The sequence below is a fragment of the Coffea eugenioides genome, chromosome 1 (genome assembly GCF_003713205.1).
Source record: "Coffea eugenioides isolate CCC68of chromosome 1, Ceug_1.0, whole genome shotgun sequence".
Lineage (NCBI taxonomy): Eukaryota > Viridiplantae > Streptophyta > Magnoliopsida > Gentianales > Rubiaceae > Coffea > Coffea eugenioides.
Window position 1 is genome coordinate 23,322,984 of NC_040035.1, and position 72,089 is coordinate 23,395,072.

Sequence of the window (72,089 nt, forward strand, 5' to 3'; positions counted from 1 at the left end):
GTCCAAAACAACATTGGCCCATTTTGTCGAAACCTGCAACAACACTGGAACCTATGGTGACCTGCTAGTCAAACAGTTCGTCCGATCCTTGAAGTGCAACGCGTTTGATTGGTACACTGATCTCACTCCGGGGTCCATCGACAGTTGGGAACAGTTGGAACAAGAGTTCTTGAATCGCTTCTACAGCACTAGAAGAATCGTCAGTATGTTGGAGTTGACTAACACTCGTCAATGGAAGGATGAACCTGTGGTCAACTACATTGATAGGTGGAGAAGTCTGAGTCTCAACTGCAAGGACAGACTGTCTGAACTCTCTGCCATAGAAATGTGCATTCGAGGAATGCATTGGAGCCTAAGCTACATTCTACAGGGTATACGCCCAAACACATTTGAAGAATTAGCTACTCGTGCTCATGATATGGAGTTAAGCATCACGGCCAACGCAACTGATGGGCTTCCTATTCAAGCTCCGCGAGTGCAGCCGTCTCGTCAAAACAATGAAAGGCAAGAAAATAAAAAAGGGGGCAAGCCTCCTTCAAGACTCAGTAATAAGGAGTCCATGGCAATAAATACAACTCCTATGAAAATTGCTACCAAAATGAGCCGAAAGATCACTGAGAAGTTGGATCCATCCCAAAATAGGTCAGTAAGAAGACCCACGTTAAAAGAGATGCAAGGAAAAGAATACCCATTTCTTGAATCTGATTTACAAGGGATGTTTGATGATCGTTTCAAGGAGAAACTTCTTGAACTTCCCGAAATGAAGCGCCCAGAGGAAGCCGGTAAAGTCAATGATCCAAACTATTGCTGTTATCATCGCTTGATTGGCCACCCTCTCACCAAATGCTTTGTCTTTAAAGACAAAATTATGGAATTGGCCCGTCAAGGAAAAATCCTTCTCGAGGAAGATAAAGCATCGGCAAACCAAACGACAATAATGTTTGGGTCTATGTGTTGTCCAATAGAAGTTTTATCTAAATCGAGTAGTACTTTGTCTAAGGAGTTTTGAAAAATCCTCAATTGAAGACGTTACTGAAGATGACAACGAAGGATGGACTTTAGTCACTCGAAAGAGGACTTGCAAGCCAAAAATAAAAAAGTACATCTTTTCGAAAAGCGTTCGTTCGACAAAACCTAAAGTGACAATGAAACGACGAAATGCAACAAAGAAACAAAAAGGAGTGGCCGCAAAACCAATTCCTTCAGATTTTCAGCTCCTTCAAGAGGTTCGACAGCCCGTGACACTGAGAGAATTTATACCCAAGGGGTATTTAAGTGACGATGCTGATGATTCCACTTCTTGTAATGTCGTCAAATCTGAAAATCCTCAAATCACACAAATTGGCACTAAATTTGAGGAAAAATTCAAAATCGATGATAAACCACCAGTGGATTGTGCAACGACTATTATTTTTGATGATGACGATTTAACTGTTGAGTTCAAAACCCACAATCGACCTTCGTTTGTTAGTGCGTATGTCCGAGAACAAAAGATGAATCGGATACTCATTGATGGGGGATCTGCTGTCAATATTATGTCCGTACGTGCTATGAAAGAACTAGGAATCTCAAGAGATGAACTCTCCCAGAGCCGCCTCATGATCCAAGGATTTAACCAAGGGGGGCAAAGTGTGACAGCCCTACTTTCCCCTAAGGCGAACCAAAGGGGTTAGCGGATTGCCTGCCCAACTCTCGCCAGGACTAACGGTTCAGTTTAGAGCGATCTAATACGTTCCGGAACTTACAACCGCGCGTAAACAAGTCAAAATGTCAAAATAAAAAAAAATGTAACCGGAGTCGGCCATGAATAGTAACCGACACGTCAAAATCCAACCAAACATCAAGCAAATATTTACATGTTGAAATTAAGCATATACAATCCCAAGTGGCATACAAAAGTTATTCAAAAGTTGGTACATGTACGGTTTGCCAAATCAAAAGAGATTCGGACCCAAAAGTACATTTAGGGTTTCAATCAAGGAGCTATACAAAAGATATGTCCATCTAGCTCAATTCCGCAACCAATTATCAAATCCAGTCCAAAAGTATTTATTTTCCTGTAAGGAAAACAAAAGGGAATAGAGTGAGCTTACGCCCAGTGAGATAATACCACTCAAACAGCAAAGTTCACATAAGCATAAAGCTTTTCATTCCAATTCATCAAAAGTAAGCAAAGGCACACATCAATAGTGGTGATAAAAGGATACGGGCGGCTCTCAAGAGCCCTTTTCCTCGTTTGCATTCTTGATCGGATCTCATTGACCCTCCATCAATGTTTAAGAGTAACCAACCGTAGGCTCCACTTTACTTCCATTCCTTCCACCCAACATACCCCTATCGGGCCCGAACTCCAAACAGTAGAAATTTGGTAATACTCGAGTATACCGGAATCAAGAGTCTCACTACTACAAGATTCCATATAACAGTCCCCATGGCTCGTCAATTTTCACGACCAAGCCCTCGCCGGATCGATCCAATTGACTACCAATGGGGTTGACCTCAGTCGTATCAGTAATGGTCGTTGGATACTCGTCCAAGCGACACCAAATTCATGAACCAATTCAGTATTTCATGTATCATTCAGTCATTTCAGTAAAACAGTAGACAGTTATATGAGATACCAAATGGATGAGGGCGATCAAGTACACCCTCACTTAATTAAGTTCAACGAAGCAAATAAGCCTTCAAGGCATCAAGTTCACATTTACCAAAGCCACATTGTAAACAACAAGTGAGTGGTACACTCACCAATCAAGCAAATGATATTTCATGCACTTCCGCCTAAGAGCGTCTTGGACCACCGTCACGTCCTAAAACATTCAAATAAGCACAATAAGACTCGATTACCGGTCATAAACCAAGTCCAAATACCACCAAAATAGGGCTCCATAAGAATACATAAGCACTAGAGTAAACCAGGAAAATCCGGAAATGGAATGAAGCTCTAACAAAAAAAAAATAGTTTTTGACATCATTTTACGGTTTTGGCACCATTGGCACTACGATTATCGGATGGAGGTAAAAGATACACCGTTTCGAAGCTAAGAGATAGGGATACAATGTTAAAGAAGGCTACTCTGCCCCGTTTCGAGTGTAACTAGGTCAAAAATGCCAGATACTAAACCAGAACCGCAAAAACAGGTTCACAAACCACATTCTGGTTCAAACATCATAAGTCAGGCTACATAAGTCTAAATCAAGTGATTCCAAAGCCATCTGAAAGCTAAGATACAAGGATACAATTCATCAGAAGGAACCAACAACCAAATCAGAAGCATTCCCAACCAAATTACCCAATTACAGACGCAATTATCAAATTCGGGTAGAACCAGGGCAGCAGGGGTATTTCAGTCTTTTCTCAAGTTAAGTTGCTCCGATGGACCTGAAGTTTTGTAGTCATCTCTAAAATATCATTCCCTACAACTTTCATGTTTTAACCCAAGGCCAATTCGGCCTCTAACTATGAGCTACAGTGCCGGGCAGAATGTAAGAACATGAAACCCTAACTTTCCAAATTTCTTCCAAAACAGAAATTTCCTACAATTAACTACTTTTTCCACCTTCTAGATTCCTTAAATATCATTTTCAATCATCATACATGATCCCATAATAATAATCATATGAAAACAGAAGGGTAGAACCAGGGCAGCAGGGGTATTTCAGTCTTTTCTCAAGTTACGTTGCTCCGATTGACCTGAAATTTTGTAGTCATCTCTAAAATATCATTCCCTACAACTTTCATGTTTTAACCCAAGGCCAATTCGGCGTCTAACTATGAGCTACAGTGCCAGGCAGAATGTAAGAACATGAAACCCTAACTTTCCAAATTTCTTCCAAAACAGAAATTTCCTACAATTAACCACTTTTTCCACCTTCTAGCTTTCTTAAATATCATTTCCAATCATCATACATGATCCCATAATAATAATCATATGAAAACAAAAAAATCACCAATAATTATAAAACTTCACAAATTTCATCCAAAAATCACAAATAACCACTAAAATCATCACTTAAACTCACATTAACCACTAATTAAGCATTATTGAAGAGAGAAAAGGAGTTCCTCCACCACTCACCTTGCCAAGTCAAGAAAGAAGCAACTTAACACCTTAAGCTTCCAAACCACTTCACAACTAAGCTTAACTCCACCAAACTAAGAGGTTTTATGGAGTAATTGGAAGATTAATCGGTTTAATTGAAAGATTGGGCAAGATTGAAGACAAGATTGTGGAGAGTTTTCTTTTCTTTTGTTGCTTGAAGAGGCCGGCCAAGAGAGGGAGAAAAATGGTGAATTTTGATATTAATTTGGTAAAGGCATGAATAGTGGTCAAAATGGCAAGATTTAATCACATGGTGACACTTGTCACCCCATTAAATGCATGAATATCCTTTTGTTCCCTCTCACTCTAATCCATAAGGTATCCTCTAATTATCTCCTAGCACCCGATAATTTAAACCCAGTATCCAAAACTTAACCTAGTTGGCCGAATTTTTCCGAACATTTCACCTTAGTGGGTCCCACGTCCGGTATACGCTCTTAATTTCTTAAAAACTAACCAATACTAGAAACTCACCTAAAAACTATATTTACTCATAAAAATTATCTAGAAACTTTTTGAATAAAGAAAATGCAGAAAACATGCCAGTAACCCTAATAAAACCTAGAAAATGGAAAAAATTACGGGTTCTCACACTCTTTCCCCCTTAAAAGAATTTCGCCCTCGAAATTTCTCACCTTAACTCACAAAAAGTTCAGGGTATTTTTTTCGCATTTCTTCTTCCACTTCCCAGGTAGCTTCTTCTACCCCATGGTTTTTCCATAGTATCTTAACCAATGGAATCTGCTTGTTTCTTAGCTCTTTGACTTTCCGGTCAAGCACTTGGACAGGTTTCTCTTCGTAAGCAAGCGATTCGTCTACGTTGATCTCCTCTGGTTGTAAGATATGGGATAGGTCGGGATAGTACTTCTTGAGCATCGAGACGTGGAAGACGTCGTGAATTCTAGAGAGACTGGATGGCAGTTCTAACCGATACGCTACCGTACCTATTCTTTGGAGAATCTTGAAGGGTCCAACGAACCTCGGTTGGAGCTTCTTTCCTTTGCCTGCTGTGAAACTCCGTAAGGGTGTGATCTTGAGAAACACATGGTCTCCAACTTCGAATTTCAAGTCTTTTCTTCGATTATCTGCGTAGCTCTTTTGTCGGCTTTGAGCTGTTTGGAGTCGTTGCCGTATCAACTTGACATTTTCTCGAGCCTCTTCCATCCATGGAATAGTGGTTGGATCTAATGCCTTTCTCTCGCCAACTTCGTCCCAGTAGATCGGTGATCGGCATTTTCGTCCATATAGTGCCTCGTATGGGGCCATTTGAATCGACGAATGGTAGCTGTTGTTGTACGTAAAATCTACTAAGGTCATGTGTTGACCCCAGTTGCCTCCAAAATCCAGAATGCAAGTTCGTAGCATGTCCTCGAGAGTTTGGATGGTTCGCTCCGATTGTCCATCTGTCACGACCCCACCTCCCCCTAAGGCGAACCAGAGGGTTCGGCGGGCCGCCTGCCCAGCTCTCGCCGGGACTCAGTCGTTCACTACAATCCTCAATTGAATTTCAAGATATATATATCAAATATACATCAAAGGTTCCCAAACTTTACATATCAAAAGCGAAGCGTCCATGCTTCCGCTGCGCCACTCTGATCCTTGATACCAACTATTATACAGGAGGAAGTCCAAAACTAGACTATTACACATCCAATCAATTCTAAACGTTCAATACAATCCCAATATGAACGATTACACAAAAGGAATTCTAAGTTCAATCCATACATGAGATAATCCACGAATAAACACTACAAGCCGTTCCTTCGCCTTGAGCCCTGTGGAGGGGAATAAAACATTTTTGGGGTGAGCTAGAAGCTCAGCGAGTAACCAATAAAATCAGTAATCAAATCTGTTTAACAATAGTTCATTTCAATGATGTCATTTCAATATGGAGTATCAATAATTCAAGAAACATTTACAATGGAAAGCGATAGTAACATTCATGAAAAGGATACATTCGTTCTCCTGTCATTTCATTGCATTTGGTTTCATTCGTGCATTCATTCACCCCGTCCCTGGCTTTTGGCCAGGCTCCACCAACCTACAAAGTAATACTCGAGTATACCGAAACATTCACCCAAGTTCCTAGTCGCCCGACCGAGTCCGCTTCTGGCTCGAGACGACCGGTAACAAGGGGCAATGGCCAGTTCAGCCCAAAAGGCTTACATTCATGCGCAAGTAGCATTTAATCATTAATCATTGAAAATTTCATATTTATTTAGGTCGAGTGCGATAAAGTACACACTCGCCTAGAAAACTCGTTTTAACAATCATTGAAAGCAAAATCAATAATAACAAGACACTGATATGCAAGCACGCATGATATGTAAGAAAACAGATCCAAAATTAACTTTGAAAACAGTTCAAAAGTAAATAATGCGGGAAAGCGGTTCAAAAGTAAATTTGGAAACAGTTCAAAAGTAAATAATGCAAGAAACGGTTCATAATAATTTTAGAAATAGTTTGAGGTCACTCACCTCCACGGCTCACAATCCTCGTCCAATATAGCCAATTCCATCATTCAAGTCCAAGCCTTTCACATGAAACTCAAGGTAACCAACGCTATTAAAAATCGGACAGCATTTCCCCATAAATTCATCCTTTCCATCCTACAATCAAACCCAATCACATAGCAATTAACCACAATTGCTCAAAACCAGAAAACAGTTTTGACGTCCTTTTGCGGTAATGGCACCAAAGGTACTACGAGTATCGGATGGAGGTCCAAGACCCACCGTTTCGAAGCTAAGAACCAGGGCTACAACAATGTAGAAGGTCATTCAGTCCAAATCCTAGCACAACTAGGTCAAATATGCAGAATACCAAACCAGAATCGTAATTGCAGGTTCCCAAATCACACAATGCTGTAATTCGTCCAACTCAGTCTACACAGGTCCAAATGCATTGATTCCAAAGGAATATGATAGATAAGGCATCAAGCTACATTTCATCAGAAGACACAAACAACAAAATCCAAACCAATTCCAGTCAAAATGGCCAATTACAAGTGCAGTTCGCACATACTGATCACCCAGAACAGCAACAGTAAAAACGACATAACTCACTCTACACTACTCCAAATGCCCTGAAATTTTGCAGGCACCTCTAAAATGTCATTCTCTACACCTTTCATGTTTTGAGATAAGGCCAATTCGGCCTCTATCTAGGACCTAAAAATTCGGACAGAATGTTCATCACAAAACCCTCACTTTTCAATTTTTGGTCCAAAACAGAAATTGGTTGCAATTAATCACTTTTCCCACCTCATAGAGTCCTTAAACATCATTTCCAATCATCAAACATAGCCACATAATCATGCTTATAGTAAAACAGAAAAATCCCCAAAAATAATAAAACTTCACCAATTCAACCAAAACTCAAGATTTAATCCATAAATTTGCATCTTATACTACCACTAAGCATGATTTAAGCATCAATTAAAGGAGGAGGGTGGTTCTTCACAACTTACCTTAAGAACAAGAGAGAGAGAGCTATTGGTCACCTTAACTTTCCAAAAAAACTTCACACAACAACTCACAATCACTACTTGAAGAGGTTTTATGGAAGGAATTCAAGATTAAATGGTTAGTTTGTGAGATTGGACATGATTGGACCAAGAAACTTGGAAACTTTTCTTTCTTTTCTTGTAAGAGGAGGTTCGGCCAAGCTTGAAGGAAAAATGGAAGATATTTGATCAATTTTTTTTGTTTTATTTAGTAATTGGTAAAAGGTTGAATAGTAAGTCAAAACAAGATTTAATCATATGGTGACACATGTCCCTCTCATTAATTGCTTGCCTAACTTTTTGTCTCTCTTACACAAATATCTTAACACATTGTAAAATAATATCACTTAATACAAAATTCCAACAAGTTGTCAAAAATATAATGCATTTACCGCACTTGCGGGTCCCACGTCCAAAATACGCTTTTAATTTCTCAAAAACTAACCGATACTAGAAAAATCATTTTTAAAACTATTTTTGCTCATAAACTTTATCTGGGGAATTTTTCTAATCAAGAAAATGTAGAAAAGGCGGGCGTTTAAAAAATAAACCCTAGAAAAGTAGAAAATTTCCGGGTTCTCACACTTATACTTTTCGGGGCGTCACACCATCTGTTTGAGAGTGATAGGTCGTGCTCAAGTTGAGTTTCGTCCCCAGCGTTTCCTGGAATTTCTGCCAAAACCTAGATACGAAACGTGGGTCTCGATCGGAGACGATACTGATTGGAACGCCGTGTAGCCTTACGATCTCATCCATGTACAGCTGGGCCAACTTGTCCATGGAATATTTCATGTTTACTGGCAGGAAGTGAGCCGATTTGGTTAACCGGTCGACGATTACCCAAACGGCATTGTGTCCTCGTTGCGTTCGTGGTAAACCTGAAACAAAGTCCATTGTGATGTTCTCCCACTTCCATTCGGGTATCTCAAGGGGTTGTAACAAGCCCGATGGTTTTTGATGCTCTGCTTTAACCTGTTGGCAAACGAGACATTTCTGTACGTACAGGGCGATTTCCTTTTTCATATTATCCCACCAATAGGCTCCCTTCAGGTCCTGATACATCTTACTACTACCCGGATTGATTGTATACTTGGATCGATGGGCTTCCTCTAGAATCTCCGTTTTCAACGCTTCATCCATCGGGACCACTATTCGGTTTCAGTATTTTAAAATACCCTCAGGACTAAAATTGAAATAAGTGGTTTCTCCTTTTCCCACTTTCTCTCCCCACTTTCGTACCATCAAATCCTCCTTTTGAGCTTCTTTAATCCTCTCCAAGAGGGTGGAGGTTACCTTAATGTTACCAAAAATCACTTTATGGCACCCAAGGCGGGGTTTCCACTCACACACGGAGTCTAACATATCCCATTCTTTGATCATTAAGCTTGCTACCTGAGCTTTACTGTGAGGACCCGTAATTTTCTTAATTTTCTTTGAATTGCACGTTTTTCCACATTTTCTTTATTCGGAATATTTTAAAACATAATTTTTATTAGTAAATATAGTTTTTAAATGATTTTTCTAGTATCGGTTAGTTTTTGAGAAATTAAGAGCGTATATCGGACGTGGGACCCGCTAGTGCGGAAAGTTCGGTAAAATTCGGTCAATTAGGTTAAGTTTAGTATACCGGGTTTTAGTTATTAGGTGCTAAGAGAAAATTAGAGGTTATTTAAATGGATTGGTCTTGGAGAGACAAGAAGATAATCTCAAGCTTAAAGGGTGACAAGTGTCACCTTGTGATTGAAGGTTGGACTTTGACATTTGACCATCTTACTACATTTACCAAATAAGTACCAAATTGATCCAAAATTACCTTCATTCTTCATCATCTTGGCTGAGCTTCACAAGGAGAAAAGAAAGGAAAGCTTTCATCTTGCTTCTTCATTTCTTGCTCCAATCAAACAATTTAACCGATTAAACTTGGATTTCCTCCATAAAACCTCTTAGTTTAGTGGTATTAAGGTTGGTTGTGAAGTGGTTTGGAAGACCAAGGTGCTAAGTTGCTTCCTTTCTTGAGTTGGTAAGGTGAGTAGCTAAGGAACCTCTCTTTTCTTCTCAATAATGTTTAATTAGTGGCTTATGTGAGTTAAAGAGATGGTTTTAGGGGTTATTTCATGACTTATGGTTGAGCTGTGTAAATTTTTCTAATTATTGAGGATTTTCTGGTTTAATATATAAATGATTGTTTAGTCATGGATTAATGGTTTGTTATAGTGTAAGATGGAGTTGGTATGAGTTGGAAATGATTGTTTGTAAAAAATTGTTGGTTTGAAACTAAAATTCCAGATTAGGGTTCCAAAGAAGCCTGTTCTGTCCGAATTTTTTTGAGCATGTTTGAAGCCGAATTAGCCTTAGATTAAAACATGAAAGTTGTAGACAAGGATGTTTTATAGTTGTTTGTAAATTTTCAACTCAATCTGAGCTTGGTAGCATGTGAAAAGTCGGAAATACCCAGACTGGCCTAGGTTGGAGTTCGGCGAACAGGGTTGTCATTTCACCCAATCTGACCGTGACTTTTCACCCTGATCCTTACCGAATTAGAGTTTGGCCAAAACATGGAAGTTGTAGAAAATGGTGTAAACTACCTACCTGAAAAATTTCATCTCGATCCTAGCACTGTATCTTGTGAAAAGATTGAATTACCCCTGCTGCCCTGTAGTTACCCGAAACTGAGAATCAGCTTCTGTAATTGGTTCTTTTGACCAGGAATACTACCAAATTGGTTGTTGATGTCTTCTTAAGAAATATATCCTAGTATCTTAGCTTTCGGATGGATTTGGAATCAAGTGAATTGGACTTTGGTAGCCTGAATTATGGTTATTTAACCAGAATGCGGTTTGTTAACCTGTTCATACGGTTCTGGTTTGGTACCTTGAACTTTTGACCTAGTTACACTACAAACTGGATTGAGTGACCTTCTGTAACATTGTATCCCTTTCTGTTAGCTTCGAAACAGTGTATATTACACCTCCATCCGATAATCGTAACACTGGTTGTGTCCAATACGCTAAATGACGTCAAAACTGTTTTGGGTTTTAGGGCTTAACTTTCATTTCCGGTCATTTTCCTAGCTAAATCTGGTATTTGAATGACTTTGAGCCTATTGAACGGCTGTTGTGATGAATTTATATTGCGTATGACTTTGGGCTTGATTGAGGAAAATAATGAAGGCATGATGGCTGGAAAAGTAAGCAAATTCAGGGGAAATGCTGTCCAATTTTTCTAGGCCGTTTAGTCTCTTTAGGTTTGAGTTGCCTTTTGAAAGAAATGAAGGGCTTTTTGGGTCGTTCAAACCCTAGGTCCTCTCGTTATTTTTGTTTCCAAAATCATGTTTTGCACCCTTGTATTAGTAATTATTTGGCGAGGCATACGACTAGTAGTCGAGTCTCACTTGTGTATTCTGTTTACTCGATTTTGGAGGTGAAACCCTCAATTGTTTTACTTTGGTTCTTTTAGGGTTTCTTGGCGATTAAAGCCAATTTGAAGTGAAAACTTTTGAAATATCCGTACTTGAACCTGTGAGTGTACCACTCCCCTCACTTGTTGCTTAACTTGATTTCTGCACTTGCAATCTGTAATCTGAATGATTGTACTATCTGTTTAATCTGTTTGAGACGAGGGTGTACTTTATCACACTTGTTCTCTTGTCTGTCTGTATGCCTCTTGACTATATGTAATCTGTTATCTGTATCTGAGTCTGTTCGGACGTCATTTGGAGACTGGTATCCAACGACTTTTCTGTGACCTCTAAGCTCAACACCTGTGGCTAGTTACTCAAGTCGGGCCGGCAAGGGCCTGGTCGATTAGATAACGAACCACGGTAGTCTGTTTCAGGAATCTTTGGGTATTGAGACCCTTAATTCCGGTATACTCGAGTATTACCACTTCTGTTCTGTTCGGCGTTCGGGCCCGGTAGGGGTATGTGTGGTGGACGAAAATTGGTGTAAAGTGGGGTGCATGGATATGTTGGTTCTATGTACGTTGACGGAGAGTCAACGGGTTCGGATCAAGTACTGCAAATGGAAATCTGGCTCTTGAGAGCCATCTGTATCCTTCCTATTTGAATCATTGTGTCTAACTACTTTACGTTACATCTGGCATGTGTACCTGATTTGTTAAACGTGAAATGCCATGATTTTTCTGCTATATGTCTGGTACCTCATTGAGCGCAAGCTCACCCCTTTTGTTACCTTTGTTTTCCTTATAGGGAACCACTTTTTGGGAACTGTGACTTTGAAGCATGAGTTGAGCTAGTTTAGATATTTTGTATAGCTCCTCAATGGTTGGAAACCCTAATTGTACTTGCTCTTTCAAAAACGGAGACTTAATTGTATTTTGTGTAGTATGAATACCTCGTATTGCACTGTATCTGAATTTGTTCAAGACTCCAATGTAAATATTTGTAGTTTCCATTTTCTTTGGATCTTATCGCGCATACTATGTTGGGTTTGTGTGAATCGACTCTGTAGTCCTGGCGAGAGCTGGGCAGGCGGTCCGCCGAACCCTTTGGTTCGCCTTAGGGGGAGGTGGGGCTATCGCATTTACGACTTTGGGCATCGGCCACCACGTTCGCTTTTCCCGGATGGTAGTTGATAGTACAGTCGTAATCTTCCAGCAATTCCATCCACCGTCGCTGCCTCATGTTTAATTCCTTCCGTGAAAAGAGGTACCTAAGACTCTTATGGTCCGAGTACACTTCAAAGGTCACCCCATATAGGTAGTGTCTCCACTTTTTCAGTGCGAAAACAACGGCGGCTAGTTCCAGATCGTGGGTCGGGTAATTTTGCTCATGAAGTTTCAACTTCCTAGAGGCAAAAGATATCACATTTCGGTTCTGCATCAGCACACACCCTAGACCTTCCTGTGACGCATCGGTATAAACGACAAACCCGTCACCTCCGTTAGGTAAGACTAGAACTGGAGCCATGGTCAATCTTTTCTTTAACTCTTGAAAACTCGTCTCACATCGGGCATTCCAAACGAACCGACCATGTTTCTTTGTCAAGTCGGTTAGGGGATCGGCCAGTTTGGAAAAGTCCTTGATGAAACGCCGATAATATCCAGCCAGCCCTAGAAAGCTGCGGACCTCGGTGGGATTTTCTGGCCTCTTCCAATTAGTCACAGCCTCTACTTTCTCCGGGTCAACTGAAATACCCTCTTGAGAAATTACGTGTCCCAGAAAAGAAATTTTCTCCAGCCAAAATTCGCACTTGCTGAACTTGGCGTACAGTTGATGGTCTCTTAGGGTTTGTAAGACAATCCTCAAGTACTGCTCATGCTCCTCACGTGTCTTGGAATAGACCAGAATGTCGTCAATAAAGACTACGACAAATCGATCCAGGTAGGGCTTAAAAACCCTATGCATTAAATCCATGAAGGCGGCAGGAGCATTGGTTAGTCCGAATGGCATAACTGCGAATTCGTAATGCCCATATCTCGAGTTGAAAGCGGTTTTCGGAATATCTTCCTTCCTGATTAATAACTGGTAATACCCTTGGCGGAGATCTAGTTTCAAGAAGACCACCGCTCCCTGCAACTGGTCAAACAACTCATCTATGTGGGGCAGTGGATACTTCTTTTCTACCGTAATATTATTCAGGCCCCGATAATCGATACACATCCTCAAACCTCCGTCCTTTTTCTTGACAAACAGGACAAGAGCTCCCCAAGGAGACCTACTCTCTTGAATGAATCCCCACTCCAGAAGGTCCTGTAATTGCAACTTTAGCTCTTTGAGCTCTGCAGGGGCCATTCGGTATGGTGTTTTGGAAATAGGTGAGGTTCCAGGTAGCAGGTCTATCTTGAATTCTATCTCTCTTTCTGGAGGTAGGGCTACTAACTCATCAGGAAATACATCCGGAAATTCCTTTACTATGTTCACGTCCTCCACCTTTAACTTATTCGTAGGGGTGTTAATCAACAAGGCTAAAAATCCTTGCGCCCCTCTACTTAGCAGTTTTCTAGCCCGGATGCCCGAAATCAGGGCAGATGAGGCTAACCTGCCCCTTATGTCCAACCTTAAGGTTGCCTCACCAGGGATGCGGAATTCTACCGCTTTCGTTTTACAATCCAGTTGGGCATTATACTTGGCTAGCCAGTCCATACCCAAGATCACATCATACCACTTAATGACCAAGCTTATCAAGTCCCCTAACAATCTCTTCTCTTCTATCCACACTTCACAATCCCTATAAACCATACTAGTAATCAAACGTTGATTCCCCGTAGGTGTACTAACTTCGAGGTCGTATGGTAAACTAGCAGGTTTTATATCGATGCCACACATGAAATCAGGGTTAACAAAGGAATGAGTGGCACCAGGATCAATTAAAACTTTGGTAAAATGATGAAAAATAGGGATCGTACCTTCTACGACCTCTGAGGAATCTGGGACCTGTTGGGGTTCTAACGAATACACTCTAGTTGGCACCTTAGGTTTGGACCCATCTCCCTTAGCTGGTCCAGCATTGGTCCTCGACGGTGGTTGACTTCCCTTTCCGTCTTGTTTTAGGACTGGGCAAGTAGCCAACTGGTGGTCTGCGCTTCCACATCGCAGACATTTGCCCTCCTTCCTCCAGCAGTTATCTTCCGTGTGGTTTGGCTTCCCACAATGCCCACAGGGACCGCGAGGTGCTGAAGCTGAGCCTCCCTGAAAATTTCCTCTTTGGCCTCGCCCAGCTTGGCCACCCCTAGACGGAATCCCTCTGCCTGTACCCGACTGTCGTCCACCTCCCATTCCTCCCTGTCCTGAACTACTCCCAGGAAAACCCCGCTTCTTTGCCTGGAAGTTCCGGACTTGCAATCTAGTACTCTCTACTCGTTGGGCCTTTTCCACAACCTCGCTAAAAGCATTGATTTGAGCCACTGCGAGGTCCTTCTGGATTTCGACATTCAAGCCCTGGATAAAGCCCCTGATCCGCTGTTGTTCGGTCATGATCAGCTCAGGCGCAAATTTGGACAGGCGGGTAAATTGACTCTCGTATTCCGCAACAGATTGAGTCCCTTGGCGGAGTCGGATGAACTCATCTTCCTTCCTCTCCTGAACTAGAGGAGGGAAAAATTTCGCGTTGAATTCCCTTATGAAATTCACCCAAGTCCTGGGCGTTTGTTCCCATTCCCATTTTTGCCGTATTACGTTCCACCAGGAACGGGCCGCCCCTTCCAACTGAAAAACGGCAAAAGTCACCTGCCGTTCTTCGGTGTAGTGCAAGGCCGCAAAAATATCGACCATCTTCTCGAGCCACCTTTCGGCGATATCCGGATCAGGCCCCCCAATAAATTTGGGTGGAGCAAACTTTTGAAATCGTTCGAGAGCTCTGTCTTCGCTCTCGATGTGGTTGCCAGGGTTTCCAGGATTAGGGTTTGGGTTTTGGCCCTGTTGCTGCACCACTTGGGCCAGCAAGTTAGTCATTTGCTGCATAGCGGCAGCTATTTGCACGTTGGGGTCAGGATTAGGTCCAGATGAGGTTTCCCCAATACCCCTGTCCGGTGTGGGTTGTCTATTTCCACGCCCACATCCCCGTCCACTACGTGTAGCTTCCATGAACTCTACTTGGTCTAGGCAACGTACTAGAACAATAGAATAACAATGCATGTAAATAAAATTGTGAGAACCCGTAAATTCCCTAATATTTTTCCTAGGGTTTTCCCCTTTAATTGCATGTTTTCTGCATTTTCTGGCCTAGGAATATTTTCTTGGTGGATTTTATGAGTAATTATAGTTTTTAGATGATTTTTCTAGCATTGGGTAGTTTTTGAGAAATTACGGATCGAATATGGACGTGGGACCCACTAGTGTGAAAAGTTCGGAAAAATTCGGCCAATAAGATTAAGTTTCGGATACTGTGAAATTTATCGGGTGTTAATGGATAAGTAAAGGAGTGTGAGGTGATTGATGTGAGAGAGAAAAGAAAGGATTGAATTGCATTTAATGAGATGCCATGTGTCATTTTTCTATTGGGTGGACTTTATGATTTACTATTCATGATTTTGACCTTTTGACTTATGGATTAAATATCTTCAAAATTCACAAAAAAACTTACCATTTTTCACCCCTTGATGGCCGAACCTCTCTAGCAAGAAGAAAGACAAAAATCTTCAACATCTTGGCAAATTCCTAGCTCAAATCATCCAAACTACTTGCTTAAATTAGTTTTTACTCCATAAAATTCCTTCCTTGGGTGCTAGGAAGTAGTTTAGTGAAGTTTGTTTGAAGACTTAAGGTGTCCAACATCTTCCTCTCTCTTGGTTACTTGGTAAGTGGTATATGAACACCCTCCTATATCTAATGATGTTGAATTTATGCCTAATGGTGGCTATGGTGTTAGAAATTGTGGTTTATTTCTTGGTTTGAAGTGATTTGGTTGAGTTTTTATTTTTTTTGGGAATTTTCTGGTTTCATATGATCATGATGGTGTGGTTGTTTTTGATGGTTGGTAATAAGGGGCTTTGGCTCTAGTAGGTGCATATGATAGGAAATTGCAACCAATTTTGAGTTTGGATTGAAATGTGAAAAGTTAGGGTTCATGAACCCCTAATCTGTCCGAAATTTTAGGTCATAGATAGAGGCCGAATTGGACTTTTCTCAAAACATGAAAGTTGTAGGTATTGATGAGTTTGTAGTGCCTGAAAAATTTCAGGGCATTTCGAGTAGTATAGAGTGAGTTATGCCACTTTTACTGTTGCTGTTTTTGGTGAACAGAATGTGCGAACTGCGATAGTAATTGTCTGTTTTGACTGGAATTGGTTTGGATTTTGTTGTTGGTGTCTTCTGATGAAATGTAGCTTGATGTCTTACTTTCATATGCCTTTGGAATCAATGCATTTGGACCTGTATAGACTGATTTGGACTGATTACAGTTTTGTGTGATTTGTGAACCTGCAATTACGGTTCTGGGTTGGTTTTCTGCATTTTTGACCTAGTTGTGCTAGGATTTGGACTGAGAGACCTTCTTCATTGTTGTAGCCCTGTTTCATAGCTTCGAAACAGTGGGTCTTACACCCCCATCCGATAACCGTAGTGAATTTGACGCCATTACCGCATAATAAGGGCAAAACAGTTTTTCTATTCGGGGCCAAGGCTAGTGCTACTTCTAATTTCTGGTTTGCTTATGATGCTTGTTTATGTATATGAAACCCTATTGGGTTGTGATTAGTGTTGATTCATGACTCGTTATCGAGTCTTATGGGAATTGTTTACTTGTTCTAGGAGGAAACGGTGGTGCACGACGTTCGTTTAACGACGGTGCATGAAACATCATTTTATCGATTGGTGAGTATACTACTCACTTGGATTTATAAAGTGGCTTTGCTATATGTGATTGTGATGCCTTGAAGGCTTGTTTGGCTATTGGAAATGATTAGGGTGAGGGTGTACTTGACCGCCCTCATTCCTTTTATGCTTGTGAACGACTGTGTACTGTTTCACTGTCTTACTGTACTGCTTTATGAATGACTGTACTGATATTGTTTGGGTGTCGGTTGGACGAGTATCCAACGACCCTACTGTACTACTGAGCTCAACCCCGTTGGGAGTCACTCGAATCGAACCAGCGAGGGCTTGGTCGTGAAAATTGACTAGCCACGGGGACTGAAATGAGAATCTTGTGGTAATGAGACCCTTGGTTCCGGTGTACTCGAGTATCACCTAATGTTACTGCTTGGAGTGCGGGCCCGGTTGGGGTATGTTGGGTGGAAGGAATGGAAGTGAAGTGAGGTCTACGGTTTGGTACTTTTAACATTGACGGAGGGTCAATGAAGTTCGATCAAGAATGTAAGCGTGGAAATGGGCTCTTGAGAGCCGTCCGTATCCTTTTACCGATTTGTTTTGCTTCTTATTTGAATATTTGCAATGAACGATTATGCTTAAGTGATCTTGGTTGATTGTGTGATAGTTGCTCACTGAGCTTTAGCTCACACCATTCCATTTGTTTTCCTTACAGGAAAATAATCACTTTTTGAAGCTCATACTTGTTGGTTGCCAAATTGAGCCATGTATATGTTTATTTTGACTAGCTCCTTGCATGAAACCCTAATGTGTATTGGGTTCAATTTCTTTTGGTTGGCAAACCGATCATGTATATCCATGATGAATCGTTTTGATATGCCGCTTTGGCTTTTGGCTTGTAAATGTTACATTTCACTGTATATATGTTTGGTTGACATTTGGTTGGGTTTCGGATTAACTTGTATTTCAAACGGCAAAAGAAAAATTTGGCTACTCTCGGCCTAGTATCCGGATTCGGACATGGCCGGTACTGTTCATCATCGGTTTCAATTTTCGTTTTTTTTATTTTGAGATTTTGACTTGTTTACGCGCGTGGGTATGTTCCGGAACGTATTAGATCGACGTGAACTGATCCGTAGTCCTGGCGAGAGCTGGGCAGGCAGTCCGCTAACCCCTTTGGTTCACCTTAGGGGAAAGTGGGGCTGTTACAAAAATCCCAAAAGCTTTTACAATAACATATATATACATTCCAAACAAAGTCAAACAACACACATATCACAACCAGTCAAGCCAAGTACAGTCAAATCAAGTACAGTCAAGTCAAGTCGAAACATAGAAAAACCACCAGGGAATGGCCTTATCAAAAGATTATACATGTAGCTAAGCCAAATATACCAAACGGCTAGCTTAGGCTCTTTCCCTATCCCTATATACAAGAAACAAAACTATCCCAAAAAAACCTAGGAGTCGAGACCTAGTCCGTCGATGGGCTAGTAGACCCACCCGACGGGGTGGATCCAACCCCAGCCTCGGGTCCCGCCCACGAGTCCTCGTCACTCACGCCCTCGACCACGTCCGCGCAGAGGTTCAGGATCGATGCGGCTCGAACCTTAACCTTTCAAGCTCGCTTAGTCTCACGCTCACGAACTTCCCTAAGTTGAGTGCAGAGGTCATCAACCCTATCCTCTACCTCAAGCACGTCATACTCCAACCCCTTAATGTAACAGCCCCACCTCCCCCTAAGGCGAACCAGAGGGTTCGGCGGACCGCCTGCCCGGCTCTCGCCGGGACTCAGTCGTTCACTACATTTCTCATACAGATTACAAGATAAAACTCAAATATTACATCAAATTCTCCAACAAATAATTACATATCAAAAGCGAAGCGTCCATGCTTCCACTGCGCCACTCTGATCCATGATCCCAATTATTACACAAGAGGATTTCCACAACAATAAAATCACAACAAGCCTTCCTTCGCCACGAGCCCTGTGGAGGGGAATAAAATATTTTTGGGGTGAGCTAGAAGCTCAGCGAGTAACCAGAAAAAAATAGTAGTCAAATCGGTTTCACAATAGTTCATTTCAATGATGTCATAAATCAAATGATAAGTCCAGAAACAATTACGACATTTACAAAACATTAAATATGAGTATCAATAATTCAAGAAACATGTACAATGGAAAGCGATAGTAACATTCATGAAAAAGATACGTTCGTTCTCCTGTCATTTCCTTTTCTTTTTTCTCATTTGAAATTGCATCATTTTCCACCAACCTCCACCAACCTACAAAGGTAATACTCGAGTATACCAAACGTTCACCCAGGTCCCTAATCGCCCGACCGAGTCCGCTTCTGGCTCGAGACGACCGGTAACAAGGGGCAATGGCCAGTTCAGCCCAAAAAGGCTTACATTCATGCGCAAGTAGCATTTAATCATTAATCATGAAAATTTCACATTTATTTAGGTTGAGTGCGATAAAGTACACACTCGCCCAGAAAACTCGTTTTAACAATCATTGAAAGCACTTAATACATTATCAATCCATAATAACAAGCCAATTAGTCAAGGAAATATATCAAACAAGGAACGCTCTCATATAAGCACGCATGATATGCAAGAAAACAGTTCAAAAGTAACTTTGGAAACAGTTCAGAAGTAACTTTGGAAACAGTTCAAAAGTAAATAATGCAAGAAACGTTTCACAAGTACTTTGGAAATAGTTTAGGGTCACTCACCTCCATGGCTCAGAAATCATCCATCATATATCATTGCCTTGCACAAATCCAAGTCTTAGATCACAAACTCAATGCAAACAAGTCCCTTCAAAGTTCGGACAGCACTTCCCCTGAATTTTCTAACTTTTCCAGCCATCATGGCTTCATTATTTTTCTCATTCCAACCCAAAGGTATACACATAACAACAAGTTCATCCAATAGCCATTCAGCAAGCTCCAAGTAGTACTAGTACAAGTCAAGCTAGGGAAAAGTCCGGAAATGAAAGTTAAGCTCAAAACCAGAAAAACAGTTTTGACGTCCTTTTGCGGTAATGGTATCAAAGGCGCTAAGATTGTCGGATGAAGGTGGAAGACCCACCGTTTCGAAGCTAAGAACCAGGGCTACAACAATGTATAAGGCCACTCAGTCCAAATCCCAGTACAACTAAGTCATATATGCCAAATACCAAACCAGAACCGTAATTGCAGGTTTACAAATTACACTATGCTGTAATCAGTACAACTCAGTCTAAACAGGTCCAAATTCAGAAATTCCAAAGGCATATGGTAGCTAGGACATCAAGTTAAATTTCATCCGAAGACCTCAACACCCAAATCCAAAACAATTCCAGTCAAAACAGCCCATTTCAGACACAGATCTAACATCCTGATGAACCCAGAACAGCAATAGTAATTTCAGCTTATCTCATTCTACACTACTCCAATTGACCTGAAATTTTACAGGCACCCTTAAAACATCAATACCTACAACTTTCATGTTTTCAGTTAAGGCCAATTCGGCCTCTAACCATATGATACAAAACCGGACAGAAAGGGGGTTATGGAACCCTAACTTTCTCAAATTCCTTCCAAACCCAAAATTAGTTACAATTACCAATCATGTACACCTACTATAGTCATTAGCCATCAATTCCAACCATCATAGATAACCACAACATCATGATCATAATTAAACCAGAAAATTCATCAATAAATTGAAAACTTCACCAATTCCTCTCAAACCAAGAAATAAACCACAAATTCATCACTTTAGCTACCATTAAGCACAACTTAAGCTTCATTAAGTGTAGGAGGAAGTTCAATCACCACTCACCTAGTAAACAAGAGAGGGAGAGTTGTTGGACACCTTAGCTTCCTTAAACACTTCACCAAATCACTTTCTAGTACCAAATGGAGAGATTTTATGGAGTAGAAACAAGATCAAATGGTTGGATGATTACACTCAAGCAAGATGGAAGCAAGAATCTTGGAGAGTTTTTCTTTCTTCTTAGCTAGAGAGGGCCGGCAACAAAGGTGAAAGAAAGAGTGAATTTTTGGTAAATTTTGAGATATTTAATCAATTGGTAAGAAAGGTCAAAAGTCAAATAAGTGACCACCACTCTTAAGGTGACACTTGTCACTTCATTAATGCATTCCTATCCTTCTTTTTCCCTCTCACATCAATCACTTCACCTCCTCTAATTATCTCTTAACACCTGATAAATTTCACCCAGTATCCGGAACTTAACCTAATTGGTCGAATTTTTCAGAACTTTTCGCCCTAGTGGGTCCCACATCCGGTATACACTCTTAATTTCTCAAAACCTATTTGATACTAGAAAAATCATCCAAAAACTATATCTGCTCCTTAAAAATATATAGAAAATTTCCCTACTAAAGAAAACGCAGAAAACAAGCCATTAAATAAATAAAACCCTAGAAAATGGGAAAAGTACGGGTTCTCACACTTATACTTTTCGGGGCGTCACACTTAATGCGCTCAGCTTGTTTCTCATTGGCCGCCCTAAGTTGGTTCACCTCGGCCTCAAGCCTAGCCTTATCTTCGGCCAACTCCTTACGCTCCTCGGCCACGGCCAACACCAGAGCGTTAGGGTAAGCGTACTTGTGTCGACACTCGCAACGTCGGAGGCGGTTAGCCGGGCTCCAACGCACAACGGCCCCTCTGGGCCGGATCTGGTACGGAATCACTGGGAGCACCCCACGGGGTCGCTCTCCAGCAGGGGAACTACTAGGCTCACCATGACCGTCCATCCTACACCAAAAGAAGAAATAAGTATAATAATCTTAAAAGACGTAATCAAAATAATCCTCAAATCAAGCATTTCTAATACACCCAGGCCAATTCAAACCTAGGCTCTGATACCACCTGTAACAGCCCCACCTTCCCCTAAGGCGAACCAAAGGGGTTAGCGGACTGCCTGCCCAGCTCTCGCCAGGACTAACAGTTCAGTTTAGAGCGATCTAATACGTTCCGGAACTTACAACCGCGCGTAAACAAGTCAAAATGTCAAAATAAAAAAAAAAGAAACCGGAGTCGGTCATGAATAGTAACCGACACGTCAAAACCCAACCAAACATCAAGTCCGATTTTCATCTAGCTCAATTCCGCAACCAATTATCAAATCCAGTCCAAAAGTATTTATTTTCCTGTAAGGAAAACAAAAGGGAATAGAGTGAGCTTACGCCCAGTGAGATAATACCACTCAAACAGCAAAGTTCACATAAGCATAAAGCTTTTCATTCCAATTCATCAAAAGTAAGCAAAGGCACACATCAATAGTGGTGATAAAAGGATGCGGGCGGCTCTCAAGAGCCCTTTTCCTCGTTTGCATTCTTGATCGGATCTCATTGACCCTCCGTCAACGTTTAAGAGTAACCAACCGTAGGCTCCACTTTACTTCCATTCCTTCCACCCAACATACCCCTATCGGGCCCGAACTCCAAACAGTAGAAATTTGGTAATACTCGAGTATACCGGAATCAAGAGTCTCACTACTACAAGATTCCATATAACAGTCCCCATGGCTCGTCAATTTTCACGACCAAGCCCTCGCCGGCTCGATCCAATTGACTACCAATGGGGTTGACCTCAGTCGTATCAGTAATGGTCGTTGGATACTCGTCCAAGCGACACCAAATTCATGAACCAATTCAGTATTTCATGTATCATTCAGTCATTGCAGTAAAACAGTAGACAGTCATATGAGATACCAAATGGATGAGGGCGATCAAGTACACCCTCACTTAATTAAGTTCAACGAAGCAAATAAGCCTTCAAGGCATCAAGTTCACATTTACCAAAGCCACATTGTAAACAACAAGTGAGTGGTACACTCACCAATCAAGCAAATGATATTTCATGCACTTCCGCCTAAGAGCGTCTTGGACCACCGTCACGTCCTAAAACATTCAAATAAGCACAATAAGACTCGATTACCTATCATAAACCAAGTCCAAATACCACCAAAATAGGGTTCCATAAGAATAAGTAAGCGCTGGAGTAAACCAGGAAAATCCGGAAATGGAATTAAGCTCTAACCCAAAAAAAACAGTTTTTGACATCATTTTGCGGTTTTGGCACCATTGGCACTACGATTATCGGATGGAGGTGAAAGATACACCGTTTCGAAGCTAAGAGATAGGGTTACAATGTTGAAAAAGGCTACTCTGCCCAGTTTCGAGTGTAACTAGGTCAAAAATGCAAGATACTAAACCAGAACCGCAAAAACAGGTTCACAAACCACATTCTGGTTCAAACATCATAAGTCAGGCTACCTAAGTCCAAATCAAGTGATTCCAAAGCCATCCGAAAGCTAAGATACAAGGATACAATTAATCAGAAGGCACCAACAATCAAATCAGAAGCATTCCCAACCAAATTATCCAATTACAGACGCAATTATCAAATTCGGGTAGAACCAGGGCAGCAGGGTTATTGCAGTCTTTTCTCCATCTACGTTGCTCCGATTGACCTGAAATTTTTTAGGCATCTCTAAAATATCATTCCCTACAACTTTCATGTTTTAACCCAAGGCCAATTCGGCCTCTAACTATGAGCTATAGTGCCGGGCAGAATGTAAGAACATGAAACCCTAACTTTCCAAATTTCTTCCAAAACAGAAATTTCCTGCAATTAACCACTTTTTCCACCTTCTAGCTTCCTTAAATATCATTTCCAATCATCATACATGATCCCATAATAATAATCATATGAAAACAGAAAAATCACCAATAATTATAAAACTTCACAAATTTCATCCAAAAATCACAAATAACCACTAAAATCATCACTTAAGCTCACATTAACCACTAATTAAGCATTATTGAAGAGAGAAAAGGAGTTCCTCCACCACTCACCTTGCCAAGTCAAGAAAGAAGCAACTTAACACCTTAAGCTTCCAAACCACTTCACAACCAAGCTTAACTCCACCAAACTAAGAGGTTTTATGGAGTAATTGGAAGATTAATCGGTTTAATTGAAAGATTGGGCAAGATTGAAGACAAGATTGTGGAGAGTTTTCTTTTCTTTTGTTTCTTGAAGAGGCCGGCCAAGAGAGGGAGAAAAATGGTGAATTTTTGGTGAATTTTGATATTAATTTGGTAAAGGCATGAATAGTGGTCAAAATGGCAAGATTTAATCACATGGAGACACTTGTCACCCCATTAAATGCATGAATATCCTTTTGTTCCCTCTCACTCTAATCCATAAGATATTCTCTAATTATCTCCTAGCACCCGATAATTTAAGCCCAGTATCCAAAACTTAACCTAGTTGGCCGAATTTTTCCGAACTTTTCGCCTTAGTGGGTCCCACGTCCGGTATACGCTCTTAATTTCTTAAAAACTAACCAATACTAGAAAACTCACCTAAAAACTATATTTACTCATAAAAATTATCTAGAAACTTTTTGAATAAAGAAAATGCAGAAAACATGCCAGTAACCCGAATAAAACTTGGAAAATGGGAAAAATTACGGGTTCTCACACAAAGAGCAATTGGTCTCATAAGGCTTGAATTGCTCATTGGTGAGTTATCTTCAAGTGCATTATTTCATATCATTGAAGCCAAAACCTCTTATAATATGCTCTTGGGACGACCCTGGATTCACGAGAATGAAATTATACCGTCAACTCTGCATCAATGTTTCAAATATTATCGAGACGGTATAGTTAAGAAGGTTGTTTCCAATAATAAACCTTTCTCTGAGGCCGAGACTCACTTTGCCGATGCCAAATTTTACCTTCAGAAAGAAGCAAAAAGAAAAGAATCAGTAAAGGAAGAAAGTAAAGATTTCAAAGTACCCATTTTGCGGTATATTCCAAGATCAAAGAGAGAAGAAGGTCGGTCTTCTTTTATCAGGAATGATACATTAAATGTTCCGCTCACCAAAATAGAGCCTGTTAAAAGTGAGAAAGCGAGCTTGCAAGGATTTGTTCGTCCCAAAGAAGAACCGGCAGTAGAATATTACTCACTACCAACTAATCGAAGGTTTTGATCCAAACGCATACAAACTACTTGCTAAGGCCGGTTATAACCCAAATGAGAAGCATGCATTGGTCAAACTCCCTCCTGAGGTGACTGGCGAGAAGACTCATGGATTAACACCTATGCAGAAAATGTTGAAAGAAAAAGGCTATAATGTTGAAAGTTCATCGATGGGTCTTGGTTATCAACCATCTTCTCCAGTGCGTATAATGATCAAAAGAGCAAGTTGTAACTACGTGAACGAGGAAATGGAGGTCACAAGCCGAAGGAGATCTGTGTTCGATAGATTGGGAGATAAGTCAAAGCGTACTTCTGTATTTGACAGACTTGGCCCGCAGCCAAAAAATGTGAAGCCGCTTGTCTATGAAAGACTAGGCAGTAAAAAGCAAGAGTACCAGGTTGCCAAGGAAGAAAGTCTTACTCCAATAAAGAGGAACGGACCAAGAAAGCGAGTCTCCAATTTCTTCATGCACTACGGAGACTTATTCAATGTAAGAATTGAAACCATTTTTGAAGAACAGGGTCAAGAAAGTATGGCTTCCTGTCACCATATTACGATCAGTGATCCCGAAGAAGAAGAAGAAGATGTAGATGACGCTCTCCCTGAACTTGAACAAAGGGTAAAAAATACAGTCGATGCGCTAAAAGAGATTAACCTTGGCACAAGCGACGATCCTCGCCCAACTTACATAAGCTCTTGTATGACTCCCGAAGAAGAGAAAGAGTATGTTGATTTGCTACTCGAGTTCAGGGACGTCTTTGCCTGGAATTACTCAGAAATGCTTGGTTTGGATCCAAGGATCGCCGTTCATAATTTGTCTGTCAAGCAAGGAACAAAACCTATCAAGCAAACTCAAAGGCGCTTTCGGCCCGAATTGATTCCTCTAATAGAAAATGAGATAAATAGATTGATTGAAGCTGGGTTCATACGGGAAGTGAAATATCCGACATGGATTTCAAGTATCGTCCCTATAAGGAAGAAGAACGGGCAAATTCGAATTTGTGTTGATTTTCGAGACTTAAAAGAGGCTTGCCCCAAAGATGACTTTCCGCTTCCCATCACAGATTTGACAGTAGATGCTACAACCGGGCATGAAGCACTATCTTTTCTCGATGGATCATCTGGCTACAATCAAATACGCATGGCGCCCGAGGATGAGGAACTCACTGCCTTCCGCACCCCCAAGGGAATTTATTGCTATAAAGTAATGCCATTTGGCTTGAAAAATGCTGGAGTGACATATCAAAGGACAATGCAAAGAATATTTGATAATATGCTCCATAGGAATGTGGAGTGCTACGTTGATGACCTTGTGGTGAAATCAAATAAGCGAGAGGATCATATTCAAGACCTTCGAAGAGTTTTCCAACGCCTTCGGAGGTACCAACTGAAGATGAATCCTTTGAAGTGCGCATTCGGAGTCACTTCTGGCAAGTTTCTCGGTTTCATCGTTCATCAACGGGGAATAGAGGTCGATCGATCTAAAATTGATGCCATTGTGAACATGCCTGAACCACGAAATATTCATGAATTGAAGAGCCTTCAAGGGAAGTTGACATATATCCGAAGGTTTATCTCTAATTTGGCCGGACGATGCCAACCCTTTAGTCGACTGATGAAGAAAGGGGTACCCTTCGAGTGGGATGAATCGTGTAGGAATGCTTTTACAAGCATCAAAGCGTACCTCATGAATCCCCTAGTGCTGGCTGCGCCCATTCCAGGAAAACCATTGACTCTCTATATTTCCGCACAAGAACGGTCGGTTGGGGCCTTACTTGCTCAAGAAAATGATGAAGGTAAAGAGAATGCGCTGTATTACTTGAGCCGGATGATGACATCTAATGAGTTGAACTACTCACCCATCGAGAAGTTGTGTTTGGCACTTATATTTGTCATTCAGAACTTGAAACATTATTTTCATGCACATACTATTCGACTCATATCTAAGTCTAATCCCATTAAATATGTCATGGCAAAACCTGTACTATCTGATCGGCTCGCGAGATGGTACCTCCAGTTTCAACAATTCGAAATCATTTATGTACCTGCGAAGGCTGTCAAAGGACAAATATTGGCAGACTTTTTAGCCGATCATCCCGTACCTGCCGAGTGGGAGTTGACTGATGAACTTCCCGATGAAGAAGTGTTTATGGTCGAATCGCCGTGGTCAATGTATTTCGATGGAGCTGCTCACCGTGATAGAGCTGGTGCAGGAGTTGTCTTTTATACCCCTGAAACAGATATATTGCCATACTCTTTCACTTTAACACGTCGGTGTTCAAACAATGTGGCCGAATATCAGGCGTTGATTCTCAGTCTTGAAACGACTGTAGACATGAAACAGTTGCATCTTAGAGTCTATGGTGATTCAAAATTGGTGGTAAATCAACTTCTTGGTGTTTATGATATCAAGAAACCTGAATTGATCCCATATTATAAGTATGCAAGACAACTCATGGGATATTTAGATAATGTCACTATAGAACATATCCCTAGAAATTTCAACCAACAAGCTGACTCTTTGGCAAAGGTAGCGTCCATGATCACTCTACCTTCTCATCGAAATCAAATTTCAATATGTCAAAATTGGGTCATACCTCCGATGTTTGATGAAGAGGATGATGGTGAGGAAGAATATGCTTATCATATTTTTGTCCATGAGATCGAAAAGGAGGATTGGCGTCACCTCATCATTGATTACCTTAATCATGGAAAGTTACCAGAAGATCCCAAGAAAAAGGTCGATATACGTCGTCGAGCGCCACGTTTCATTTACTACAAAGGGACGCTTTACCGAAGATCATTCGATGGGGTGTTTCTACGATGTCTTGGAGAAGATGAAGCCATGCAAGCAATGGAGGAAGCTCACTCTGGGATATGCGGTGCTCACCAATCTGGCCCGAAATTACACTTTCGCATTAAGAGAATGGGATACTACTGGCCAACGATGATAAAGGACTGTATCGATTTTGCTAGAAGATGTCAAGCTTGTCAATTCCATGGCAATTTCATCCGCCAACCTCCTGAACCATTGCATCCAACGGTGGCTTCTTGGCCGTTCGATGCTTGGGGTTTGGATATAGTTGGACCGCTCCCAAAATCTTCTGGAGGACACATTTTCATTTTGGCAGCGACGGATTATTTCTCAAAGTGGGCCGAAGCGATTCCTCTAAGAGAGGTCAAAAAGGAGAATGTAGTAGATTTCATTCGCTTGCACATCATTTATCGGTATGGAATCCCACGTTATATCATCACCGATAATGGCAAACCTTTTTGCAATGTAGCAATGAACAAACTTTGCGAAAAGTTTCATTTCAAACAATACAATTCGTCCATGTACTACGCTACCGCAAATGGACTTGCTGAAGCATTCAACAAGACCTTATGTAATCTGTTGAAGAAAATCGTTGATAAATCGAAAAGGGATTGGCATCTTCGAATTGGAGAAGCGCTTTGGGCATACAGAACTACTTTTCGAACTCCCACACAAGCAACCCCATACGCGCTTGTTTACGGTGTTGAAGCTGTTCTTCCACTTGAGTGTCAAACACCTTCGCTAAGAATTGCAATTCAAGAGGGGCTCAACGAAGAAGATAATGTTCGTCTTCGCTTTGAGGAGTTACAAGCGCTCGACGAAAAGAGATTGGAAGCTCAGCAACGGATTGAGTGCTATCAAGCTCGCCTTTCAAAGGCATTCAATAAGCACGTTCGACCCCGCTCTTTCCAAATTGGAGAGTTAGTGCTCGCCGTTCGGAGACCAATCATTCTCACTCATGGCGGACAAAGAATGTTTACTCTTAAGTGGGATGGTCCATATGTCGTTCGAAAAGTATATACAAATGGCTCATACAAGTTGGTTGCTGAAGATGGATTAAGGGTTGGCCCTATCAATGGAAAGTACCTAAAAAGGTACTATGCGTATTCGGAACCGCGCGATGCTCCTGGCCCGCATGAACTAAAACTGTGGATGGCAACCACCAATAGTGTAGTATGTGGTTAAACTGCTGAAACACTCCACCAAGTCTAAGGTGGTAAACAAATAGATACTCCTGGCCCGCATGAGGTTAAAATGTGAACGGCAGGAACTACGTGTGACTTGATTCCCTTGTTGGGATACGTAGGCAGCTTGGAGGGCAACTTCTAAGTTCAGTTACACCACTCCAAATCAAATCCTTGTTCCTTGCAAAAAAAAAAAAAGAATTTTATCTTTCCAAAAAAAAAAGATTTAAATAAAATGCTCCATTCGAGTTCTTGTATCTTTAAGAAAAAAAAACAAGAGATAAGGAACGGAAAGCATTTTATTCAAAAAAAAAAATTTCATTACATGAAAAAAAAAGTGGAACAAATTCAGGAAAATGACATGGTAAAAAGTCTAAATGTCAAATTTATAATCCACTACAGCTATTTTGTATGATTCAAGTGCAGACTTCATGTCTTCAAGTTCCTTCACTGCGTCATCAGTCAAGATGCTGGTATTTTCAATAGAAGAGAGCTCATCATGTGCTTGTCTTATCTCGGTCTGGACCTCGTTGAAGGTCTCATGCTTTTGATCGATGGTTGAGCTGATTTCCATTCTTTGTTTCTCCAAATCAATAAGTTCCTGTTGCAAAACTTTCTTCCTATCTTCAATGGACTGCAACTTTTCTTCAAGACTTTGCAAATGGCACGTTAGTTTTTCTTCCTTTGCCTTAACTCTCCCGAGTTGGATGGTCGCTTTGGAAAGGAGTTCTGCGTGTGTTTCTTTGCTCATCCTTTCCCACGATGAAGATGCCAAAAGATCATATGCCTCCGCCTTGGCAAACAATTCTATCAAGTGGTTTTTTAAAGGGAGACCATTGGTAGGATCCGTTCTGGTGATTTCCGCAATGATTTCCTCTGCACACTCTTTTAAAGAAGAGATCTGCTCAATTGGAGTGTCAAGAATCTGTCCGCGAAAATCCATCCACAAACTTTGCAAGTACTTTCTTCGATGCGCCTGGATCATTTTTTGACCATGAAATTCTGAAACCAATGCTACCTTAGGTTTTTTCCGAATTTCATGCAAACTAGTCAGCTCCTTCTTTGACAAGGCACCTCCACTGGGGGCAAGTTGTTTTGGGATGCTGATAATGATTTCGTCACCTTTCTTGTTTGAAATTATAGCATCAGTCTCAAGCTTAATTGGTGAGTTGGTACCAACATCTTCTTGGTGGAGTTCAAGAAGTGGGGGCTGAGAAAAAAAAATTTTATGAGGGTTTTAAAAAAAAAAAAGAGGAAAAAACAAAAAAAAAAAAGAAAAAGGAAGATATGATTACCTTAAGTGGCGACACTCCAACCGACGGTGGTGAAAAGGAAACTTCCTCCAAATCAGAAGATGTCCTCTTCTTCGATCGGTTCCAATGACGGTCTTGGCTACTACTGCCACTCGCCAACGAATGGGCTCCTCTTTGGGTAGATTCGATGCCCTGAGCTTGAGTCCCTTCTTGTTCTATAGCCTCGAGAGAATTATGATTGTCCATCGCTTCAATTTCGACATCTTATTCTGTGTGAGTCACTGATAAAGATTTTGAAACCTTGGGCGGCATCTGCTTTGCTGGAATCACTGGTTGCGCCTCTTTGATGGCCTGTCGAGAGTCCTTGGAAGACTTATTTCTTGTAACAATGTTTTCCAAGGGGCTGCTAATGGTTTTGTTCTTCCGCAAGGTGGATGAGGTAAGACCTGTTACAATCTCTATAACTCCATTAGGATGCACTGACTCGTTGGCGGAGGTAACCTTACCCTTTTTCGCTGATTGCTGAGGGATCTTAACGGTGAATTTTAAGGGAGTTGAAGAGACACTATTTGACCGAGTCGACCACTAGGCATCATAGTCTTGTGTGATCAATGGATGCTTCCTGTGTGTGGGCATAGTCATCCGAGATTGCATCTGCGTGCGAACTGAAGAATCCCATAGTTGAATAGCCTCACCCAAAGTATAAGTGTGAGTGATCTCTTTCAAGTTGTTGGGGATGTCCTGACAGAAACCAAATTGTCTGCTGAGCCTGCAAGGATTATATTTTTCAATAATGAAAGTATTGTCCTTACGTAGAGTTAAATGGCAAGAGCGTTGACTAATGAAGTAGCTCGTGAGTCTTGATGATAAGGATCCGTCATCGATCAACGCCTTTTCTTTATTCTCAGTCCAACACAATTTAGGAAGCATCAAAGGATTCGTTTCTTTGAAGATTTCCTCAGCTTCCAATTGGCCATAAAATATTGCCATTTTCTCACCACTAAATCTTGTCATGCGCGCGTGGTGGCTACTCACTTGATTGTTCTCATAATATACGTCAAAGTATTGGCCAATCCAAGCATAGACGTAATGGATTGGGAAAGTTACCCCGCATTCTCCAAGGTTAGGGGCGTGGACGATCTCCCTCAACCCATGATATATGCTCGCAAGGACAGGAATTGCAAGACAAAATCTTTTCCCTGTAGCCATTAAGCATGCAACCTTGAAGACACTTGGGCGAATACGATCGACCTTTTTGCTTGGCAAAAGGAACTTGCAAATCCAACACGCTATGAATGCCGCAATATAGGTTTCCTTTCTTAGAGACCCTGGGATACCCAGGGTGTCAAAAGGGATATTGAAGTCATTCGTATCGGCAAGGTCGTAAGGCTCTACGCTTCCAGAAGGGTTGTAAGTCATTTTTTATTTAGATGTGGTCTTCCTTCGCTCTACTCGGAGGAGCCCTATACCTAGCCTCTCCTTTGAACCAGAAGCGAATCCAGTCCTTCATCCATACCCCTTGGTCATTCGTCCAAAGGTAGTAGTAGGCGGAAAAGAGGTGCCTGCAACTCTCGGGGAGAAGTGGTTTCCCTTCTTTGTCACGAGTAAGGAGCTCCCGCGCCGAAGGAACAACTTCATCGAAAAATGTGCCATCGATCGAAAGGCCACCAAGTCGATAAAGGTGCCAAAGTGTGATGGACAACTCCCCAATGGGCGTATGGAGTCTGTTCGTCGAGGGACACCAATATTTGAAGAAGGCTCGCAAGATATTTTCACAGCGGTCGTAGGAGTATCTCGACGCGTAGACGGCTTCAAATATGCCAGCGCGTGTGAATATGTCTTTATACCTTCCAAGCATGTCCTCAACCCACTCCCAATAATGGGAGGTGAAGCACGCCTCACCGAAGAAGGACGAAGGGGTTTTCCATGTAGCTTTGTCAACATTGAAGCCCACGAACGGAAGCGTGAATTTGGCTATTTCTGGATCTCCATTGTGAAGTGACGAGTTTAATACGACCGCTTCTTCTTCCCTCGACGTAATAGAGAAAGTCGACGGGGCCACCGCTTCTTTAGTCCACTTGCTAGTCCAATTTTCAAGACGAAAGCATCCTTCAAGAGGTATGAAGGATTCAGCGAGTGGGCCGATTACTGGTTTGTAAACATGTAGTGACAAGCTCTTTGATTGAGTTCCTCCCCGTTCATCCGTCAGTGAAATATACGGCAGTGGCACGGCGTAGTCCTTAATTTGCATGATTGCTGGGATTTTGGAAAAGAAAGTATTAGACAATGAAGGGAATTTCTTACAAAATTTTGGTAATTAAATTACCTAATCGGTGACTCTCTTCAAATCCCCGAAATTGTTTCAAGCTCCTTTTCAGGCACGAGATGGGCTATTTACAGGAGAACAAGTTAGTAAAGTTGAATTATTGACATGGACTAGGGCAAAAAAAAAAAACAATTAAGGTCGGAGTTCTAGCAAAAGAAGGGAAAAGGGCTTGCTCAAATATCATATTTGGTATTATCCTAATAGACGAGCGGAAAAAAGAGAGAGAGAGAGAGAGAAGCTCAAGTATCATATTTGGTGTTATCCTAATAGATGAGAAAAAAAAAAAAAAAAACAAAACAGAAAAAAAAACAAAAAAAAATGGCATTAAATTTTCAGCCCTGAGGAATAGCTCAAAAAATAATATTTTGAGCCAATCTTCATTCTCAAATAATATTTAAAGGGCATACATGATCTTGAATAATATTTTGAACCAATCTCCATTTGGTCAATTTTGGTCTCTTAGTCGAGACCCGAGCTTCATTCTCAAATAATGTTTTGAGAAATTATTTGATAAAATCGTGGAGGCTCTAGGCTTCTCAATTGACTAAAAGCTTCTTGTAATAATTAAGTATTGAAAGTAAAAAAAAATGGTGAAGCCTCAAGTACCTGGTGAGCAAAAGAGCAAATTATTGGAGTGCAGCCGATGAATGATGATTGATGCTTGTGGCTCGGCAAAGTTCCCCTGAGGTTTATCTTTGGAGAATTGCTGTTGGAAACTGGTATCGGAAACAGACACGACAAAAGGGGGCTATTAATGGGCAATTTAATGAAGGTACGAGCATTCAAAGAACAATCATGGATGAAGAGTAGCTGTGAATAATGCATGCAAGTATAAAAGTATTAATCATGGTGATATTGGCCAAAAGTGTCATCGCATTAGACACACCACATCAAGGATGCGTCAAAACAAGAACACAAAGTCTATTGCCGAAAGTTTCTTTTAATGATTAAGCGTTGGGAAAAAGTCTTGAGGCACCTAAATATCAAATAATCACATTAAGAGACGACGGGCTCAACATGCAAATCTGAAGTATTAGTCGCACTAGATGCAACAAAGTGCATACAAACTTCAAATATTAGTCATACTCAAAGTAGTAGAGTGAATTAAAATAAGCACGCAAGCCATTAGTGTAGGAGTGTGTGAATACCTGTGAACAATGGTTTGGGATAGTTGCTTCCAAATTGCAGTGGTGGCAGCGGCTAAATCTTGCAATAGCTTGCGTCCGACAGCGTAGCAAGTTGAAGATGGCACGATAGGAGTAGTTTGCAAAGAATAGGTAGCAGCAGCTCGATGGTACCAGCGTGAAGAAAAAAAGAGAGAGTTGGCTCTTGTTTCTGATATAGGCAACCCTAGGGGAAGACCCTCCTAGAACCTCCCAACCTTGTAATTATCAGAGTTGGATCTTTTCTCCCAATAGAAATTGAACTCGATTGTTCTCATGAACTCAAGACCTCTGACACACAAAGGTAATCAGCAACCTTAAGCAAATAAGGATGGATGAAGCGACACCACTATTAGGGAACAAGCTAATCGATAAAGTCTGATTTGAATCCTAAGCTATGAACTCAAGAATTCAAGAGTAAGTTCGATTAAGAACTTGAAGGAAAATTCCTCACGATTTCTGGTTGTAATAATCTGTCCCTCCGCTCATACAATAGGTGCCTTTTTATAGGGTAAAACTAGGGCAAAAATCCGGCCCACATAAACTTGGAAGAAATTCGGTCCGCACAAAGAGCTTAAAGAGCCAGCTCTTTAAGGCTTTCCGATAAGGCCCAATAAGTAATAAAATACTCAACGCCTAACAACTACTAAACTAGACAGTCTTAAAACAATTACCAACTAAGCTAACAAGTATGAGATCATTCCTTCGCTTCAAACGTACAAGTGAACAAAGTAACTTCATGGTCCATCGAATCTTCAAACCTAGCTTGCTCCTTGCTTGTATGGTGAATGATCAATGCTCGTAAAGCTTCCTTCACCTTCTTGGTTCTTGATCTTGTCATCGGACCACCAATGTTGATCAAAGGGTCCTTGACCCAAGGTTGGAGTTGTTGCGCGCCCGTATCCGCATCATTCCCTCCCTCCTCGAAAGGATTCGTTCTCGAATCTTCAAAGTCTGTATCAAAGTCAAAAGGGGATAGGTCAGACACATTAAAAGATGCACTTATGCCATACTCACTTGGAAGTCCCAATTTGTATGCATTGTCGTTGATCCTCTCTAGGACTTGAAAAGGTCCGTCGCCTCTTGGATGTAACTTGGTCCGTCGAGATGCTGGAAACCTTTCCTTCCTCATGTGCACCCAAACCCAATCACCAGGTTCGAATACAACATGCTTTCTTCCCTTATTCGCATGTTGTGCATATTGCGCATTTTTCTTTTCAATTTGAGCTCGAATTCTCTCATGCAAGGTCCGAACAACCTCTGCCTTTTTGACACCATTTGCGCTTAAACACTCATCAACAGGAATATGTGATAAATCTAGAGGGGTTAGCGGCTGAAATCCATAAACAATTTCAAAAGGAGAATGATTAGTAGTAGAATGAGTGGTTCGGTTATATGCAAACTCAGCGATAGGCAAACATTCTTCCCACTTCTTCAAGTTCTTTTGAACAATGGCTCGAAGTAAAGCACCAAGGGTTCGATTGGTTACCTCAGTTTGACCATCCGTTTGAGGATGACTAGAAGTAGAAAATAGCAACTTCGTTCCCAACTTTCCCCAAAGTGATTTCCAGAAGTAGCTTAAGAATTTCACATCCCTATCACTTACAATAGTACGCGGTACTCCATGCAATCTAACCACATCCTTGAAGAATAAATCAGCAACGTGGCGCACATCATTTGTTTTCCTACAAGGGATAAAATGAGCCATTTTAGAAAATCTATCCACTACAACAAAGATACTATCCATACCTCTAGAAGATCTTGGTAAACCAAGTACAAAATCCATGGATAAGTCTGTCCAAGGAGCATGAGGTACGGGTAGAGGAGTGTATAGTCCATGAGGGTTACTCCTTGACTTGGCCTGCTTACACTTTAAACACTTATCACAAATGTTAGCAACATCAGGCCTCATTTTAGGCCAATAGAAGTGTTCATGCAAGATGTCAAGAGTTTTATCAATGCCGAAATGTCCCATCAATCCTCCACCATGGGCTTCTCTAACAAGTAATTTCCTAAGCGAACAATTGGGAATACATAGGCGATTTTCTTTGAACAAGAAACCTTCATGCCTATAGTACTTTTGAAATGCAGCATGTTCACAAGCTTGAAACACATTAGAAAAATCGTCATCATGTGCATACATGTTTTTAATGTGCTCAAAACCAAGTAGCTTAGTGCTCATGTTAGTGATCAAAGTATACCTCCTAGACAATGCATCCGCAACGACATTATCTTTCCCCTTCTTATACTTAATGATGTACGGAAAGGAATCAATAAATGCAATCCACTTCGCATGTCTTTTATGCAACTTTCCCTGACCCTTAAGGAATTTAATTGATTCATGATCAGTATGTATCACAAATTCCTTAGGCATAAGATAATGCTGCCACACTTCAAGAGCACGCACAACAGCATACAATTCTTTATCATAAGTAGGGTAGTTAAGAGCTCCCCCACTCAACTTTTCACTGAAATATGCCAAGGGTCTATTATTTTGATGTAAGACAGCCCCTATGCCGATCCCACTAGCATCACATTCAACTTCAAACGTCACATCAAAATTAGGCAAAGCAAGAATAGGTGCTGAAGTTAACAAATCCTTAAGCTTATTAAATGACTCTTCTTGCTCTTTTCCCCATTGAAACCCCACATTCTTTTTAATTGTCTCATTCAAAGGTGCTGCAATAGTACTAAAGTCTTTAACAAATCTCCTATAGAAACTTGCAAGACCATGAAAAGACCTTACTTGAGACACATTGGTTGGAGTCGGCCACTCTAAGATGGCTTTTACCTTGGCGGGATCAACACTTATGCCATTTGCACCAACAATATATCCAAGGAAATTAAAATCAGGAGTGCAAAAGACACATTTTTCCATGTTAGCAAACAACCTATTTTCACGCAAGACACTTAAAACAAGTCGCAAATGCTCAACATGTTCATCTAAAGACTTGCTAAAGATCAATATATCATCAAAATAAACAACAACAAACTTCCCAAGAAAATGCCTTAAAACATGGTTCATTAACCTCATGAAAGTACTTGGAGCGTTTGTTAAGCCGAAAGGCATCACAAGCCACTCATAAAACCATACTTTGTTTTGAAAGCAGTTTTCCATTCGTCTCCTTCCTTTATCCTTATTTGATGATAACCAGATCTTAAGTCAATTTTAGTGAAAATGATTGCTCAATGCAATTCTTCTAACATATCATCTAACCTAGGAATAGGATGACGATACTTAACAGTAATTTTATTAATTGCACGACAATCTGTACACATTCTCCAAGTCCCTTCTTTCTTAGGCACTAAAATGACTGGAACTGCACAAGGACTAAGAGATTCACGTACCTGGTCCTTTTCAAGGAGGGAATCGACTTGCCTTTGGATTTCCTTTGTTTCCTCCAGATTTGCTCTATAGGCTGGTCGATTTGGGAGAATTGCTCCAGGAACAAAGTCGATTTGATGTTCGATACCTCGAATTGGAGGTAATCCTTTTGGTAGTTCCTCCGGAAACACATCCTTGAATTCCTGCAAAAGAGAGTAGATTGCACTAGGAAGAGAATCGGTTATGCCTAGTGTGTAAAAAGAAGAATAATCAGCTTCCCTGTACAGAAGTACTATGAGAAGACTTTGTGCATTCAAAGCCCTACCTACCTCACGCACACTTGCATAGAAGCTATTTTTGTTCACTTTCAAGCTCTCGGCCTCACTAAGTTTTTTTCCACTCGAATTTTCTTTTTCACTCAACTCGGCCTCTACTTTCTTTTTTCCCTCATCCTCAGGCACATTCGACTTTTTCTTTGCCTCTCTCAGTTACCTTTTCTCTCACTCTTTTCTTAGATGCAATTGTTCCTCATACACTTGTGTAGGTGTCAAGGGTGAAAGAGTGATCTTGAGGTTGTCCATAATGAACTTATACTTATTAGTGAGTCCAATATGATCAGCCTGCCGATCATACTCCCACGGACGCCCTAACAAGACATGACTAGCTTGCATAGGAATTACATCACATAAAACTTGGTCCTTGTATCGACCAATAGAAAAAGCGATTAAAGCTTGTTTGGTCACCTTGACTTCCCCCCCATCATTTAACCAAGATAGTCTATAGGGTTTAGGGTGGTAAGTCCATGAAAGGTGCTTTTGCTCGACAAAGTCAGCAGCTACGCAATTAGTACAAGAGCCACTATCAATGATCATGAGACATACCTCATCTCCAATTTTGCATCTCGTATGAAAAATGTTGGTCCGTTGGAGATCATCTTCTTGAGCTTGTGCATTTAGCACTCTCATAGTCACCATAGTTCGAGCCACGGGGTCCTCTTCTATTTCAACCAGGCCAGCATCCTTCCCCTCTTCTTCAAGTGGTGGCATGTCCGCATATTCCTCCTCTCCTTCGCTTTGCCACATTCCCTCTTCATTCATGTACATGATGCTTCGGTTAGGGCATTGAGCCATGAGGTGGCCAATTCCCTTGCATTTGAAACATGCCTTTGGCTGGTTGGTAGACGTATTTGCCCTTGGAAGAGTCGGCCGCGGGGTTGGTTTAGAAGGAGTTGCACTCGGATGGAACGGTTGCTCCATTCCCCTGTTTTCCTTTTCTTTATTGCCTTGCCTCGGCCAAGCATTGGATGTTGGCAATTGATCTCTTCTCCAAGGTGTGGAAGAGGATGTAGTGGTTCGGCCACTAGGTGTCTTTATAGGTAAGGCTTGCCTTTCCACCTTCTTTGCATAAGACATCATTTGTTGTAGCTCAAAGTGGTCTTGAAGCTCAACCTTCTTCCGAATTTCAGGATTTAATCCATTAAGGAATCTTGCCATGGTTGCTTCCGAATCCTCTTGTATATTGGCCCTTATCATTGCTACCTCCATTTGTTTGTGGTACTCATCAACCGAACTGGACCCTTGGGTGAGTCGTTGGAGCCGATTGTACAAGTCCGTGGTGTAATGGAAGGGTACAAATCGTTTCCTCATCACTTGCTTCATTTCAGCCCAAGTGTCAATTGGTTGTTCCCTATTTCTCCTCCTTGTGGCACATACTTGCTCCCACCAAATGGATGCATAATCTTCAAATTCAATAGCCGCAAGTTTCACCTTTTTCTCTTCGGAGTAATTGTGGACTTCAAACACTTGCTCAACTCTCCGAACCCAGTCTAAATAAGTTTCAGGATCATTTTTCCCATGAAAGGTAGGCATCTTAGTCTTGATGGAACCAAGATTGTCATCGGTTCTCCTAGGTCGGCCTCGACCTTCCCTCGCTCCCTCTTGGCTTCTCCTTGATCGAAATGAGGTGTGAGAATGATACCCCTCATCATCCGCATCATGATCAGCACTCTGAACACTCGAAACCCTATGGTGTGTATCTCCGGTACCTCGCATCTCAATGGCAGCCAACCTGTCGGATATTTGTGCCATCGCAAATTCATGTCTCTCCGCTTGTTTTTGAAGAGTTTGGAGCACCAGTTTGAGTGACACGTCGGTCTCAGACGGCTCAGGCATGTTCCCCTCTTGAGACATATTGTCAAACCTGCAAAACAAATGTATCCTAGTCTACCTTGCAAAGCACTCGTGTATCACTCAAGAAAACACACTCACTCTCAATTTTCCTTCTCGAAGTTCTTAAGACAACTCAACTCTCAAAAATTCCAGAATTAATTACCCTATAAGTAATAAGACACAAAGCAGAATTTTTTTGCGAATCCTAGAAAACAAAAACTCTACCTGAAGCTGGAACTTTTTTTTTTTTTTGAGCTGTTGCTTTGCTTAGTTTCTGGTCAGTATTTTGGAGTATAAATGGTGCTTTTGGGGTGCTCAAAGAATGTACGAACCAGTCCTCAAATTTCAGTCAAATCGGATCGCAAAACTAGCTCAACCGATTTTAGAAACTCAAGAACTCCCAAGGCGGTTTGGTTAAGGTGTTTGGTTTGGTTTTGAAAACGGAATTGGGTGTGTTTGGGGCTGGTTAGGTCGTTTGAGGTCTTTGGAATTCAATCAAGATTGGAACTCAAGAGTTGGAAACCAATCAAAATTAGGAAACTCAAGTTTTGGGAAATCAACCAAGATTTGAAGACTAATCAAGATTTGGGAACCCACCAAGAATTGGAAACTCGCGATTTTTTGGAAACTTGATTTCCTTTGTATGAGAGCCAATTCCTTCTCTTCTTTCTTTTTTTTTTCTCTTTCGTTTTTTTTTTCCTCTTTTGTTTTTCGGCTCTTCAAGGAACACAAATTCAGATCACACCAACAAGTTCAAGGAAACGGATGAAAGGTTATGCCAATTCCAAGAAAACCCTAGTTCTTGGTTTATTGTTCAAGAATTTTCAAAACAAGACTTGGTGGTCCAAGAACTTCAAGAATTTGTTCAAGAAAGCTCAAGAACTTCCCCAAATTGCGTTGTGGTATTTAGGGTTTGCAAGAACAACAACCAATTCTCAAGAAATAGGCAAAACAGAATTTCAGCAATACTCAAAAGAAAATTCCAGCAATACTCTAGCAACTTGAATACTAAAACAAGATAAGATACGTGACTCTTTTTTTTTTCTTTTTTTGTCTTTAAACCCTAACAACCCAAACACAAATATAACAAACCCAAGAACTTGGACAGAAAACACAAAAAGACAACACCCAAACAGTTTTTTTTTTGACTCGGATGAACAGTAACGTGAACAGTACGCTACAGTATGATGAACAGTATTTCGGAATAGTAACGATGAACAGTAATCGCTACAGTTTTTTTTTTTTGACAAAAAGACAACTAACAAGATATGAACAACTTCAATTAAAAGAGAATTAACCTGATGCTCTGATTACCAACTGATATAGGCAACCCTAGGGGAAGACCCTCCTAGAACCTCCCAACCTTGTAATTATCAGAGTTGGATCTTTTCTCCCAACAGAAATTGAACTCGATTGTTCTCATGAACTCAAGACCTCTGACACACAAAGGTAATCAGCAACCTTAAGCAAATAAGGATGGATGAAGCGACACCACGATTAGGGAACAAGCTAATCGATAAAGTCTGATTTGAATCCTAAGCTATGAACTCAAGAATTCAAGAGTAAGTTCGATTAAGAACTTGAAGGAAAATTCCTCACGATTTCTGGTTGTAATAATCTGTCCCTCCGCTCATACAATAGGTGTCTTTTTATAGGCTAAAACTAGGGCAAAAATCCGGCCCACATAAACCTGGAAGAAATTCGGTCCGCACAAAGAGCTTAAAGAGCCAGCTCTTTAAGGCTTTCCGATAAGGCCCAATAAGTAATAAAATACTCAACGCCTAACAACTACTAAACTAGACAGTCTTAAAACAACTACCAACTAAGCTAACAAGTATGAGATCATTCCTTCGCTTCAAACGTACAAGTGAACAAAGTAACTTCATGGTCCATCGAATCTTCAAACCTAGCTTGTTCCTTGCTTGTATGGTGAATGATCAATGCTCGTAAAGCTTCCTTCACCTTCTTGGTTCTTGATCTTGTCATCGGACCACCAATGTTGATCAAAGGGTCCTTGACCCAAGGTTGGAGTTGTTGCGCGCCTGTATCCGCATCAGTTTCGATTGTGAGTAAACTGATGCATCAGTCCTGGTTATTTATAATTGATGTGCGCCGCACGAAGAATCGAGATTGAAGAAGATTCTAATTTGAATCCGAATGGGTCTCTGCTCCTGCGGAAATTCAATCTTGGGATTGGTTCGTCCAGATGTAGTTCCTTTTTTTTTAAAGTTGATCTCTTATCTATTGAGTCATCACCGAGATATTTCCCAAGTTCGCAGAGATCGAAGTTGGTGGAATTCACAAAGGGCAAGAATTCTTATGCATAAGGTAGACTAATAGGAGGAAAGCTACTTGGAATCCGACTTACGGGACTTGCGAGACTTTCCAGATTTGGGATATTAAAGCACTCTTAATGTTTGCCATCCGGAACCGAAATTGAAGGAACTAAGAGGTCTTTGGAATTGCGGAATTTGTAAGGGCAAAGAGTTTTAATTCAATGTGGAGTTATGTTTCAACAAAGTGATAGTATAATCTCTATGACTTCTATTGGAGTTGTTGGATTTAATTCAACAATTTACCAAGGGTGCAATTCCTAGCTTTAAGAGGTTATCCGAATCTTACAAAGGAAAGAATTCTTATACACATGATGTTTGAATTTCCAGAGGTAAAATGGAAAGAAAGGGAAAAATCTATAGCTGAGGCCGTGAGCTTGAGGTGATGGCATGATATGGTGTTTAGCTAGAGAAGGTCTCGGATTCAACTTTGAAGTATCACATGAGCATGACACTGGCGTCCTAAGGAGCAAAGGAAAGCTTGGAAATTTGGGCAAATGAATATGAAGTCATTCGGTCTTGGAAATTGAAGTCACCAAAATTCGTCTGATGATGCACGTAGCGGTGGACTTGAAGCTTTAACATAATATGTTTTGACCTTGGGATTGATAGCACTATATGTTGCATGAATTGGTGGACCCCACATGACCATCTTATGAGCAAAGTTCACGAATTGATATACGAAGTGCAAAACTTTGAATAAAGCTACGGAATTGCAAAACTTTAAGACCATCCGCGGGCTTTATTATAAGACCTCAATATGAAGTAATCCGGCCTCGGGAAATTGGGAGTGCTAGTGGTCTTAGAAATTGAGCTCAATAGGGGATGCTTTGGTGGTATTCCACGTAACTATCATATGTGATACAGGTAATTGATATGAAGTTTGCAAAGTTTGAAGTTTAGCCCGTTTATGGGTTTTACTTGAAAACTAATATGTCAACGGTGTTCAAATTGAAGCAAAAAATATATGTCAAAACTTGTCCGTTCAAAATTTGCTCCGATATCCAGCATTCACGCACAAGTTTCGAGGGGGCATTTGTAGACAATGGAATTTCAATTAAATTCTAAAAAATACCATTGGTCTATAAATTATCTTCATGGCTTATTTTTATCCAATTGGATATTGCCATATGTCATGTACACTTGGAAAATTTGGTTATTAAATGGCCAATTATATTTTGCCACGTGTCAAGGTGAGGTGTTCCAAATCAATTCAAATTGCAAGGATATCTCTACCAACCATATCATATCATATCCCATGCCTATTGGATAAATATCTAAGTATTTATTTCTTATTAAAGGGATAATATTTAGAGTTGTTTAATCCAAGTATATTTCTTATATACTGCAATAGCTTGGCCAGTCAAACGGCGCCACGTCACGTGTCCCCACGAGTCTGGCCAATCGATGAATTACTTATCTCTTTATTAATAAATATAAAATGAAGAGATAACATTTGACTGGCACAGTCCTAATATGACTGCACGTCTTGCAAGACTAGTAAAGTGGTACACAGGTCTTCAACCTCTACCCCTTGCTACAGCTATAAATAGGGGTCTCTCAACCAAATCAAAGACACACACACACAGACACACAGAGATACCAAGAGGCATCTCATACGTTCAAAGCATTGAAGCTCCAAGCTACAAAGGTCCGGCTCTTCAAGCTCTCCAAGTCTCCCATATATCAAGACTTGAGTCTTCAAATATCTTCTAAAGTTCTTCAAATCTTCTATATCAAGATTTGAAGGAATCGGTGGTGGATCCAAGAACAAGATGCGAAGCCCTTGGATTAGCATTCGAGGAGGAGAATCGAGGGAAACTCTCTACAAGTTCGAGAAAACCTCAGAGATTGTACTCACATATTTTTAAATTTATATATCACATATTTGTCGCGTATGTTCTTTTCCTTGTCGTTTTGCAGACTTGAAATTTAATTCGCGAACAAAATCATAGACTATAAAACATACCTAATTAGGCCACAATACCCTTAAATCTTAACCAATTAAGAGCTCAATAACCAACCATAAGAAAACCCGAAATTTGAAACCCTAAAACTGAAATTTTCCTCTAAAAGCTGAAATTTTCTACAACAGCCCACAATTAGCCCAAGATAACCTCAACTAGGCCAATATAAGACCATCATTCCATAACCAACCATAATATACCATATAAAACATAAAAATCACCAATAATCTGAAAATTGGACAAACCCAACCATAACTCATGAACTGTGCCATAAATTAGCATATTCAACCACTATAAACTACTAATTCCACATTAGTAAGAACAAAGAGAGGATTTCTTGTTAACTTACCTTATAACTCAAGAAATATGGTAGCTTAGAGTTTCCCCCCTTCCAAACAACTCCACCAACTCCTTTATTTCTCCTTAGTGTACACTTGTACGGAATAGTTTGTGATTTCACCGGTTAAAACTCAAGATTTGCGCAAAGATTGAAGCTAGAAAATGAAGAACTTTTCTCTCTTTTCCTCTCTATGATGCACGGCCAAGAATAAGCAAGAATGGAAGATATTTCATCCAAGAAACAAGATAAGAATGAAGGAAAAACAGCCAGTCAAACCTGGCTGCGAAAATGCCACGTCACAATCCGGCCAGAATCTGGCCGGATTGCCGGCCGGATTCCAGGCCGGATTTAGAGCAGTGGCAAAACATTTTTTTTTTTCAAAATCCACCAACAATCATGCCAAGAATCTAGCCAAGAAATGGCCGAATTTCCGGCCGGATTCCCACTGAACACTATTCACCAGAATTTTTTCCTTTTTTCTTCTTTCGGGTGTCACAAACTCCCCCCTTAAAAGAATGTCATCCTTGATATTCCAACTTGTACTAATCAGATCAAAACAGCCCTCGAAAGTTGGTCAAGTACTAAGAATCACTCTAATCCTATTTATCACTTAACAATGAGCCAATAGATAGCTCAACAAGTAACCAAATAGAACATGCAAAAGGGCTCAGTTCAACCAACTGGGCCTGATTTGGACTCAAAGTCCCAGATATTCAAAAAATTTAGGACATGGCTTAGGTTCAAGTCGGAAATTTTACCCCTGGCGGTGCTGGACAACACAACAAGCATGCCTCGCCAAAAGAATGGCGGTGCTTAATAACACATCAGGCAATACCCCACCAGAGAGGTTCAGTTCAAAAATTTCATCCCTGGTGGTGCTTGAAACACAACAAGTTAGCACAACGGCTATACTTCACCAAAGAGTCTCAGTTCAAGAATTTCATCCTTGGCGGTGCTTGATAACACAACAGGCATGCCTCATCAGAAGAATGGCGGTGCTTGGAAACACAGCAGGTAATGCCTCACCAGAGAGGCTTAGTTCAAAAGTTCATCCCTAGCGGTGCTTGATAACATAACAGGCATGCCTCACCAGAAAAATGGCGGTGCTTGAGAACACAACAGGCAATGCCTCACCAGAGAGGTTCAGTTCAACTGCTATGGAGGAGTAGTAGCCGGTCTACAACCACATGAGTACGAATAAGTTCAAAAGCAGGGTCAAAGCAGGGTTCAAACATATAAGTTCAAAAGCAGCGTCAAATACTTCAGGTTCATGGTGCACGAGTACGAATAAGAACTCACTCGGCTAGCCTATGCCTAGCAATTCACATTCTCAAGGAGTCACAGACTTCAAGTCCAGATACAGGTTATATACGAATCAAGCTACTTACTCATGCGTAAAAGAGATGCCATATATTCAGGCAAGCCAGGTCCAATAAGTGTACGTAAGAACACACTCGCCTAAACAAGTTCAAATCTCAAATGAGCTCATCGTAGTCGGTCTTAGACAGTTCAAGCGTTTCAAATCCCAACACTTATAAATCGGGTGGTGCAAACTTTAATCAAACAAGAAGACTAAAAGAATGATGCAAAACCACAAGTTTTCGCAACAATTTCTGCTCCCACCATAATCTATCAAAACCCTAGGCAAACACTAGATTGGACAAGTCCAAGATAGCATTCATCATTTCAATCTCCTCATTCAGTTAAGGCATGAGTACAATACGAAATCCTTTGTGCTCCAACCTGTGCCATTACAACTTATCTCAAACTCACTTATGATTTCTATTCATATCATCATACAATAGACCACGTTTGTGACGGCCCCACCTCCCCTAGGGCATACCCTAGGGTTTAGCGAGTCGCCTGCCCAACTCTCGCTAGGACTCACTCACGTAAAGCTCGCGAAAATAACTTACAAATGTAGAAAAATAAAGAACACAATCCCTTCAGCTTAATACATACAACAGTACTCAGATCCAACTACAAGGTTCATACATGCCCAAATACATTAACGGGTTTACAATTCAAGTACACACAACCCTAGTCGAGCGCTAGCGTGAGTACAATTTCAAAATTCAAAATAACTAGACTATGCTAGTCTGTACACGTCTCACGCCTAGCTCGTATCCCCTGTAAGGAAAACAAATGGAGTGGAATGAGCTAAAAGTCTAGTGAGGTTCCAAATAGCAAGTTGACCATTATTTAAAAGTACAAGTATCAACGTGGCAAAAGAACGAGCATAACAAGTTCATAAAAGTGAACAATACACTTCAAGTAGTAAATTTCAAAATGAACGAGTGAAAAAAAAAATATTTTCTAAAAGAAACAATAACACTACAAATAACAATCCAAATGTACGGATACCGATGGCTCTTAGGAGCCAAATTTCCATTGCTTCACCGGAGCTTGATCAAGTATTAGTTGACACTCCGTCAACTTTCAAGGAAAGTAACCAGTCCAGTAGTACTTCATTTAACTCCAATCCGTCCATCATTCAACCCCCTTACTGGGCCCAAACACCAACTAAACACTGGTGGTAATATTCGAGTATATCGATTAGTCGAGAAGATAACACTGCACTCGACATCACTAACTACCCATGGTTCGTTATCTAATCGACCAAGCCCTTGCCGGCTCGACTCGATTAACTAGCCAGTGGGGTTTGGGTCCCTAAGATGTCGATGAGATAACGCTCCAATCGACTGAATCAAAATTAAAAGTACGGAGACGGGAATGAGAGGCACCTCCCACTTGGATTGAGTGTGGTACATACTGTCACTCCGCACTTACAACTCAAGTACAAGTATATCAAGTTAATTGCAACAATAAACAAGTATATACCATACTAGGACAAGTGCGATAAAGTACACTCTTGCCCGATCAAACAAATCACATATCATTTATTTACATTGACCAAGTATTGAAAACAAATGTCCAGTTCAACCAGGTATTTGGAAGCACTCACCAAAATGTAGTGCTTTTAAAAAATCACGTTCATGTCCAACTCCTTGGTTGGAGTCCAAATCTGCGATAAAATATCATTGACGAATGTAAAACTCTCTAGGGTTTGAAACATAGGAGTTTCGCTTCAAAAAAATCAAGTAAATGCAACTCGTTTAAGTAGTATTCAAGATATTTATCAAATCCCAAAAAATTTATGCTCGCTCGTTTAGTTTCGGTAAGGAAGCGGTTAAAACTTTAGAACTCCCATTGGAGTCGAAAGAACGAGGAAAACGTATTTCTATTGATTATTACTTTCATTTTCCAAGGGTGCGAGTTTTCGGCAAAATTTTAGCTTATATACCCTGACTAAAGAAAACTCGAATACCATAGGCGATCCAAGTCCAACTTGATCTCAAATCCCTATTTAAGTCGCGAGTATATCTACCTATCCCTCGAGTGCAAATTTGGGCAGCACGCCCCTTATATTTACCTATTTCAGCCATTTATGGCTTCATTATTTCCTCAATCAGCCCCCAAAATCACACACAAATTGTGACGCCCCCACTTCTCCCTAAGGTGAACCAAAGGGTATCCGCGGAACGCCTACGTAGCTCTCGCCAGGACTCAAGACAAATCCAATTCAAACTAATCTAATACTAACAATGAAAGTCAGAATAAAGGTACGAAGTCATTTCCATACATATATATATATATATATCCAGTCTTACATCACAATTTCAAATTTACAATCACTTTCCCCAAAATATACAACATCCAAAAGTGTCTAGTCGATAACAATCAAAACACTAATACAAAAGTGCCTCAAGTCGGCATTTGATTAACTCCTTCCAATCGGGTTCCTGTTAAGGAAAACTAACCAATAGGATGAGCCAATACTCAGTGAGGCCAAGAAACACACATGCAAACATGTAATCCAAGTAGCTACAATTTACATAGTAAGTAAAGCTATATGTTCGAATAATTCACATTTCGAATAGGAAAAATAAATAGAAACAATTCAAGGATACTGTAGCTCTCAGGAGCTAAATTCCACGTAGTCGAGTCGAAGTCTTGATCACATCTCATGTTGACACTCCGTCAACCACATAAGTATCAAATCCGTAGATACACCACTTTACTTCGAATCCCGTCACCGTTACACCCCCTTACCGGGCCCGCTCATCAAAGTTTTTGATAATACTCGAGTATATCATGGCAATACTACGCGAGTAATGCCGAGCAAGATCTCTCCAATAGATCATGCTCTATGAATATCTCATGGTTTGCTAAGCTTATCGACCAAGCCCATGCTGGCTCGATTCGCAAAATTAGCCAACGAGTTTGGGCGTTCCCCGAATACGAATATAAGTCGATGAGCAACGCTCAAAATGACTATTCCAAATAGGAATCACAAATACGAATCACAAATATGAATCACATCCACATTACTAAGTACAAGTCGAATATGAATTCACATAGCCAAATACGAATATAATTTCATTTGAAGGAGAACGAGTGTGGTAAGGTACACCTTCGTCTCAAAATTTCAAATTTACATAACGGATAAGAAATAGATAACCACTTAACAACAAGTTCATGCACTTGACACTCACAGTGATTCAAGTAGCAAGTTCAAATGATGGTTTAGGCGTCTCCCGCGAGATCCTCTGGAAGGTCCTCTTGAGCGCCTAAGTATTTAATAATAAACTATCACTTATAAACCCCAATTAATAAGGAAGATTGCACTCTTGTACAATCAAAGAAATTTTCACGAAAATGAGCTTTAATTATTCGTAAATCGAGGCTCAAAAGTGGGGTTTTAACACATAAGCAAAATCTGATTTATATCCTTAAAATCGAGTATAAAACGATCAAGTGACATTAAAAGGGAAAAGAGAGTTTGAACAACTCCATTTCCTTTCAGTTTCAAAATTTTCAGATTTGTAACACTTATTTTGAAAAATCATATCTCATTCTCTATAAGTCCAGAATTGGAAAAATTGGTACCGTTGAAAACCTCTTAGAAAGTAATAAAAGTCCTTAGAAGACAATTTTCCATGATTCCAAACGGAAGGTATCCAAAAATTAGCTCAAAGTTCCTGTTCTGGGGCATTGAAGACAGATTTAGGTTGGTTTTTGGCCAACTTTGAAAATTCGGTAAAATTCACTTGATTGGAACTAGCCTTTGAAATTTGGAAATCTATTATAGTTGCAATCCAAGTTTACAACAAAATAAGTGGAACGAGAAATGGAGTTTTGAGCGCTAAGATATGGCAACTCAAAGTTACCAAAATTTCCTTGTGAAACAAGGGTTTTCCAAACTCGAGTCATGAACTTTGGTAATTTAGTCGAGGAGCGAAATGGACTCGGATTGGTACCAAATTTGGTAATATAATACTTCTATATAAAGGATATCCCTCTATAAAATTTCATGTAAAAATACCTTCGGGAAGGTAGTCAAGCAAACAACCAAAGTTTCGAAAAAATCCTAAGGCAAAACTGCCTTGAGCTTCTTGTTTTCCATTTCCAAACATTTGGCCAAGGAAAATCCTTCAAACATGATTCATTTGTGTAGGAAAAGTCTAAAGAACATTCATGGTACATTTGGTAAGTGTTTTAACTCCAAGAAATTCAATTGGCAAGTCCACACCAAGTCTAGTATCAATTCTGCCCAAAATTTAGGGTTTTCAAGAATAGGACAGGTTTCGTATTTTGATCACAAATCACTCAATTCAACTCAGAATTGAGCATGGTTGGTGGCGTTGGAAAATAAATTCATAAAAATATAATTTCACAGAAGAAATCATTTTGAAATTCAGCACAAAACTACCTTAAATTCGAGCCTCAAGTTGCAGCTTTTGAACTTCGTTCCAGGAAAACAGAGAAACAGGACAGTCATCTTTAAACTGTTGGTACGGGATACTCGGGTGGAATTAGGGGGTGCATTTTATACCGTTGAAAATCTGGGAATGTCTAGTTTTAAATGCCACTGACAGCACTTGATTTTGACGTCGGAGCACGGAGTTATGGACGAAACAAGAAAGCTGTCTGAGCATTACGGGGAAATTTTCCAGGTTTGCTAGCTTTGCGAGATTAATCCATTTGACCAACCCAACCTCAATATTTTTTGATGAAACTTTATACACCATCTAAAAAACATATAAACATCATATACAAGTCATTAGAACCTCAAAATTTTGCACCAAAGTGCTCAAACAAAGCAGGGGTAAAATGGTCACTTTTAGTTATTGCACCACCTTGAGTTTCTATCAACAACCCAACATTAATCCACTAGTTTAGGCACTAAATAAACATCATTACCAGAAAAACACCACAAATCAGTCCATACATCCAAGGTGGGAGTTCATAGAGCCCACATTCAAAATTTTCCAACAATAACAAGCCACCCACATGAATTTACAAGCTCATAAGTGCACTACTACTCCCATAAGTTAAGAATTTTAAGGTGGATCATCCATTTCCTCAAGTGATGACTTAGTCAGAAATTTTTGTCCTCTTACCGCTCACAAAAATCGTGGAAAGTAGCCCCCTTTTGTAGCTCAAGATGATCACCAAGTGTTTAGCTAAGTATGGGTGAATTTTGGAGTGATTTGGGTGAGAAATGAAGGTGAAATGAAGAAGAAACTTTGGTTCTTTTCTCTTGGTGCTGGACGGCAGCTTTGAGGAGGAAGAAGAATGTTGTTGGCTGATAATGAGGCTTACGTGAGAGGCTTAAGAATATGTGGCTAAGAATGCCTCAAAAGTCAACTCTCTCGTGCGCGCGTTTCGTGCCCGATTCCTCTCGAGTTTATTTCACTAGTGCACTAAACCTCTAATGCACTTCCATTCATACTATTATTATTCACTCTTAATAGTCCAAAAATAAAGGTCTAAAGTCCCTCAATTAATCGCGCACATAAAAACGCGTACTTCCAATTTGTGCGCGATAAAGTGGAATTCCCAAGAATTTCTTATAACGATAGTATCACTAACTAATAATTGAATACTTAAACATAAAAATACCTATTTCAAAACTAATGTACAAGTCTCCGATTTTCCAAGTTTATTGTATCCTCGAATCGATTATTGTTTCCAAACGCGTATTCACTAATCTCACTTATCGAGCTTTCAAAAATTAAATTTTTGAAACGAGTCATTTTAAAAATATAAGTAAGTCATAGTTCCATGTAATTGGGTCTAAAAAGATTTGAAATAAATTATTCAGAGAAAATGGGTGAATAAATACTTAATTAAGCCAATAGAATAATATAAAATAAGAAAATTCCGAGTCCTCACAACTAATCTCATTGCAATAGCAGTTCAATAGGCTAAAAGTCATTCAATTACAAAACCAAGCTAGAAAAGTGAGCGGAAATAAGGTTTAAGGCAAAGAACAAAATGACAGGTTTGACGTCTTTTAGCATATTGGTCACAACCGAAGCTACGCTTTTCGGATTGCATTGAATTTTATACCTCTATGAAGCTAAGACAAAGGGCTACAACTTTCATGAAGACCACGCAATCTGGTTCACAATTTATCTAGGTCAAAAGTACAGATTACAGAACCAGAATGTCCTTGTCAGTACGGTTGTCAATACAGAATTCAAATGATGATAACTCAGGCTACAAAAGTCCGATCAAGGAGTTTTCAGGTGCGTTGGAAATCTAGGACATAGCACTACAACTTTTGTGTTTTGGACAAATGCTAATTTGATACGGATCAAGGTGGAAAAATGCGGCCAGAATGATGAAATGTCAAAACTGTCCACAGAATTCTACCTATGGCAGTCAAGGGTATTTTTATCATTTCACGTGATACATTACTCGGATTGAGTTGAAATTTTACAGACGGATATAAAACATCATTTCCTACAACTTTTATGTTTTGAGCTAAACCTAATTCGGCCCCCATCATGGTCAAACAGAGCAATGAAGAATCTCAATTTTGGAATTTAAGGTATTCAAGGTGTAACTTCACATTTCTAGCTAAAAACCACTACTACTACCTCCTATACAAGCCTACATACACCATATACCATGCAAACAACAAGAATTACAAGTGAACCATTCAAAACCCTAACCCAAAATTCATCACTACAATCATCAAAATCACTTAGATTAGGTATCACCAAGCATGAATTCAAGTTACTACATACCTCAAACAAGAGTAAGGGAAAAGGAAAGGATGGTCAGCCATAATACCTCAATAAAAGGGCTTGCAAGAGTTATTCTTCACCTTTCCTTGTGAAATTTAGCTCCCTAAGCTTCCCAATCTCTCAATTTGCAAGTTAATCGGTTTAGTTTTCTTGTTTTCTCACTCAAGCAAGCAAAACCCAAGATGGATTGAAGCTCTTTTTCTCTTGTTTTTCCCTCTCTCTCTCATGGATGATATGGTGGAAATGGAGAGCATTTTGAGTAGGTTTTGGTGATAAATATGGAGGAAATTAGTTGGTCAACAATTCATGAATGACCGCCACTTGTCGCGAGGTGATCAACTCTCAAATTTTTTTCTTTTCCTTTGCTTTTTTTGGTCAACATTTTTGACCAACCTTAGCTGAGTATGGGGGGGATATTTTGCACTAATATCAATGATAGTTTATGGTAGAAAAGTGGTGGTCAAGTGGTGTGTCCATCGGTAGTGAACGATACCCGTTGGTTCGAGCCGATTTTCCATAAATCGCGTATATGAGGGTTTTTTTTTTGTTTTTTGTTTTTTTTTCCAACCAAAAACTTAACTTTTTTTTTTTTTTAAAAAACACTTTATTTTCCATTTAAAAATGGGGCGTACACCGCCTACAGCAGTTGGTCTGAACGCGTACCAGGAAAGCTAATGCAAACGTACATAAGGGACTCGCATCCTATCTAGGCGTATATGAGGGTTTAACTTATAATTCACTAACTTATTATTATCACTTCTAATCACACACTTAATATCATCTAAAACTCACTCTTAATCACCAAATTTGATACACACTCCGTACCGAATAGTCACACTACAAAAAGGCATAAAACCCTAATTTATCGTAACAATGAAAGTAAAAAGGAAACCCTTGTTTCTATGATTATTTGTACCTATTGGGGAAGTGAATGTGTATTAAAATTATTGTAAAGTAATAAATTCCAAATTAAAGGAAATTTTAAGAAAAATATAAGAAATTTTACGAGTCGTCACAACGTTCGTTCCAAATTCACAAGCAATTTCTCAGGAAAAGTATCGAGTACTCAAGTACAAGAATCCAAAACTAAGAAACTTTACGACTCAAGTCATACGCTAGTACCAGAATCGATTGATGTACACTTGGAAGCAACCAAGTCATATCTTACGCTTATCACTTTCAAATCAGTCCCACAGTCCGGCATCCTAAACTTTAACCTAAGATACACTACAGAGATCTGAAGCCTAAGCTCTGATACCAACTGTGACAGCCCCACCTTCCCCTAAGGCGAACTAAAGGGTTCGGCGGAACGCCTGCCTAACTCTCACCGGGACTCACTACAGTCCTCAAATAAATTACAAAGTAAATCTCAAATATACATCAATTCTTCCATGAATATACATATCAAAACGAAGCAAATACTAGTTCCAAGCGTGGAATGTACACATACATCCGATCGATTCCAAACATTCCTACAATCCTAACTATTACACAAAATGAATTCCAAATTCAAACTATACAAGAGATAAACCATCCAGTCACACGAAGAACTTAATACAAGCTTCTTTTGCCTCGAGCCCAGTGGGGAGAAAATTATTTTTGGGGTGAGCTAGAAGCTCAGCAAGTGTCCAATAAAATCAGTAATCACATAAGCTTCACAATAGTGCATTTAAATGAGATTATGAATCGATGATCAAATGTACGTTTATTGCTCTTGTGAGCCAGTGAAATCATCGTACTTAGAACTCCAATGCTCAAACGGATCCAGTCAGTCACACAGCACAAGGGAGCCATTTGCTCCAAATAATCAGGGGTGGAGACGTTGGTTCTAAGCACATGAATTCCAAGTACTCATTTGAGCCACAATACGTCATGGTCCACATGCAAGCACTCATGATATGGAATCGAGTATGCAATGCAAGAAATAGTTCGAAAAGCAACTTTGCAAATAGTTGAGGAATCACTCACCAACCACGGTTCATGAATCTCATCCATCATAACTCATTGCCTTGCTCAAGTCCAAACCCTAGATTACAAATATCATGTCAAACAAAAGGAATTCTCAAAGCATCAAGGTCCTATCACCTTTTGGCATTTTAATCACAATTGAAGCTACACTTATCCGATTGAAACGAATCTTATGGCGTTACGAAGCTAAGACATATACCAACATTTCTTATGAAGACCTCCAAAGCCAAAGCATACATATTCATGGTCAAAAACCGAAATCTTAGAGAGAAATGGAAACTGGCAGCGAAACAGGGCTTAAGGGCAGTCAAGGGTATTTCGGTCTTTTCAGATGGTGAAGTACTTCAAACGATCTGAAATTTTGTAAGTAGCTAGCTAACTCATATATCTACAACTTTCATGTTTTGAGCAAGGGCCGATTCAGTCTCTCTCAAGGTCAAACATACAGTGTAAAAACAGGACAAATTACTACCACAATTGGAAACCCTAATATGGAATTTTCCGCAAAGAACCACAATTAACACACAAAGGCTCCATTTGATGCCATATCAAGCTATCTTTCCATGACCAACCAACAATCATCATATAAAATCAAAAAATTCACTAATAAATCGGAAATTTGTCAAACTCTACCTAAAATCATGAAATAATCCCCAAAATCACTCATTTCCACTCAAAGCAAGCCAAAACCAAGAAATCACATAGACTTAAAATTTGGACAACACTTCCCCTTAATTTCCTTATTTTTCACCCTACAATACATTACCAATCACATCTCAATTCAATCACAATTACACATACAAATCATAGACTATAAAACATACCTAATTAGGCCACAATACCCTTAAATCTTAACCAATTAAGAGTTCAATAACCAACCATAAGAAAACCCCAAATTTGAAACCCTAAAACTGAAATTTTCCTCTAAAAGCTGAAATTTTCCACAACAGCCCACAATTAGCCCAAGACAACCTCAACTAGGCCAATATAAGACCATCATTCCATAACCAACCATAATATACCATATAAAATAGAAAAATCACCAATAATCTGAAAATTGGACAAGCCCAACCATAACTCATGAACTGTGCCATAAATTAGCATATTCAACCACTATAAACTACTAATTCCACATTAGTAGGAACAAAGAGAGGATTTCTTGATAACTTACCTTATAACTCAAGAAATATGGTAGCTTAGAGTTTCCCCCCTTCCAAACAACTCCACCAACTCCTTTATTTCTCCTTAGTGTACACTTGTACGGAGTAGTTTGTGATTTCACCAGTTAAAACTCAAGATTTGCGCAAAGATTGAAGCTAGAAAATGAAGAACTTTTCTCTCTTTTCCTCTCTATGATGCACGGCCAAGAATGAGCAAGAATGGAAGATATTTCAGCCAAGAAACAAGATAAGAATGAAGGAAAAACAGCCAGTCAAACCTGGCTGCGAAAGTGCCACGTCACAATCCGGCCAGATTGCCACGTCACAATCCGGCCAGAATCTGATCGGATTCCAGGCCGGATTTAGGGCAGTGGCGAAACATTTTTTTTTTCAAAATCCACCAACAATCCAGCCAAGAATCCGGCCAAGAACTGGCCGGATTTCCGGCTGGATCCCTACTGAACACTATTCACTAGAATTTTTTCCTTTTTTCTTCTTTCAGGCGTCACAGATAAAATCTTAACTTAACCATTAAAATCACTATCAAATTAAAGCTAGCAAATAAGAAAATAAAATTAAATTAAAAGGAAATATAAATTAATTTTTCAAAAACAAAAGAAAATTTAAAAACAATTTTCGGGTCCTCATAAGAATCCCCGGCCACTTTTGAACCTCTATTGGAACTAATAGGGCTTTTTATATCCTACAAATTTTAAAACCTTATTAGCCTATCTCCACAAATGCACGATTCATTTATTCAGTATATGGATAATAGGTATTAATCCCACAGAAACATAGAAAACGACAATCACTTTAGTTTAATCACTAACATTATTATCTAGACAATTAAAGTTAAGGAGGTAAAAATAAAGTTAATTAGGCGGTAAATTTGGCCATGAAAGATATTAGATTAGGCGGTATAACCGGCCATATAAGTTAGAAGTTAGTTAGGCGGTACAATCAGCCATATAGCAAAAGCAATAAATATAAAACCAGCCATCTAGGCAGTATGGTGCAAGAAAGTAAATAGATTTAAAGACAACTTAGATTAGAATTACTTTAAAGATTAAATGAGAGGATCCTAGAGATTAGAATCCTTTATTATGTCAAAATTAGATATTAGTTAAGATGATTATGCTTATACTTCCATGAATTATCAAGGAATAACTTTCAAATGTATGTCTTTGCCGTCGCCAATAGACATTTAACAGAAAACAGCCTTGGCTAATTCCTCTAGAAATTGCTTTCGCCAATTTCTTTAATTTCTTGAATCATCCCTTTACCTATGTTCATAGAGAAAAGGAAAGAAACAAGTTAAATAAACTCAATGAAATTATTGTATGAATCCAACCAACCTTTATTTACTACTTTTATGAGATTAAGATTAATGTTTAAGAATATAGATCTATTAGAAGGTAACTTTCATTACTCAACAATTATCAAATTATTCATAGTTGATAGCCAAACAACTATAAAGTATAAGTTCTCAAACTTACAAATCATGAAAAAACATAATCATGCCTTAACTACTTCAAATCAAAATATAACAAATTCATCTTCACCCTAGGATATAAAAAAATTTAGTTAAACATCATATTAAGAACATCTAAATATGAAACAAACTTGTAACAAAGTATGGTAAATAAAAATAAGAGACAAAGTTTAGCAAGAAAAATTCTTATTTAATGTCTTGAAAGCTTGACTTCTTGAATTCTTTCACAAGTTGATCTCTCAAACAAGCTTGATACAAGAATGTTTCTCACCTTCCTCTCATAACTCTTAAACTAACTTTGAAACTTATAATATGAAAGTAGAGTTAAAACTACTTTTATTTCTACTTCTATTCTACTCTACTTCTAACTACAAGTTGCTATAAGATGTAAAGAATGCTTCAAATGAATGAGATACAAGAGGTATTCATAGATATTTTTGAACAAGAAAATGTACTCATCATATGGTCAAAATGTTGTTCGTAACTTTTCCAAATCAAGTTTAGCTAGTTCCAGCTAAATTCTATCAGAAAAATTGGTCCAAAAAGCAATGAAAAATGAATGCAAGTTGTAACTTCTGCAAGTTGTAAAGAATGTTGTTCGTAACTTCTACAACTTGTAGCTCTATCTCAGGGATCCATGAGATAGATCTATGACCTGCTACCTCGCGGATCACCTCACAGATCTTCTTTGTCTTCAGCTCTGCACATTTAGCTCAAAACTCAACTTTGTTCTGTTTTTGGTCTAATGCCAAATGCAATGTTCTTTATGATAGAAGCTGAATTAACTCTTGTACAAAACATGAAAGTTGTAGATCTTATAGTTAGCTTTCCTATGCATCAAGAATCACCTCATTTGGATCTCTATAGGCTAAGAAAAGATCAAAATAACCCTAACTAATAAATGCTCTATTTCAGCTTTTGATAGAAATTTTTCTGACTGCATTTTGACTTTTTGACTAGGAAAATCAATGAAATGGATTTTGATATCTCATAAGAATTGTAGATCTATGTCTTATCTTCAAAATGGCCCAAGAATCACCTCAATTGGATACTCGTAACTCAAGATATAGCCAAAATACCAGAATGTATCAAAACTATCAAACTCTTTTTGACTTGAAAGTTTTCATAAGGTACCAAAACCTACAAAAACAACATAAATTTGTATATTAATCCACACTTTTGCATGTTTTGGTTAAGTAACACTACTTGCATGAAAAGTAACTTATAAATGAATTCAATTCTTCCTTTTTAACTTAAAACACCAAAAACTTAACCTTAAACCTAACTAAAAATAGGTAAAATAAAGGCTAATCAAACTTCCCCACAGAAAGAAGCAAGCATTTTCACTGACACATGACTTTATGCAACTTGAAAGGAGGATTTTCGACAATAGTCTAGGGTTTGGGAGCTAGGGTTTTCCATTACCTTCTGCTGCCTGTCACCTCCATGGTGGCCTCGGGGCCGTCGGAAAAGTCTCCTGATGGTGGCGGCCTGTCGTGTGCACCACCAGGGACGTCCTTTGCAGCTATAGTTGGCCATTCGGCCGGAGAGAGTGGGCTCTCGTTGGGTGTTGTCTCCACCTTTAGAGGTGAACCTGCCTTTCGTCTATCCTGACAGGAGATTGAATGCCTAACCGAACCTTTTCAGAATGCCCTGGTTGGTCGCTTCAGCTCTAACAGACCCTCCATGGAGACAATCAGAAAGTTTTTTATGAAGCAGGGGCTAAAGGGGGACTACTCAGTTGGCCTTATTAATGAGAAGGACGTGTTGATTCAGCCTCTAGTGGAAGAAGACTACACCAGATTGTTTTCGCGTAGGGTTTGGTATGTGCACAACTCGCTAATGTCGATCTCGAAGTCGAGTATAGACTTCAGGACGGATCAAGAGATTTCCATAGCTCTGGTTTGGGTAAGCTTCTCAGGTCTGCCCATCCCGTTCTTCCAAAGAAACCAATTGCAGAAACTTTCGTCGACTTTGGGGCGTCCCCTAAGGATAGATGCGGTGACCAGCGATCTTTGGCGGTTTTAGCTAACATTGCACAGATTAGCAAGATTAGCCTGTGCAATATTAGCTGAAAAATTATTTCTAAGATTTTAGATAACCGGTTGAATAGGCTTCTCTTGGATCTGATTTCGCCTTGGCAAACTGGTTTCGTTATGGGGCGCAGGATCTCTGATAACATCTTATTGGCGCAAGAACTAATCCTTGATTTGGATAAGAGGCTGGCTGACCCGAATTTGGTTCTAACATTGGATATGGAGAAGGCATATGACAGGGTGGATTAGTCATTCTTGATGCTCATGCTTAGGCAATTTGTGTTCGATGAACAGGTGGTTGATTTGCTGTTTAAAAAGTTCTCCATTCATGGTTCTCGATCTTGATCAATGGGAAACCTTCAGGATTCTTCAAGTCTACTCAAGGGGTAAGACAAGGCGATCCTCTATCCCCAGAATTGTTTTGTTCGTGGCCGAGTTTCTTGGGAAGGGGTTACAGCAACTATGCACAGATACGAGTAGTCGATTTTATGTGTCTTCCGGCTCGAGCGTCCTGTATGTCACCTTTACGGAGGACATGATTATCTTCTCCAGGTGCTCAGTTGATGCCTTGACATCGATTAGAGATTTCTTGCACCTCTATCAATCCTGCTCTGGGTAGCAGGTAAATGTGGGCAAGAGTTATTTTTCTCCGTCATAAAAAATGACGGAAGCTCACTGCAGTCTGGTTCGGTCAATTCTTGGGTTCAGGGAACAAAAATTACCCTTTACTTATTTGGGAGTACTTTTGTTCAGAGGCAGGGCAACTTGTGCTTTGTTTGATGGACTATTGTCTAAGATGCGGCACAGTTTATTTCATTGGAGCTCGAAGATGCTGTCAATGGGCGGTAAAATATTCCTTAAACATCATGTCCCGTGCTCTCTCCCCATCTATTGGTTACAGGTCCTTTCCCCGCCAGGAGCTGTGGTTGCATCGTTGGGTAAAATCTGCAACGCCTTTCTCTGCGATAACTCCATTGAGACGAGACGGATTCACTGGACTGCTTGGGAGAAGGTATGTTACCCGGTGGGGGAGGCAGGATTGGGATTCCGCTCATTTGAAGTTGTGGTCGACGTTTTTTCGTGTAAATTATGGTGGTACCTGAGGGAGAACAAGACAATTTGGGCGACATATATGCATAGTAAATATATCAAAAGCAACCATCCTTCTCTGGTGGCTGTAGACTGTCCATCTGCCATATGGCACCGCTTAGCGAAAATCCGGGATCTGGCTGAGGGGAATATTAGGTGGTCCCTAGGCGAGGGACTCGTCGATTTTTGGCATGATAGGTGGTGCACGGATGTCCCTCTGGCTGCTTTGGTTCCAGGCTCGGCCCGTCCCCATATGCTCGTAGAAGAGTTCTATAGAACTAGTGATTGGGACAAGCACCGTCTTCGGCAGCTCCTTCCTGGCCACATTGTGGCACAAATTCTAAAGCTCAGGATTTTCCCTGGTCTCAAAGATATGATGGTGTGGGGTGTTTCTTCGATGGGCAAGTTTTCGGTAGCGTCATCATGGGCCCATGTGCGTTGTAAAAGGGCACTATTCTCTGTCTACACATTGATCTGGAGCTCAGTGGTTCCACTCAAGGTTTCCTTTTTCACATGGCGTTTGTTACACAGATGGGTGCCTCTGGATCGTCACCTCTAGCACAAGGGAGTGGTGCTAACTTCCCGGTGTTGTTGCTGTGGGAATGAAGTGGAGACGAGTAACCACCTATTCGTATTAGGGCTAGTGGCTTCAGAGGTGTGGCAGTTCTTTGATAATTTGTTTGGAATCCTGGATCGGGCGAATGGGGTCGCTGCTAAGTTGTCTTTGTGGTTCTTCTCACATCGCTTTGTAGTGCGGAATCATATTCGGGTTATTATTCCATTTTTGACACTGTGGTTTATTTGGAGTGATTGAAATCATGCTCGATATGAGGGTTCAGCCCTGTCGGTGAACCAAATCATCTCTCAGGTCTGCAGCTTTATTGTCCAAATGAGTGTGAGTCACCTCTTGTAGCCACAATATTTTAAAGGCAATGCGAATTGTGTATGGGCAAAGAGTGTCCAGGTGACAAGGTGGATGCCTCAACCTCGGTGGTCACTTGGGTTAAGCCTCCACGGGGCGGTTATAAGCTGAATACGGATGCCAGTGTCTCTCCCATCGGTGCCTCTGGTCGAGGGGTTCTTCGATCGCCGGAGGGGGATCTAATATTCGCGTTTTACAAAAAGTTTGGGGACTAGGATGTTCTTACGGTAGAGGCATTGGCGTTGTTGGAAGGTTTGCAGCTTTGCCACCAAAGGAACCTTCGAAATTGTGCGGCGGAGGTGGATTCCAGAGTGCTGGTTAGCTTGGTCTCGTCTGTCGATTCCTCACGTTGGCCCTTATGTAACTCTCTTCGGCAAATTAGAGAACGGGTAACGGCCCTGGGAGCATCTGTGGCCCACATTTTTCGTGAGGCAAACTCGGTGGCAGATGCGTTGGCCTCGTTGAATCTCCCATCAGATGCGGTTTTCTCTTTTGAGGTGTCTCTGCTGCCTAGGGCCCGTGCTGCCCTCCATTTGGACAGACTCCAAACTCCTTATCTCCGGTTTCACCATATTCGTCTGTAGTAGTGTGTTTTCTCCCACACTCATTGTATCCCAGTCTTCCGCTTTTGTAGCAAATAAAGAGTAATAGTTTTTTTATAAAAAAAAACATTTTCACCATATTGTCATCCTATATTGATCGAAAAAAAAAAAATATTCGCCACACTTGAACTATTACTTGTCCTCAAGCAGTTTAAGAATTACAAACCATCACAACAGTTCAAATATATCCCTTTGTGCTCATGTATCTTTCAAATTTATTTTCTTAATAACAAGGTAAAACACCATTATACAACCATTCATTCCACCACAAATACTTATCATACCAAATAAAAGAGAGATAATTATATCAAAAATTAAGATTTGTTCAACTCATTTCCTCCTCTCAACTCAATTTCACTTTTAAGCAACTCATATGGTCAAATCTGTGAGACCCTGAAAAATTACTTGTGTGACAGCCCCACTTTCCCCTAAGGCGAACCGAAGGGTTCGGCGGACTGCCTGCCCAGCTCTCGCCGGGACTCAGTCGATCACTTCAAGCCACCATAAGAATATCTAACCACGATCAAACTTAAAACAAAACGTATATACAATAATATCTCAAGAAGAAGTACAACCGTCAAATATACAGAGGTTCTCAAATCACCATACAACCAACCCGTGCCAAGCACTAGGGCGAGAACCATTACAAAAGAAAACCAAGGGCTAGACCCAGCTAGTCTATACCGGCTCTCGTCCTTGCTCGCCTTCCCCTGTTAAGGAAAACAAAACTAACGGGATGAGCTATAAGCTCAGTGAGGTTCCGAACACGTAGGCAAACAAGAAGTGCATTGCATTCATTACATGAAACCAATAATTCAAGATACAAATACAAAAGAAAACGATAAACACATTCATTAAAAGGATACGTGCTCACAAGGAACCATTCGTTCATTCATTCGTTCATTCATTCTCCTTTCGTTCCCTTATACCTTCAATCATTTGAAAATGCATTTGTATATAAATAAAACCCTCATTCATTCATTCGTTCATTCATTCATTCACCAGGCTCCACCAACCTCCACCAACCTACAAGGTAATACTCGAGTATACCAAAACGTTCACCCAGTATCCGGAACTTAACCTAATTGGTCGAATTTTTCCGAACTTTTCGCTCTAGTGGGTCCCACATCCGGAATACACTCTTAATTTCTCAAAACCTATTTGATACTAGAAAAATCATCCAAAAACTATATCTGCTCATTAAAAATATCTAGAAAATTTCCCTACGAAAGAAAACGCAGAAAACAAGCCATTAAATAAATAAAACCCTAGAAAATTAGAAAATTTCCGGGTTCTCAAACTCATTTTTTTTCGGGGCGTCACAACTTGTCTTTATAATCCTTATGTGAACTCACTTATCTTTGATTCTTGGTTGCTTTAATGGTTGAATTTGAGCCAAGGAAGTGAATTTTGTTAAAAAAAGGTTCATAATCTCAAGTTGTTAGAAAATCTAGAAATTTTCGCAGGAGGCTCTGCGCAGCTTTGGAAAATTGGCTATAGCTTCGTATAGGAAAGTCAGAATTTAGTTCCGTTTGTTGCGTTTGAAACTAGACTCATAGAGCTTCCTACGGTGTAAAATTTAGAGTTTGATTCAATCTCTATAAATTCTATAAAATTGGCAAATTTGACTGAAAATTCTGCCCTGCACAAGTAAACATAGGAAAGTTGTAATAGCTTATGGCTCAGTTTGGACCAACTTATGAGTTGAATCTCTTTGAGGTGTCTTCTAAAGATAATTAGTATTTGAAATATAGGTTTTAACAGGCCAAGTTGTAAGAATTTTTGATAATTATAACTCAAGTTATGATTTTTCTAAATGAAGGGTATTAGTTAGGGTTTTTGTGCATATTAGGGTTTTTGGTGTGTCTTTGGTGTATTTTGGTGGTGTGATCAATTGGTGAGGTGTGTGTACAAAATTTGGTGATTAAGAGTGAGTTTTAGATAAGAAAAAGTGTATGATTAGAAGTAATAATAATAAGTTGGTGAATTATAAGTGAAAAACCCTAGTACGTGCGAAATAAGGAAGATCGGGTTGAACCGACGGGTGCCGTTTGTTACCGATTGAACACACCACTTGACCACCACTTTCTTACCATCAAATATCATTGATATTAGTGCAAAATATTAGCCCTTAATCCAGCTCAAGATGGCCGAAAATATTGACCAAGAAAAGGGAGGAAAAAGAAAAAAATTGAGATTGAATCTTGTGGTGACACTTGGCGGTCATCCACCTAACTTTGACCCAAACTAATTACCATCTTATTAACCTTCTTGAAGCTTCATTTTCTCCTCCATTCCATCAGCTTGGCCGAACCTCAAGGAGAGAGAGAGCAAGAGAAGAAAACTCCATTTCATCTTGAGCTTAGCTTGTTTGAGTGAGAAATCAAGTAAACTAAACCGATTAACTCCTAATTGGAGAATTTAGGAAGCTTGGGGAGCTAAAATTTTACAAGGAGAGGTGAAGGATATCTTTTACAAGCCTTTTATTAAGGTATTATGGCTGTCCATCTTCTCCCTTTCCCTTGGTCTTGTTTAAGTTATGGAGCAACTTGTATTCTTGCCTTGTGATACCTAATTTAAGTGGTTTTGATGATTGTGGTGATGAAATTGTGAGTTAGGGTTTTGAATTGTTCAATTATATTTCTTGTTTTGGATGGTATATGGTGTATATAATCTTGTACAGGAAGTTATAGTAGTGGTTTAAGCTAGAAATGTGAAGTTTACACTTTGAAGTCACTAGATTCCAGATTTGAGTTTTCATGCTACCCTGTTCTGACCAGTTCCATTTGGGCATGATGAAGGCCGAATTAGACTTAGTTCCAAACATGAAAGTTGTAGGAAATAATGGTTTATATCCTCCTACAAAATTTCAGCTTAATCCGAGCATTGTACCTCATGAAATGACAAAAATACCCTCGACTGCCATAGGTAGAGTTCTGTGGACGGTTTTGACATTTCATCAATCTGGCCGGGGTTTTTCACCTTGATCCGTATTGAATTAGCATTTAGCCAAAACATGAAAGCTGTAATGCTATGTTTTATTTTCCAACGCATCTGAAAACGCCTCGATCAGACTTTTGTAGCCTGAGTTATTGTCATTTGAACACAGTGCTGTTAACCAGCCTGACGGTGGAATTCTGGTTCTATAATCGATAAATTTGACCTTGGAAATGAACGAATTTTCTGTTGATGTCTTCATGAGACTTGTATTTCTCCATCTTAGCTTCGAAATGGTATAAGTTGTACCCCAATCCGATAAGCGTAGCTTCGGTTGTGACCGATACGCTAAGAAACGTCAAATCTGCCATTTGGCTATTCGTCTTTAAACTTGATTTCTGGTTGCCGTGTTAAGACCTGTGTTGTAATTGGATTATTTTGAGCCTAGTTGAAGGGCTATTGTGTTACCATTGCATATTTGTAAATTTGGGACTGATTTGAGGAAAATATTGAAGTCATAAATGGCTGGAAAATACGTAAACACAAGGGGCATGCCACCCAAATTTTCACAAGAGGTATAAACCAGCCTTTGGAATTCTGGTTCTGTAATCTGCAAATTTGACCTAGATCCACTAAAAACTGGGTTTAGTTGTCTTCATGAAAGTTGTAACCCTTTGTCTCAGCTTCGAGACGCTACCTAGTACACCTTGATCCGATAACCACAGCTCTGGTTATGGTCAAAACCGCGCAACCTATTTTCATACCATTTTCATTTCCGCGCACGTGCACATGCAATTCTTGGCCCTTTTTGCCATTTTGACCGTTTTAGTCCTTATTTCCATTTGTGATGGTTGTTTGACTGATGGTTGAGTAAAATCTTCTGTCACAGGCAGTGACGAACCGGACAGAGTCGGTGGACCCGTATAAAGTGCCGTGATTTGCGTGCTAACTATTTTGAGTGAGTTATTGGGTTGGTTTATATGATAAATCGTCGATGTGATTTGTATATGTTGAATGGATACTTAAGCGAGGGTGTACTTTATCTCACTCGACCTAAGCCCATTCTCTGTTGTTGACTCAATATGTGAGAATACATGCTTTGTGCTGAGTAACACCCTTTTGCTGTGTGCTGTTGGGGTGATTACACGACTTGAGTTGAACCCCTTGTGCTGTGTGCTATTGGGGTGAGTACTTTGTTGAGAGATATCATCTATTAAGAGATTGGATATCTCAGGGCTTGGTTCCAACCCGGTTCCAAGGATAGATGAACTATTCGAGTCAGTCGGGGCTTGGTCGAAGTTAGTTCCATGCTAACCTTGGGATGTCGTTCTTTGTTAAAGCTTTGTTTAAAGCTAAGTGATTTATTTTGCTCGAGCTGTTGTGTGCTGTTGACTGGCCAGTGGGGGTTGATAAGGTGAACGGGGAAAGTAAGTGGAGTCTACGGACCATGAGTATTTTGGTTGACGGAGTGTCAACAGGCGTTCAAGCTCGGAGAATTGAACTGGTTTTGAAGCCACCCGTATCCTACTATTGTGATGTTACATTTCTGTCTATTGATGTGAAATATCTTGGTTTACATGTTTATTTGGATGTGATTTTATATTTTTACCCCCGATTATTCACTAAGCATATAACTTACCTCATTCCATTTGTTTTCCTTAGCAGGGGGTACGAGCGAGGCGTGAGACTAGTACAGGCTAGCATAGTCTAGTTTTTGGAAATTTTGCGATTGTACTCCCGTTAGCACCTTACTAGAGTTGATTGGACTTGGATTGTAAACACGTTAGTGTATTTGGGCGTGTATAAGCCTTGTAGCTGGATCTGAGCATCAATGTATATATTAAGTTTGAACTTGTTGTGTTACTTATTTGCTATGAATGTAAGTTATTTTTCTCGAGTTTCGAGTGAGTGAGTACTGGCGAGAGTTGGGCAGGCGATCCGCTAAACCCTTTGGTACGCCTCTGGGTATAGTGGGGTCGTCACAAAATCAAGACATACAAATTCCATGATCATCTTTATTATTTAAAAGAGGATTTATTTAATACACAACAAATAGTTTCCTCAAGTAGTGAAGATGTGTTTTGACATGAAAATCAACATTGGTAGATGAAGACCTCTGGTTGCTCAATTTTATCACTAACTAGAATAGCTTTGCATACTCATAATTCAATAGCTGTTTTACGCAAAAGTTGACTTTTATAGATGAAAACTCTCGATTACTAAGATTTAAGAATCATTGGAGTAAATATTTATTTATTTCTTTCTTTCTTTCTTTTTCTCTTTTTCTTTTCTTATTCTTCTTCTTCTTTTTTTTCTTTTTTGCAACTTCCCTCATATAGAATGATCATAGAAAAAGTAATGCAAATATTGACCATATTCATCACTTAATTTGTGAAATTCAATTAAGATAGGAAATTTATTAAACATGCAAAATTCAAGGCATAATTACATCCACTTTACAAAATATACTTTCTGCATAGCAAAATTTCTAGTCATATAATAGCTATTTCCAAGTTAAATAAGAAATGAGATGCTTAAGATACATCAATTGTACTTCAAAGAGAGAATTTGACTACTAATGGTCATGGAACTTCTTTGAAAATTGATAAAATTTGAATTTTTTTTTTTACCATTTTTGTCTCAATGCACCACAATTAAGAAAGTAATAAACCTCACCTGTACACTTAACATGTACATTATCCTCAATATGTGAAAAAGAAGAACAAGAGTAAAAGAAATACTCCCTCTATAGTGAATTGACCTCTTGCTTGCAATGTGATACCCCGAATTTTAGAACAATGTTTTTCCCTCGTTCTTTTAAAATATCGATTTCTTTCTTTTGTCTTGTTTTAACACATTGTTTTTTTAATTGGACACTTTAAATTTAAATCAAAACCCTAGTTTTACTTGTGACTAAAAGGTTATTATGTAATTGAGTTTATGTATGACAATACATATTTTATTATAGGTAATTATAGTGATTGGGTGATTAGTGGAGTAATTGAGGTGTAATTAGGTTTTTGGAATATATCAAGTATGTAAATTGTGGAGTAAATTGGTAGGATTGTGAATTTAATTGGGCTATAGTGTGACTTTTGGTTAATTACAAGTTGCTAGACTTCCTAAAGGTTCCATGATATTCCTAAGCTTAATTTTGATTGGCTAATCAAAAAGGTAGTGGACTTTGACCAAGGGACTTAGTATTAATCTTCTTAGCAAGACAAAAGCCAAAAGAAACAAGCAAAGTTTCGGCCAGCTTGTGGAAGAAATGAAGAAAGGAAAAACCGAGAGACATAAGAGAAAGAACAAGAGAAAAATTCTGGTTTTGTGCAACCCATCCAACAAGCTTGGGAGTTAGAGCAAAAGAAAGCTAAGGAACTTGGTTCTTGAAGTGCAACCTTGTGAACCCATCTTTGGAAGGTAAAGCAGCCTTGAACTCTTGTAAAAGCTTATAGCAATTGAGTAGAAATGTTGATTTTGATGTTGTAAGATGCTAATAAAGGTTAATGATGGTTTATATATCACTTTTGTGGGTTTGTGTGGAGGATTTGGTGATTTCTATGGTGGTTTGAGAAAATTCCAGAATTGAGATTTCTTATGCTTCAGTTCTGCCCGTTTCTGTTTGAGTATGTTAGAGACTGAATTAGCCTTAGATAAAAACATGAAAGTTTTAGGGAATGATGTTTTATAGTTGCCTGTAAAATTTCAGCTCAATCGGAGTAACGTAGCCTGTGAAAAGACCGAAATACCCTGACTGCCATAGGAGTAAAGTCAGTGGACAGTTTTGACAGTGCACCAAGTTGGTCGCTTTTTTCCACCTTTATACGTACTGAACTAGCATTTAGTCAAAACATGAAAGTTGTAGTTCTATATCTTAGCTTTCCAACGCCCCTGGAATCACCTCAATCGGACTTCGGTAGCCTGAGTTATTATCATTTATACATAATACGGTTAACTAGCCCGAATGTGAGATTTTGGTTCTGTAATCCGGACTTTTGACTTAGATACACTATGAACTGGACTGAGTTGTCTTCATCAAAGTTGTAGGCCTTTGTCTTAGCTTCGAAAAGGTATAAACTTTACCCCAATCCGATAAGCATAGCTTTGGTTGTGCCCGTTACGCTAAGCGACGGCAAATCTGTCTTTTGTTTTATAATTTAAACTTCATTTCCGGACATTTTCCTAGTTTGATTTCGTACTTGTATGACTTTGAGCCTATTGAACGGCTATTGAAATGAGATGATTTTGTGTATGAATTTGGGGCTTTATTGTGATTGAGTTGAGATGTGATTTGTAATGTCTTGTAGGATGGAAAATAAGGAATTTAAGGGGAAGTGCTGTCCAATCTTTGAGAACGTTTAATCGCTGTGAGTTTGGGTTAATTCTTGGTAGAATGAAGAGCTTGGACTTGATCGAGGAAAACTGTCTATGATGGATGAGGATTAAGAGCCGTGGTTGGTGAGTGACCCAAACTATTTCCAAAGCTCCTTATGAACTGTTTCTTGCATTATTTACTCGATTGCATATCATGTGTGCTTGCATGTGAATTCATAACATGATTTGGCTCCAATGAGTTCTTGGGAAGTCTTGTGCCGAACACCAATGTCTCCACCACTGTTTACTTGGAGCAAGTGGCTCCCTATCACTGTTTCACTGTTACTGAATCAATTTGAGCGTTGGATGTTTAAGTACAATGATTTCACTGGCTCACGAGAGCAATAAACGTACATTGGATTACTGATTCATGACATCATTGAAATGAACTATTGAGAAACTGATTTGATGACTGCTTTTACTGGTTACTCGTTGAGCTTCTAGCTCACCCCAAAACGTTTTATTTCCCCTCCACAGGGCTCGAGGCGAAGGAAGCGCTTGTATCACGTTATTCGTGTGACTGGATGGCTTATATCTTGTATAGTTTAGATTTGGACTCATTTGTGTAATAGTTGGGCCAGTGTGACTGTTTGGAATTGAAGTGGATGTATGTGTACGTTCCACGCTTAGAATTAGTTTCCGCTTCACTTATGATATGTGAATTTGTGGAACATTTCATGTGATATTGGAGTTTAATTTGTAATTTATTTGAGGATTATAGTGAACGACTGAGTCCTGGCGAGAGTTGGGCAGGCGGTCCGCCGAACCCTTTGGTTCGCCTTAGGGTGAGGTGGGGCTGTCACGTGCAACCTTCTATGATTTGATCTTTCTTGAATTGCAACTATTCCCAATATAAATGAAAGTCAAACAGTGCAAAAGTTTCATATAATAACCATTAATAATAGAGATCTATAATGCAAAAATAGAAAACTAGCCAGCTAACTTTCAAATGATGCAAAAGCCACAAATTTGGAGTGTGGTTAAGAAAAGAAAAGAGAAAAAAGGAACAAAAGTTGAAACATGAAATTTTCTTTTAGGAAGAAGCCCTCAGGATCTATGAGGTAACCTCGCGGATCGCCTCATGGATCTCTGATTATTTCTGCTAAAGTGTAGCTTTCTACACTTTTTCACTATTCACTCTAATTCTAACTTCTGTAAAAACATGATTCCAATCATTTTTTCGTGAAGTGTAATGTCTCAAACAAGTTTCTAATGATCTAAACATGCAATCTAACCCTTCATAATAAATCAAAATATCTAAAATGCAAATGAGGGGTTGAGCTCTTCATATTTCTTGTTCCTCACCAACCTTCAAAAAGTGACTTTTGTCTTAATTTTTGAAACCTACAAAATAAACATAACAAACACAACTTAATACACTAATAAATATGAAAACACACTAAAACAAAAAAAATGACTTAAAATATTGGGTTGCCTCCTAATTAGCGTTTTTGTTTATAGTCGTTGATTCGATTCAAAAGTGTTTCTCTTGAACTTCACTTTGGAGGGGAAAAGGAACGAGTTCCTTTCCAATGGTTAAAACTTCTCTTTCTATTCACCTATTTTGAATTTACCCTATCTCCAAATCATCCTCATCATTAAACAAAGAAGAGTTAGCATGATCACAATTTATATGAGAATTTCTTGAAAAACATTTGAAATAATTCCAAAGTCTATTTGATTTCTTGCATTTATCTACTTGAACTTTAGGATTAAAGATTTTTTTTCCTTTATTCTTCATATTAGCGTGTTATAAGTTTGAGAATCAAGAGTTTCAATATAATAACCTTCTTTAAACAATTCTTGTACAACATTAACCTCCTTAGGTTTAAAAGCTTTTCCATGCCATAAATCAAGATCCTTACTCGCATTAAAATCGAATGTTAACTCTTCACCATTAAGTCTAAAGGTTAACTTACCTTCTTGAATATCAATTAAAGTTGTAGCTGTGGTTAAGATAGGTCTACCTAAAATAATAGGTAAATACATGTCTTCTTTCATATCAAGTACAATAAATTCTACCGGTATAAAAAATGATTTCACCTTAATGATGACATTTTCAATTACACCAATCAGATGCATTATTGACCTATCCGCTAATTGAAGAGTAACATTTTTATCCTTCATTTCTCTCAAATCAAGCTTCCTTGCAATTGAAAGTGGCATCAACGATACACTTGCACCTAAATCACATAAAGTATTAGTGAAATTCAAATGTCCAATGGTACAAGGTTTAGTGAAACTTCCCGGATCTTTAAACTTCATTGGAAACTTGTTTTGAATGCATGACGAGCAACCCTCCATTAATATTATTGTCTCATGATCTTCAATTTTCCTCTTTCTTGATATAATATCCTTTAAGAATTTCGCATAAGAGGGAATTTGTAAGATAGCATCAACAAAAGGAATATTAATTCTAATTTGCATAAATATTTGAGTAAATTTCTCAAATTCTTTCTCCTTAATGCTTTGCTTAACAAATAGAGTTAGTAGCATTCTTATTAGAAATATGAGAAAAAGGCATGTCAAATTCATTTGGAACATGATCCTTTTTACCTTCTTGTTCGTTTTTATCCCCATTTTCGTTATTTTTTCTATTTTTACCAAGGTGATTATCCTTTAATTATTTACCACTCCGAAGAGTGATTGCATTCACATGTTCTCTAGAATTTACTTCGATTTTACTTGAAAATTTGCCTAGTGGCCTCAAATTAATGGAATTACCAATATTGCTTAATTGGTTTTGCATATCCCTAATCATGATCATCCTATTGTTCATGTTCATTTTAACATCATCAAATTTTTCTTTTGTTTCATGAACATAATTTTCAAAATTGATCTCTAAAGTTGAAAAACATGACTCAAGTGACCTTGTTTGAAAATTGAGTGGATTAATAGGTTTTTGAGAATTTGATTAGTCTCTCTACCCTAAATTGGGATGATTCTTCCAACCGAGGTTAGAAGTGTTTGAAAAAGAATTATTTGAGGTGGCCAATTATAGTTATTAACATTATGAACTTGCTTCATGTGAAAACAAGTAATACTATCATAATGACCACTACTTGTTGAATAATAAGCAACACCTACATGAGAATTTGAACCATTTTTCCCTTATTTACTTAACAACCTCTCAATGTTATCCATTCGAGAAATTAAATATATTTTTCAATTTAGCACTTAAAAAGTTGAGTGTCAATTTCATACATGTTAGCCGCTGTTCTTGAGTTATCTCTTTCATTTGCACATTAATAGTTGTTAGAGGCCATTTCCTCTATCAAAATTTGAGCATCTTCGATTGATTTTTTCATTAAAACTCCATTTGCAGCAGCATCTATGTTAATTTTAGTTGGGTAGTTGAGTCCATTATAGAAGGTTTGAGTGACCAACCAATCGAGGAGCCCATGGTGGGGACAACTTCTTTGAAAATCTTTAAATCTCTCCCAAGATTCATATAATGACTCACCTTCATATTGGCTAAAACCTATAATATCCATATGAAATTTAGCCCTTTTTTAGGTGAAAAATATTTATTTAAGAATGTTTTTGTCCCCAAGAAGTGAAAATATTAGGTGGATAAGAATTAAGCCATACTTTCGCTTTGTCACAAAGTGAAAAGGGAAACAATCTTAACTTAATTGCATCATCATTTACTCCATTTATTTTGATTGTACCATATAAGTCCATGAAATTAGTTAGA

General features: G+C 39.5%; 1 protein-coding gene and 1 non-coding gene across 2 annotated transcripts; both read left to right on the forward strand.

Annotated features, from left to right (window-relative positions):
* The first annotated feature begins 205 nt into the window (after positions 1-205).
* Positions 206-29,206, forward strand: LOC113769187. The gene is made up of 3 exons (XM_027313656.1): positions 206-782; positions 24,842-28,748; positions 29,191-29,206. The coding sequence occupies exons 1-3, from the start codon at positions 206-208 to the stop codon at positions 29,204-29,206; spliced, it is 4,500 nt and encodes a 1,499-aa protein (XP_027169457.1).
* A 42,582-nt stretch (positions 29,207-71,788) lies between these two features.
* Positions 71,789-71,894, forward strand: LOC113752704. The gene has a single exon (XR_003464896.1). It is a non-coding gene; the product is annotated as a small nucleolar RNA R71 (small nucleolar RNA).
* Positions 71,895-72,089: the final 195 nt, after the last annotated feature.

Coding starts and splice junctions, on each gene's coding strand:
- LOC113769187 (XM_027313656.1), top strand. CDS start 206: ATGTTGGAGTTGACTAACACTCGTCAATGGAAGGATGAACCTGTGGTC. Junction 783..24,841: donor GAAGCGCCCAGAGGAAGCCG/GTAAAGTCAATG, acceptor AACTAATCGAAG/GTTTTGATCCAAACGCATAC.